Here is a 72089-nt window from a genome sequence, read left to right as displayed (position 1 = left end):
GCCCAAATTTTTTTTTAAAAAAGTAAGTACGTTTTCATGATTGGTTAGCTAATGACGATACGAATTCTCTTGAAGGTATAAACAAGTGCACTCAAGGAGAGCGAGCAAACGATAGAATAGTAAACGACAAAGGTATGTGAGGCTAGACCTTTCTTTCTAAGGCATGAATTCTATGGCATGAATTTCCTCTTTCTTATGAATGATCCATCTTCAAGAAGACTATGAGTCCTTGTCCACGAATAGCCATACGAGATAAGAGATATGCTATGATTATAATCACGATAATAACAAGCTAAGTCTAGAGATGCTATAGTCTATGATATAATGCTCCTATTAAGCTAATGAAGCTATCTATAGTTCATTGATGTTGACCATGGTATACACCCACCTTATGCCCATTCTTCCAGGTGAGGTAGGAATGTTTACGAATGCTCCCTTAATGAAATCGGGGGTCCACGACCTTACGTCACCCCGACATAACTATGCTTGTTTCCAAGTTCTAATGTATGAATTGATGATATATGTATGATAATATTAAATTATGATGAAACCATGATATAAATATGACATGAATGGTAGTGACGACCATGATGATGTATAATGTACGATAATAAATGCATGCTATGAATGATGATACGATTCTACCGTGCCTAGATGGTCGGGCATGTCACCGCTAAGGCGGGCTGCTATGATTCTATCGTGCCTAGATGGCCGGGCATGTCACCGCTAAGGCGCCTGCTATATGATTTCACCGAGCCTAGAGGCCGGGTACGACACCTTCCAATGTGGCATATGATGGTTACACGACGCGGGTTAACGACATGATGATGTATGATTGATACGACGACGCATGTATGGCATGATGTATATGTGATATGATAAGGCATACGCTATGGTGCAATGTATATGACATGCTTATGTATTTACGAATGTATATGAAATGTACCTATGATTATACGAGTACACAAAGTTGTATCTCCATCCCATGACTTATGATATGTTTACTATGCCTATTTCATTTCCTCGCCTTACATACTCGGGCGTACAATGTTCGTACCGACGTCCTTTTGGACGCCGTGTTCACGCCCATAGGTAGGCCGGGGAGACTATGGCCGATCTATAAAATAGTAATGATGCGCGAGCACCCACGTCCGAGGGTGCTATTGATTATTATTTTGGCACATATATGTATATACTCATGATTGGGCACGACGGGTCCCGTCCCGTCCATATTGCCTATACTTAGCAGAGGCTCGTAGATACGCATGTGTGGGTAGTATGGTCCCATGGTCTCCATGTATATGCATATGCCTGTATATGTTATTTCGATAGCCGAAGAGCTTATGTTTATAAAAGCAGATATGTTTTATCTAATGATATATGTCTATAATTATGAGCACATAGTATGAATGAGAGCATATAGGTAACGGAAATGAGTTGTGTTCGGTGGTTAGCCGTCGTAGAAACGTTTTCAACTTCCAAACTTGTTTGTGTGACAAAGGTGAGGACGAGGCATTAATAGCAGGTATATGTAGACAAGTACAAGATTTCACATTCTGCCGGAATACTTTTATACAAAATTTACCTACACATCCATATATTCCTAAAGAAGTAACGCGAGTTGCTATCAGCCAATCATTGCAACATGCTGTCAACAACCGCATCTTCATAGAGACATCAAAAGCAAATTCAACACACAAAGAAATCCAAAACTTGTATGCTATTTGTGATAGTGGTTATGGTTTCTTGATAAGCTTGCTTCAAGATGCTACCCTTGCATTAGCTAAAAAGAGTTATAAAGACTTGGAAAATTCACTTTCCAAGTGTCCCAGATTTGTGGCCGACTGTCATGATGCATTTGGTGATAAGATAACGCCTGAATTGTTAGATAGGAGTAGAAAACAACTTGATCTTGTATTAATGGCAAATATCGCTGAAGGCCGTATTCAGAAATAAATATTTTTATGTGATGGTTATAAATTAACTTGTCTTTCTTGAAAGTTAGAACCTTATAGTGAGAAAACGGATCTTGCAACAAATGTTAGTCTCAAGTTGTTATTTAAACTCATGCAAATAAGCAAAGAAATAAAGAGAATCCATCTTGACCCTTTGTTCTTCTTACCAAGACCCTTGGTCGATGGCATGCACAGGATTTTACATAAGCAAATTTGGTTAGAGATTGAGGCACAACTTTGATGGTAGGTGTTTTTGTGTAATAAGCTGGATCGGGTCGCACCCAGGTTTAAAATCGCATCAGAAAAGTTACATATACGGTCAAAAAAAGTGACGTTTTTTACATCTGTATTAAACCTTGAACACCCTTAATAAAATTATTGGCTTGGCAACTGATCGAACTAGATACAATGAGAGGGTTTTGCCCACTTCTTTTCTTTTATTGTTTTCAGTTTATCCAAAATGCAATTTCAAAACAACGTCATTTAGAGGTCGCGGTCTTTCCATTAAATAATGGATGGGCTAATTGAGGCAGTTGTTTGTTACCATTTTAAATGTTTTCTTTGTAAAATTACAAATCTACCTAAGCACAAACATTTCAATTTGATATAAAACTTATTAATATTGTAATGCCCTGTACCTAGCAAGTCCCAAAATGAGTTACCACAATGTCGGGGCTTAGGCCTATTTCCTGAGATCCCTATTGACTACTTCTAATTACTCTTAGTTTGGATGATTGAGTATTCAAGCCTTGAGAGGCGCCAGAGTTTCTAGTTCTACATATAAACTCTAGTTCATCTAGTTAATTAAGCTACGTTTTAGTGATAATTTCTCCTGCCTTGTAGTTTAACGACTGAGCTTAAGTTATATACAATGTCAATATAATATAGCATTTTTTTACACCATCAAGTTATTCAAAGTACATTTATAGGTAAACTTCCTTAAAATGTGGGATTTCTAATCTTGAATATAAGATACATGCTACATATGAAGGTGACCTGGTTGTTCATAAGATTCTTTTTAAGGTTTGAGTTTTACTTACGTCATATGCCCAGATAGCCACATAAAGTCGGCATGAATTATCAGTTGGACATCTAAAGTGACGAGTAGTTTAAAAAAAGTGGTGACAAGATGTTCCCTTGTGACTTTAATTGATGTCCAAAAAAGAATCTTCAGTACTCTGATTGCATTTTTGGATCAGAAGACAATTTGTTAGATATAATAGCATTTGGAGAAGTATATGAAACAAAACTAGTGGATTCGATTCTTCCTTGGATAATTTATTGACCAGAAAAGGGTCAAATGTACCTCGGTACTATAAAAAATAGTTCATATATACCCCTCGTTATTATTCCGGTCCAAGTATACCCCTCGTTATACTTTCGGTCCAAATATACCATTCCCATCATACTTTTGCAGTAATTTGCCTCTAATTTTGACGGAGAGACACGTGTCAATCTTGGAATCAAATGACTCACCCCCCAATTTTAAGTGCCCAATTAATTTCTTTAGAATCCCACCCGTTTAACCCGACCCCACACGTTTTCGTTTCTTTTTCATCTTCTTTGTTAAGACCCAAATCTATGTCTTTCTGCTAAGTTCGCTAGAAAAAATAAATTTCGCCGGAAAATAGTAAACCCCCAATCAAATGAACTCTAACGGTATCGATGATACTTTCCTAATTTGCATTATTTTCTAATAGATTACTCACGAAAGTTATTGATTTGAAGTAAATTCCAGCATGTATTTGAGTTTAGAAATTAGTAAAAACCAATTCCAAATTGTTTTTCCTATAGCTAACATGACTTTTATTTGAATTATGCATGTTTTAATTTTCTAGAGAGTACTTTAAATGTTTATTTTGCTTCTTTGTATGTGCGGGGGCAAGAATATGCTTGTGTTGACATATTTTCTTACGATTATTTGATAAACTATGTTCAGACTACGATAAGTACGGTTCAAATTCGTATGTATTCGTTTTTGAACAAAGCTTTTTGCACACGCCTTACAGGTGTTTTTTGAGTCATTTTACGGGGACACTCAATATATTTGAGTTGATTGTATCCCTTTACAAACTTTTTTCAAATTTTATGACCTTTTTACAAGAAATCATCATTTATTACACATAAGAGATGTAGAAAAAAACACATAAGTGATCTGAAAAGGTCATTTTCTTCTATTCAGATTGTAAGAGGGCAAGAGATCTCATGTCCTCCTATGATGATGATAGTTAGTTGTTATACTTTTACTAATTTTGTCTCATTACACATAAGGTAATTGTATAATTGAAGTTGGATGATAAGAGAATCCAACACATCATGCATTGTTGTTGCTAAAAATGTTAAAGTATTTACTACATACCAATTACGTAACATATTATGATTTAACATGGTTGATTGCATCCCTTTTCACTTAACTAATCAGGCAAAAATATTGTCAAAATTGTACATTTGTGTTTATTCCTATTTTGCTTAAATGTCATTCCTATATATATCCACCTGCATTCACTTCAAAATTCACAGCAATACTATTAGAAAAATGACTTCTTCTTTTGCTTCGTATTTGCTTCTTCTAGCACTTGTCACAAACGTTTTCAACTTCCAAACTTGTTTGTGTGACAAAGGTGAGGACGAGGCATTAATAGCAGGTATATGTAGACAAGTACAAGATTTCACATTCTGCCGGAATACTTTTATACAAAATTTACCTACACATCCATATATTCCTAAAGAAGTAACGCGAGTTGCTATCAGCCAATCATTGCAACATGCTATCAACAACCGCATCTTCATAGAGACATCAAAAGCAAATTCAACACACAAAGAAATCCAAAACTTGTATGCTATTTGTGATAGTGGTTATGGTTTCTTGATAAGCTTGCTTCAAGATGCTACCCTTGCATTAGCAGTTATAAAGACTTGGAAAATTCACTTTCCAAAACTTGTATGTCATGATGCATTTGGTGATAAGATAACGCCTGAATTGTTAGATAGGAGTAGAAAACAACTTGATCTTGTATTAATGGCAAATATCGCTGAAGGCCGTATTCAGAAATAAATATTTTTATGTGATGGTTATAAATTAACTTGTCTTTCTTGAAAGTTAGAACCTTATAGTGAGAAAACGGATCTTGCAACAAATGTTAGTCTCAAGTTGTTATTTAAACTCACAAATTAAAGAGAATCCATCTTGACCCTTTGTTCTTCTTACCAAGGCACAACTTTGATGGTAGGTGTTTTTGTGTAATAAAATTTGCACCTGTGTTTAAAATCTCCTCGAGGAAGGTTTAAAATCTTTCCTCGTATTAAACCTTGAACACCCTTAATAAAAAGTCATTTGCTTGATCGATGGAGATTTTACATAAGCAAATTTGGTTAGAGATTGAGGCACAACTTTGATGGTAGGTGTTTTTGTGTAATAGGATCGGGTCGAACCCGGGTTTAAAATCTTGTCAAAAAAAGTGACGTTTTTTACATCGTATTAAACCTTGAACACCCTTAATAAAATTATTGGCTTGGCTGATCGAACTAGATACAATGAGAGGGTTTTGCCCACTTCTTTTCTTTTATTGTTTTGAATTTATCCAAAATGCAATTTCAAAACAACGTCATTTAGAGGTCGCGGTCTTTCCATTAAATAATATTTGTTTGTTACCATTTTAAATGTTTTCTTTGTAAAATTACAAATCTACCTAAGCACAAACATTTCAATTTGATATAAAACTTATTAATATTGTAAGTACCTAGCAAGTCCCAAAATGAGTTACCACAATGTCGGGGCTGAGGCCTAAACGAGATCCCTATTGACTACTTCTAATTACTCTTAGTTTGGATGATTGATATTCAAGCCTTGAGACTCAGTTTCTAGTTCTACATATAAACTCTAGTTCATCTAGTTAATTAAGCTACGTTTTAGTGATAATTTCTCCTGCCTTGTAGTTTAACGACTGAGCTTAAGTTATATACAATGTCAATATAATATAGCATTTTTTTACACCATCAAGTTATTCAAAGTACATTTATAGGTAAACTTCCTTAAAATGTGGGATTTCTAATCTTGAATATAAGATACATGCTACATATGAAGGTGACCTGGTTGTTCATAAGATTCATTTTAAGGTTTGAGTTTTACTTACGTCATATGCCCAGATAGCCACATAAAGTCGGCATGAATTATCAGTTGGACATCTAAAGTGACGAGTAGTTTAAAAAAAGTGGTGACAAGCTGTTCCCTTGTGACTTTAATTGATGTCCAAAAAAGAATCTTCGGACTCGATTGCATTTTTGGATCAGAAGACAATTTGTTAGATATAATAGCATTTGGAGAAGTATATGAAACAAAACTAGTGGATTCGATTCTTCCTTGGATAATTTATTGACCGAGAAAAGGGTCAAATGTACCTCGGTACTATAAAAAATAGTTCATATATACCCCTCGTTATTATTCCGGTCCAAGTATACCCTCGTTATACTTTCGGTCCAAATATACCATTCCCATCATACTTTTGCAGTAATTTGCCTCTAATTTTGACGGAGAGACACGTGTCAATCTTGGAATCAAATGACTCACCCCCCAATTTTAAGTGCCCAATTAATTTCTTTAGAATCCCACCCGTTTAATCCGACCCCACACGTTTTCGTTTCTTTTTCATCTTCTTTGATAAGACCCAAATCTATGTCTTTTTCGCTAAGTTCGCTAGAAAAAATAAATTTCGCCGGAAAATAGTAAACCCCCAATCAAATGAACTCTAACGGTATCGATGATACTTTCCTAATTTGCATTATTTTCTAATAGATTACTCACGAAAGTTATTGATTTGAAGTAAATTCCAGCATGTATTTGAGTTTAGAAATTAGTAAAAACCAATTCCAAATTGTTTTTCCTATAGCTAACATGACTTTTATTTGAATTATGCATGTTTTAATTTTCTAGAGATACTTTAAATGTTTATTTTGCTTCTTTGTATGTGCGGGGGCAAGAATATGCTTGTGTTGACATATTTTCTTACGATTATTTGATAAACTATGTTCGGACTACGATAAGTACGGTTCAAATTCGTTGTATTCGTATGTATTTTGAACAAAGCTTTTTGCACACGCCTTACAGGTGTTTTTTGAGTCATTTTACGGGGACACTCAATATATTTGAGTTGATTGTAGCCCTTTACAAACTTTTTTCAAATTTTATGACCTTTTTATAAGAAATCATCATTTATTACACATAAGAGATCTGAAAAGGTCATTTTCTTCTATTCAGATTGTAAGAGGGCAAGAGATCTCATGTCCTCCTATGATGATGATAGTTAGTTGTTATACTTTTACTAATTTTGTCTCATTACACATAAGGTAATTGTATAATTGAAGTTGGATGATAAGAGAATCCAACACATCATGCATTGTTGTTGCTAAAAATGTTAGCAGACGGACCGCGTCGGCTTTTTTAAGTAAATTCATGACTATACCATACTTTTTCAATTTGCGTCTAATTTACGTGTTTTATAATAATTTAAAAAAAAAAAAAAAACCGACGGAGTGCGTCCGATTTTTGATCTTATATAAAAATAATATATATTTTCCCAATCATGCATCTTAGACTACAACGTTGCACGAAACCAATACCAACGTTTTGCTCAAAACTAGCATTAAAATGCTCCAAATCAATTCTAAAAGAGCTACAACACATAAAATCACCCTAAGTAATAATAAAACACATCAAACACTATCTAAACGCATAAAATACGATCTAAATAGACCTTCAAAGTTCAGAAATATTTAAATGTCCAACCAAAAAGTATCATTAACTAGTTTTAACATAAGTCCATTATTAAATCCAAACTAGTTCTAAATGCTTGTTTCATTTTCCTGAATTGGTGATCCATAGGCAAGAATTGACGATGACAATCAAATCATGAATTTTTGTGGCCATGTTTTAAAGTGAAAGCTTTACTAGTGTGTGAAGTGTCATTGCATGTGTGATAAACCCATCAACACCTTCAACAAATTCATCATGTATACCCACACGATTACTATTATTCATATTATACATCCACATATGATCCATCTAAAAAAATATACCCACAAATTATTGAGGTTATAGAAATATATTATAACTTAAGAATTCTAACTTAAAATATAACTTAAGGAAACACAATCCCAACCACTTGTAACTTTGAATTCTCAATAACAATTCTAACTTTAATAATTTATAAATTCTAACTTTAATATAATTTTGAAAAGCACAATCCCAACCAATTCTAACTTTGAATTCTCAATAATAATTCTAACTTTAATAACTTATGGATTCTAACTTTAATTCTAAAAATTAAAAAGTAAATCTAGTCAAATAAAGTCTACATTTTAGTTTTGAGGTTATAGAAATACTAGTAGATTTGCACACGCTTTGCGCGATTATAAAATATTTTTTCTTGAAATGATTTTTAGATGGAATTTTGGATATTAAGAATAACAAAATTTTGATTTACATATGCTTTATTTAACTCTCCATTTTCTTAAAAAATGTACGATTTTTTATGTGTTTAAATATTTTTTTAAGAAATCCCATTTTGAGATCTCTAGTTGTGAATTTATTATCGATGTTTTGTTGTTTTGAAAAAAGAAATAATATTGCTTAAATTTTCTTACATAACGTTTGGAACTCCATCTTTATTTTATAAACACATTTTGTTTTCTTAGGCAATTACCTTTTTTATTTTTATGTGGTTACAAGTAGGTGTAAATATTTGATTTCTTCACTTAAAAGATAGTTGAAAATTAGTTCTTTAACAAATTTTTCCTATTTTAACATGTCACAGAAAGTAAAAAGGGTGTGAGAACTAAAAAAAAACAAAGGCTACTACAACTTCATTAAGTGTCATTTCCAACTTGTACACTATTGGACCTCATAGGACTTGAAAATAAGTATATTTCTTTTTTCATCCGTAAACACGACTATCATCCGTAGCTAGTAATAATTTTTTTTTAATATTGTTGTTCATTTATTATCTTTTGTTGTTCTTTTCTAGTTGCCTTGTTTTTCTTCGTAATTTTGTTTTCAACTTCTTTCTTCTTTCTCCTCTAAACTTGGCACATATATACTGAGCAACTAAAATCATTGCTCTAGCAACCACTAAACGTTAGCAAAATTAATTTTTCTTGAAAAAACGCACATAATATAAAACGCCACTTCTAATACACCAATATCTAAAAAAATCATCTTTACCAATTACAATTTTTCACCAGTTTCTTGCATATAAAACACACTAATTATAAAATAAAGGCATCACGACTCAAAGTTCAACGGAAAGGAAAAAGAGAGTATAATATGATGAAAATTTTTATGGATAATGAAAATTTTGTGAGACTTCGATTTGTTTATCATTTGTAAAATTATATTATGATTTATATGTAATAATACTAAGCACATACCCAAATGTATTTGAGCGTTGCCGCATCTTCACGCGTCTCCCTTCACCACCATCACTTCTGCCACCTTCGTAGCCATGTCATAACTTTTTTGGTGTTAAAGCTGTCGTCAAATCTCATTCTGTTGAGTGTAATTTTGGTATCTCCTATGGCCGGGTACGTGTGACCATTTTTCAAAATTTATAACAACAAAGAGATCTCCCCATAATTCTACGTTTTAGGGAACATGAGAGAACGTGTACTATTCCATTTTCACTTACTTTTTTTCGGTGAGGAGAGGGCATTATATATACCTTTATTTACATCTATATAACATTCAATGTAATGGTGGAAACTCGAAATTGACAATTGGATGGAACCATAAGATGAGTGTAGTCCGTCATTAAAACAAAAATTAATGATTGAATAAGAGAAAATGAAAAAGAAGCAAGAAAGGGAGACGAAATCCAAACGGTGTGTGTGTGACAACAAAAGATAAAGTTTGATCTAATAGACAATTAATGTACCTCACCTTTTGGATAGTGAAAAGGCACCATTAATTTTACGGAGATAAATGGTTTTGAATCCGAAAAGGCACCAATTATTTTAAAAGAGTAATTTTTGTGAGTGAGAAAACTAAAAGAATGAGAAAAAAGATAATTATCAATTTTGGCTTTAGAGAGTGTCACATCACCGGGCCGAAGTCTCTCTTTTATTATATATATAGATTATAACTTAATAATTCTAACATAACTTAATAATTCTAACTTTGAAAAGCACAATTCCAACCAATTCTAAAAATTAAAAAGTAAATCTAGAGAAATAAAATCTACATTTTAGTATTGAGGCTATAGAAATACTATAACTTAACAATTCTAACTTTGAAAAGCACAATCTCAACCAATTCTAATTTGGAATGATCAACAACAATTCTAATAACTTATGGAATTCTAACAAAAAGCACAATCCAACAAAAAAAAAAAAAACTAGTCAAATAATTAAAGTATAAATTTTTGCACATATTCAACATCAATAATATTACAAAGAATGATAACTAAGCTAACACAAATACATTGACAAAGAACATGAAATATAGCACAATCAAGCAAAAAAAAAATGACAACTAAACTAGTCAAATAAAGTTTACATTTTTTTCATAAATTCAACATTAATAACATTGCAAATGATGTTTAACAAAGCTAAATAGATTAGCATTAGGCCTAAAATCTACAAATAAAACTAAAATTGAAAGAATTTTAAAAGCCCTAATTTAAGAGATACTAACCTCAATTAATTAACTTCAAAACGGGTCCGGGGTTGGTGGAACAAAGGGCTTTTTACTGCGCTTGTGCTGCGGCGGGGCGGCGGGAAAAATAATATATTTTTGGAGGACAAAGGGAGGCGGGGGGTAGCTAGGGTTTGAGGGGAATGGGAGTTTAATTGGGAAGAGGAGAAGAAATAGGTATAAAAACCCGTCTGGAATGTTTTTAAAGAAAAACCGACGAACAAAACCGACCCTGTCCATCGGTTTTTCCCGCACGTTTGACCAAATTTGACCCAAAAATTTAAAAAAAAAATAGAAAACCGACCCTGTCCGTCGGTTTCCTTAAAAAAAAAATTGTTTATTATTTTTTTTAAAAACAAATTGAATTGCATATTATTTAACATATTTTAAAGGCAAAAAATAAAAAACGTCGTCATTTGTTATATTAATTATTATTTTTTTTAATAAATTTCGATTTTTTTGGCGGATATATATTTTCAAAATTCTACCAAAAAATCCAACGTCGTCCGTCGGTTTTCTAATTAAAATAATTTTAAAAAATTAGAAATGCAAAAAATCGACGCAGGGAGTCGGTTTTCCGTAGGTTTTTACTGCGTCGATTTTTTGTCCATCGATTTTTGGCAGTTTTTTAGTAGTGAGTTGCTATCAGCCAATCATTAGGACATGCCATCAACAACCGCATCTTCATTGAGAAATCAAAAGCAAATTCAACACACAAAGAAATCCAAAACTTGTATGCTATTTGTGATAGTGGTTATGGTTTCTTGATAAGGTTGCTTCAAGATGCTACCCTTGCATTAGCTAAAAAGAGTTATAAAGACTTGGAAAATTCACTTTCCAAGTGTCCCGCATTTGTGATACCGTCATGATGCATTTGGTGATAAGATAACGCCCGAATTGTTAGATAGGAGTAGAAAACAACTTGATCTTGTATTAATGGCAAATATCGGGGAAGGCCGTATTCGTAAATAAATATTTTTATGTGATGGTTATAAATTAACTTGTCTTTCTTGAAAGTTAGAACCTTATAGTGAGAAAACGGATCTTGCAACAAATGTTAGTCTCAAGTTGTTATTTAAACTCATGCAAATAAGCAACGAAATAAAGAGAATCCATCTTGACCCTTTGTTCTTCTTACCAAGACCCTTGGTCGATGGCATACACAATATTTTACATAAGCAAATTTGGTTAGAGATTGAGCCACAACTTTGATGGTAGGTGTTTTTGTGTAATAAGTTGGATCGGGTCGCACCTGGTTTAAATCTCATCGAGTAAGAGTTACATATACGGTCAAAAAAAGTGACGTTTTTTACATCTGTATTAAACCTTGAACACCCTTAATAATTTCTCCTGCCTTGTAGTTTAATGACTGAGCTTAAGTTATATACAATGTCAATATAATATCGCATTTTTTTACACCATCAAGTTATTCAAAGTATATTTATAGGTAAACTTCCTTAAAATGTGGGATTTCTAATCTTGAATATAAGATACATGCTACATATGAAGGTGACCTGGTTGTTCGTAAGATTCTTTTTAAGGTTTGAGTTTTACTTATGTCATATGCCTAGATAGCCACATAAAGTCGGCATGAATTATCTGTTCCTCAGTCAATAATGCTGAAACAATTACTGGCAATGTATTATTCGACTAAGGAACTCACACTTTAAATGTGATGGGAGCTTCTTAAGCTCCAACTTCGGTGGTTCAATGATCGAAGGCTTTGTTGGAGGAGTTGTTCTATTTTGCAGATTAAGATTTAGCTTCTTTGGGTGGTAAGAATATGAACCCAACCCAACAAGCGAATTAACCGTCTCCACACAACCCTTCATGTCTTCAGCATCAAAGTTTACAAGAATACCGGCTAGAGCTTCACCCAAACTTTCTTCTTCCATCTTGAACTCAACCGCTTCATCTATAACATCCAAAGAACCAATCACCGAAATGATCTCATAATCACTTGGTAACTTCAGCCTCTTGCTTGCCTGAAAAGTAACTTCCTCATCGTTGACTCGGAACTTGATTTCATTATTCTCTGAATCCATCAGAGCTCTCCCTGTAGCAAGGAAAGGTCTCCCCAGAATAATAGAAATGTCTCGATCAACAGCACAGTCAAGAATCACAAAATCTATAGGCAGCATGAATTTACCAACCCGCACAAGAACATCATCAACCATGCCAACAGGTTTCTTAATAGATCTATCAGCCATCTGTAGCCTCATAGTAGTCGGCCTTGGCATCCCCAAACCTGATTGCTTATATATAACAAGTGGCATCAAATTAATACTCACCCCATTTTCACACAAAGCACGAGAAAAATCATGGTGTCCAACAGAACAAGGAATGGTGAAGGCCCCAGGATCACCCTTCTTCTGAACAGTAGTTGTTGAAATGATGGAACTCACAGTGTGAGTCAAACTCACAGTTTCATGTTGCACCGTTATCTTCTTGGTCAGCAGGTCCTTCAGATATTTAGCAAAATCAGGCATCTCCTTGACAGCTTCCAAGAAGGGAAAATTTAGAGACAATTGTTTTAGCTAATCATAAAAATTTTTGAACTTAGCATCTTCCTTCTTCTTCACCAACCTCTGAGGAAATAGAGGTTTAGATTTAAAAAGCTGAGTCAAAGGTCGGAGAGCCCGTTTCACAATTTGCTTGCTCTTGTCATCGGTCTCCTTCAAAATCTCTGGAATATTAGCAACCTTCTCGTCAGTCATATTCTCATCAACAGTAATTGGTGCTTCAGACTGAACCTCTTCTTCTTCATCTATCGGCTCAAGCTCAACAACCTTCTTATCAGCACTTTGGAGTATTTTACCACTCCTAGTACTGATGGTGAACACACGGTCTACACCGCCTCCCCCATTCTTCAGATTTGGAACAGTGTCACTCGGAAGTCCTTGCCACACCCCCAATGAGGAGTATGACAGGCTTCTACCCGTAGGCCGAGAGTCACCTGACTTAATAGTTACTTGGACATCACATACCATAACTCAAAAAATACCTGCATACAGAAAAGGCCCAACATAGAAATATCCGATAATTCAACACATATGTATATATGCGGACCGACAAGGTCGCCACAACATAAAGTATATCATAAAGCCGGCAAGGCTATCAGAAAATATCAAGAACCCAAAACAAGGCCATACATAATATTTACATATCCCACTATGTCTATGAGCCTCTAAGAGTGTACATATGAACATATACTAAACTAGCAGAAAAATACCAAAAGACAGCAAGTCCGAAAAAGTGGAACTTGCTAACACAGCTGAAGTTGGAAAGTCCTACCACGGTCGCTCCTCAATAACCCTGTCAGCGCCTGCAGCACGAAATGCAGTGTCCCGTCCAATGGGACATCAGTATGGATAAGAGTATGTAAGGCTGGAATCAATAAAATAAGTAAAACGGAGCTACAAAGACAATAAAAGTAACCTGCCATCTGAGAACGTACAGTATATAATGCATGAGTATAAAATCATATGCAAGCATATACATATATATAAATAGTATCATCATCATAACGTACCGGCCTTTTCAGGACTTGATGTATAACGTACCCGGCCCTTTCAAGACTCGACGTGTAATGTACCCGGCCCTTTCGGGACTCAGTGTGTAATACCAACTGATCAGTGGTTGCACAATAGGTACCGTACCCGGCCGACTATAGCGCAGCTCGGTGTAGTAAAATAGTGCATACATACATATATACCATGCATAATAATCCAGTGAAGTAACAACGGTCTTTCGGAGTGACATAAGGTCATAACCTCCGAATGAATTATGGAGCTCGTATCGAATCCAAGGAATTAGCTTAATGATGATAAACATGATAATATGGTAAGAATCAATCAAATAAGTAAGGCATTAAGATTTGAAATACATGGCATAGGAATGGAGTGAAGTTGTTATGGAACGCTCATGTTCATGTTCTAGTTGGGTTCGTGCCAAAGAAAGAAGGAAACGAACACCTTACATACCTTATCCGTCAAGCCACGACTTAAAGAATTTCTTACACCGATGCTTGCCCTTCACCCGAACCTATATATCGAGAAATACATCTTTAATCATACTTTCATCATATTTCCATCAACTTATAAGCACTAATTATTGAAGACTAATTTGGGTTACGAAAATTTGGGCAGCATCTCCCCTATGTCGCATACTTCCTCCAATTATCAAAACAACTCCCAAACAATACTAACAACATCAACAATAACATCCTCAATATTATACAAGATAAATATGTATATTTTCATCCAAAACTCTCTTCAAACCTCAATCCATAAACCAACAACATCAACACAACAAACTATAACTTTTATTCTTGTAAATATTCCTAAATCAACGTTGATAAAGAGAGAGATTCAATGATTCATACCTTATCTTTACTAAAGTAGCAAGATATTCAATATTTACTTTGTTTCCAAGCCAACTCCAACACAAAACGAAATTATAATCGCGACTATACGTTGTCCGGACCTCGATGAATACTCCGTAGCTTGAAATTTACTTAAAATCCTCACTTTTGTGTGATATAAGAGCTCTCTTGCTTGATGAATTTTTTGGAATATTTTAGAAGATTATGGTGGAGAAAAATGGGGTTTTTAACCCTTTTATAGTGGCTAAGAGTCGGCAAGATCGTAGCGCATCTTTATGCTATGACTCGTTTTCGCTTTATCAGCTGAATTTGTAACATCCACAATTCTCTACACCAATGTCCTATCGATGAGCAGTTTGTTACATTGGAAACTAGACTCGACGAACTTCATTTTAGGCTTTTGCTTTACCTCAAAACTCCTCATATACTAAAAGATATTCTTCCTCCAAGTTGGGCCAAAATTGCCCCTCATATTTTCTTCAAAATTCCAACAAATTTAATTTCCTTGATTCAGTTGCCCTTCAATCCTTCTATAGCTTATCATATGAACTTAAACCCTCATAAACATAAGATAAGCACATCTATTCTCATGTATCTTTGGAGGTAACTCCAATGTCCATACTTAAAACCGCCAACACTTACGAATTTTCGCGCACCAAACTACGGGGTGTAACAGTCCTCCCTTTTTAGGAGGGTGCTGCTCTCTAGAAATATCTCGCATCTGGGACTCGAGCTTCTAAATAGCTGCTGTATGGGAACCTACTATCTCTATTAGCCCAGATAAAGTCCTCTCAGACTTTGATTGATTTGCCAAGACCTTCTCAAGCATTACTTCAACCCTCGAACTACCTTGCTCTGTTGATTGCCCTTTTGGTGGTATATAAAGATTGGAACTCTTGTTCCCAAAATTGTTGCTGTTGTTGTAGCTCCCTTGGTTCGTACCACCATAATTATTATTATTGTAGTTCCCAGAGTTGTTGTTGTTGTAAGCACCCTGACCCTGCTGAGGTCTCCATTGATTTTGGTTCTGGTAACCACCTTGGTAGTTCTGTCTTTGATAACCCCCTTGCGAATTATTCACATAATTAGCATCTTCAACCTGCATAGGAGGTCCCTCATGAAACGGACCCTCATGGGTCTGGTACATCCCTTTCGGCACACCTGCATCATCCTCACAAACATTTACCTTCTTAATCTGGGTTTCATCAAACTTCTTTATTAGCAAGGAGATATTAGTTGCAAATTCAGCCAATGTCTGCTGGGTATCTTGATTCTCCTTTACCATATTCTAGATCATGACACTACCATAAGGCACCACTTCAGCATTATTTGAGTGCCAAGCCTGATTGTGCGTAGTCAGCCTGTCAAGTATGTTGGTCACTCGTCGGTAAGATTTATTCATAAAACTACCATCAGCTGCATTATTTGCAATTGACTGCATCACTGGATCCAGCCCTCGATAGAACTTCTCCATTAATATGTTCTCCGGAAACCATGATTCGAAATCTTTTGCAAATACTCTTTGAATCTCTCCCAAGCCTCATATAACTGTCCCCCCGATCGCTGCATAAATTCATAGATCTTATCACGAATCTCAGCCTTCTTGCTAGGAGGGTACCATTTCTTGAGAAAGACTGCTGCCATCGTTGCCTATATAGTAATAGAATTCCGGGGCAGGTTCTCGAACCATGCTCTTGCATCTCCAACTAAGGAATATTTGAATAACCTTAGCCGAACAGCATCTTGTGGAATGTTGTTTTGGATGTGATAGCACACACATCCACAAAATTCTGCAAATAACGTTAAGAGTCATTCTCGGTAGAGTTTTGAAAGTGCCCTCAAGCTTCAACAACTCGGTATAGAGAGGAGTCAATTTTACGCTTGCAGCTCCACATCGAGAATGAACAATAGCATATTACGATAGTCCTCCTCCGAATAAGATCGAAAACATTTTCTTCATCTGATTCATTCGCCAGATTATTCAATCGATTCCTCTGGTTACCAGCACGTTGGTTTTGCTGATTCTGATTCATGTTCACCTGGTTTACAAGGAATAGCAAAAAAGGTGTGATGGAATAAGTAAAAGACTTTAATCAAAGCAAATACTATGGTAATTTCAAAACTGTATTCCCGGCAATGGTGCCAAAATTTGGTACACTCAAATTACACCTTTAATTAGCGTAAAGCGAACGATGTCAAATATAGTAACCCAACTAGGTTGGGGTCGAATCCCACAGGGAATATGGTGTGAAAAGGTTACCAAACTCATACAATGCTTAATTTAGGTCTAATGTCTTAATCCGAAGGTTTCTGTAAAAGTTGGTTGTTTATGACTAATGGCTAACTAATTGCTTTGGATTGTAATTTATAGTAAAAGAAACCAAGGTTGTGTCCCCTTTAGATAAGGTGTATGATCATGAGTATTGATCTTGATATACTTCTAATGGATTGCTATATGAATGCACTAAACCTCTGCGTGAATCTTTACTATTTTCCAATAAATAAAGATTATTTCTTTCTATGATTTTCCCAAATATAAGAAAGTAAATATGAAGAACAGTTAATTATGCTAATTAAATTCGTCTTATTCGTAAGTGAATCTATTAAACAAAGTTTAAAGTTTTGAGTCCTTGTTATTTATTCTTACCAACCCTAATTATTTTTCCAAATAAACCAAGGTTTATGGATTTAATCAATGTTTGCAACCATTAATTATGAATGAAGAATAAAGAATATATAAACCCTAATAATCCATTGTGTATATCAACCACAAAACCCAATCACAAAACACATGGGTTCACAACCCTAGTAAGGGAATTTAGCTACTCATGACAAAGAACAAGAAATAAGAAATTGAGGAATTCATAATTGCTTACTTTGGAAGAAAAGAAGAATTAACAATACTTGAATTGATGTAATGAATATTCAAAACCAAGAGAGTATTTGATGTTCTAAGTCAAGAGACAAAATATAATAACTGATGTGAAATAAAACCCTACATTGGACTATTTATAGATTCTGAAAACGTCAAAGTTACAGATTTACACTTTGGTCCCCCTCGATACAAAATACGGTCTGTATATCACAATACGGATCGTAAACCAATTTACACCAGGGTTTCCTTCAAGAATAAGCAACTGCAACCTCCTGAAATACGGATCGTATTTTGATTTACGGTCTGTCTTCTGCATGATCGTCTCACTTTGCAAAACTTCAACTTACTGCCAAATATCTAAATGATTAAATATGCTTTGAAATACGGACCGTAAAGTGGAATACGGTACATAAAAGTTGTTCGTATTTCACCGTCATCTCAGCATGCCCTTCTGGTTCTGCTTATCTTTAAATACGCCCATGGAATACGGCCCATATTTGAGAATACGGTCCATATATTAAGTTTACGGCGAACTTCTGCACTTTAACTGTTTTCACTCTAAATCTGCTCCATTACCTGAAAAGCACTAAAAACACATTAAATAGACACTAACTTGCTTAAAAACAAGTAAAACTTTTCATAAAAAGGCCTTAGATGTGCCATAATTTTCGAGCACATCAGCATGACAGGTACTGTTGAGATTGATTTGATTATTTGACATTGAACTCACACATTGCACGCATTCTCATCCTTCATGATATACTGTTGATACATTTATGATATACAAGGAAACACTGTTATGAGCTGGGCTCAATTAAATGAGAGTGACATGAGGATCGATGTTCGATGTTTACCCTGGAATCGAAGTATGAGTGCTGGTAGCGATTGCCGATTCAATACATAAAGTAACGGTAACAATCCCACTGTAACGACCTGTTTGGTCGTTATAGTCTTTTCGGTATTTTTGCCCCTTTTTCTAGCTTGGTTATCTCATTTTAACCCGAGAGGACCGTTGATACGCTTCCCGAGGTGTCTAGATTTGATTCGGGCGACTTTTTATAAAAATGTGGGCTTAAAGCGAAAAAGAGTTGACTCAAAGTTGACTTTTGGGTAAATGGATCTTTTTCGAAAATCTGTCAATTTCGAGAGGTCCGGATGGTCATTTAGAACTTGTGTGTATATCTAGTTCGGTTCCTAATGCACTCGGATGCATTTTGGGACTTGGGTTGGGAAGTTGGTAATGAGGTATCGAGGGTTGATTGGTAATGAGGTATCGAGGGTTGACTCGGTCAATGAGACCTCCGTTGGAAATTTCGAGGCCATGAGTGAGCTCGTAGCGTATTTTTATGTGGGTCTGTGTATGTGGTTTGTGAGCAGATGACCTTGGAAGTGGTTCGGGATTTCGGTTGAGACTTAGGAAATTATAGGGTTTCCGGTACCTGGTGTCTGCCATAGCGGCACCAGTGCCATCCCAGCGGCACCGCTGTTGCGTTGTGATGACCGCTGGGGCGGCCAAGCCTGTTTCTTCTCAGACTGCCCCGACAGTTCTAGAGGACGCTGGGGAGGTGGCGCTGTAGCGGACCCGATGCCGCCGTGGCGGTATCGGGCCCGTTATTTCATTAAGTGTGTATTAAATAAGCCCTAAGTTTATCATTTATTCCTATTACGAAAATTGAGCTCTTGGGGACTGGTTTAGAAAAATCTTGGAGAAAACTCTTGGTGGTAAGTCTTGCTAACCTCTTTACTAATTCTTTGTTCCTAATCATCATAGATTCCTCTTTCCTTATTAATTCCTTAGTAATGAAAGATAAAAGTGGATTTAATGAATACTCTACTTAGGCTTTTAAATAATGAAATTGATTAGGTTTATGTTAGATTTTGATGAATCTAAGATTGTTAATCATATATCTTCCATTATTAGAGTTGAATTCTTGAATCAAAGAGTTAGGGTTTATACCCAAAATTGGGGGTTTTACTTGAAATTCTAAATTAGGTGAATCCTTGAGTTAATTCAGCAATTAGTGGTTGAGTTTTGATCACCCAGTACTTAATTTGATATTTTACTCCCGAATTTCCCGTTTAGACCGTGTGGGCCCCATTTTCCCAAATTCTAGGGTTGGATTTGACCTAAATTGAATAATAGCAATATTAGTATCGGTCTTCATGATTTCTAATTTAGATTTCGAATATGCCTAACTTCTTTGACCTTGAGGCTCAGTGGAAGGGGAAAGCAAATGAGTGATTGTCGGTGTTTGTTGTTCGGCCATCCAGGTAGGTTATGACTTACCCTTGGTAAGACTTCGTGTAGCGAAGCATATAATTAGATGATATTGTCGGAGAAAGCATTTAAACCTTCGGGTATGAAGTTGGGTTAGATATTGTCTTAGGTTGGGCCCTGTTGCGTGATTGGGGCTGGCCACCCCATTGTGTTGTGACTTGATTGTTCTATTGTGTTGGCTTGATGCTATGTGCTGTTAGTAGATATTGGAATCTGCTGTTCCATCTTGATTGTGATATTATAGTATCTTCCGGGTTGACGTTGATACGAGGATAGAGTACTATATGACTTGTGTGGTCTTTCATGATATTGTTGGCATACCCATGTTGGTACTTGTGACACTGATATATTGTTGGTGTACCCATTGTTGGTACTTGAGCTATTGATGATGTTGATACATGCATTGCACGCACTCTCATGATATACCTTTGATACATTGTTGGTACTTGATGAAATACTGTGATGAGCTGGACTCAATTTTTAAATGAGAGTGACGTGAGAGTCCGATATCCGATGTTAGTCCCGGAATCGTGGATTGAGTGAGTGCATGGACTCTGCGGGTCCCCCAGGATGGTGCCGGTGAGAACCCCCCATGGGCAAAGATCCGGGGTCTTATCTGTTTGTTGGGCAAAGATCCGGGACGAGTGGCACTTAGACTTCGTGAGTCACCTTGGGTTATGCTACCGAGACGTCGATACTTCCGTCCGGAGTACATGTGTACACAATATTTGCATGGAATTACATTGCATTCATACATTATTGCATTGCATTGCATCATGGCTTACATTGAGATGATTTGGTGTTTTTACTTGTGATGTTGGATTCGGATTGGACATATTGAGACTTGGCACATTTGGGATTAGATGCTCTACTTAGGTGATGATGTGTACTTGGCTTCGATTATGTTTGACTTATACTTGTTGATTTATCTGCCTATCGTGCTTTATTGTCTGAATTATGTTAGTTATACTTAGTCAGCCTATGATACCTACCGATCGTGATTTTATACTAATTCGCTTCTTTGTCGCATTCTTTATGAATGCAGAGTACCAAGTTGGGTCTTCCTCCATCTCCCGTGGCTGATAGTCGCCATCAGCTTAGCATCGAGTTTCCAGGGTGAGCACGAGTCGTTCGTCGCCTTGAAGACTCCTCTTATTGTTATGTCTTACTTTTCTACTCTGAGACATAGACAGATTGATGTATATTATTATATTTTAGACTTGTATAATTTCACTTAGATGCTCTTGTATGATTTAGACCAGACCCTGGGGGTACTTTCCTTACTTCCGCACTATTTCTAATAAATATTATTGTGAGACTTACGTAATTAATCTTTTCCGCTTGCTTGATTTATTTATTCACGTCTTTACTTATCGTTGGGTTGAGGGTTCGCTTACCGAGGTGGGAAAGGTAAGTGCCCGCACGACTTAGTCAAATGGGTCGTGACGTTCCACATAATCAGAAGTCATACCAACCTAGGTAATATCCAACAAGACTTCATGCCCGAAAGTCTAATCATGCTTTCTCCCATCAATTCAACTATATATATACAATCCACTAATCAAAGTCTAACTCAAGTAAACCGTAACCTACCTCGAATGCAGAACTGGAACGCAAGCTACTCCACCCGAGCTTTCCCTTTGCATAATTCCTTAGAACGCTCAAAGTCTATCAATAGCAGCGCTAAGTAAGTAATAGACCATCTAATTGGAAGAAGAATCGATTTGGGGAAGAATGCCCAAATACCCCTAAAGAATCACATGGGTAAAACTGAAAATTAAGGGTGAAATTACCCTACCCTTAGTCCCAACAATCATAATCCTCAAATCCATGGGTTTCTATTCATTTTAGACCCTTCAATTTCATAAATTAGTCACAACCCCCAAATTTGGGTGATACCTAAGTCTCATAAATAGATTCTTGAACTATAGAACAATTCCATCCTAGAATGTGTTAATCTACACCTCTAGATGATATAAATAGTAAGTTAATCAACAATAAACAATTTATACTAAGGGTTTCATGATTAGGAGTCTAAGTCTTAACACCCAACACTCTAGGACCTTAAACAATCATGGAAACTCAAGGAAAGAAGGTAGATAAGCAAGATAATGATTTAGAACTTACCCTCAAAGATGATTCCACCAAGTCTCTTCAATATTCACTTCCCTAAGCTCTTAGAATTAGGTTTTAGAAGTGTTGGACTAATGGTTCAAACCTAGAAATATAAAAGCAGTTTCTGGTCCAATCGATCTGCTGCAGCGGTCACCGGGATTGCCATGGCGATCCCGCTGTAGCTGTCGGGCTTTCCGCTATGGCAGAAATCATTAAAGGTCATCCCTCGCCGTGGCGGCCAAGACTGCACCATAGCAGCCCCGCTATGGCGGTCAGACCATCCGCCCTGGTAGAATCAAAAAAGTCCATGCCACCGCCATGGCGGTACTAAGCCCGTCGTGGCGGTCACACCAGAATCAGCAAAAATCTGGTTTTTCACGAGTCTTTCCCGAAATCTCGATATCAATCCGAGGCCTCCCGTACATAAACTAGCTATGCACACACATACAAAAACGCACTACGAACTCACCCGTGGCCTCGAAATTTCCAACGGAGGTCTAAATTACCAAGTCCGCCCCCAAACGGATAAAAATAAGTTTCCAACCAAGTACCCAAAACGCAACCAAATGCCTCGGGAACCGAACCATCCACCCCACCAAGTCATAAATGACCCTCTGGACCTTACGAAATCGACGAAAATTCAAAAAAGATCCGTTTACCCAAAAGTCAACCATTGGTCAAATACCTTCACTTAAGGATTCTAAATCCTTCAGTTTTCACTAGAACCGTTTTATAGTCTCGGGATTGTCAACAGGGGTAAAATGGTCAAAATTCACATAACGACCTAACGAGTTATTACAATAAGCGAGCTTCGAGATGCTACCCTTTCATTAGCTAAAAAGAGTTATAATGACTTAGAAAATTCACTTTCCAAGTGTCCCAGATTTGTGTTCGACTGTCATGATGCATTTGGTGATAAGATAACGCCTGAATTGGTAGATAGGAGTAAAAAATAATTTTATCTTATATTAATGGCAAATATCGCTGAAGGCCTTATTCAGAAATAAATATTTTTAAGTGATGGTTATAAATTAACTTGTCTTTCTTGAAAGTTAGAACCTTATAGTGAGAAAATGGATCTTGCAACAAATGTTAGTCTCAAGTTGTTATTTAAACTCATGCAAATAAGGAAAGAAATAAAGAGAATTCATCTTGACCCTTTGTTGTTCTTTCATACCCTTGATCAATGGCATACACAAGATTTTACATAAGCAAATTTGGTAAGAGACTAAGGCATAACTTTGATGGCATTTGTTTTTGTGTAATAAGTTGGACCGGCTCGTACCCAGGTTGCACATCTCATCAGAAAAGTTACATATATAGTAAAAAATGACGTTTTTTACATCTATATTAAACCTTTAACACTCTTAACAAAATTATTGGCTTTGCAACTGATCGAACTAGATACAATGAGAGGGTTTTGCCCACTTCTTTTCTTTTATTGTTTTCAATTTATCCAAAATGCAATTTCAAAACAACGTCATTTTGAGGTCGCGGTCTTTCCATTAAATAATGGATGGACTAATTGAGGCAATTGTTGTTACCATTTTAAATGTTTTCTTTGTAAAATTACAAATCTACCTAAATATAAACATTTCAATTTGATATAAAACTAATTAATATTGTAATACCCTGTACCTAGCAAGTCCCAAAATGAGTTACTACAATGATGGGGCTTAGGCCTATTTCCTGAGATCCCTATTGACTGCTTCTAATTTCTCTTAGTTGGGATGATAGCATATTTCAACCGTTGAGAGGTGCTTAGAGTTTCTAGTTCTACTTATAAACTTTAGTTCATCTAATTAATTAAGCTATGTTTTAGTGATAATTTCTCCTACTTGGTAGTTTAATGATTGAGTTTAAGTTATATACAATGTCAATATAATTTATTTTTTTCACTTTATTGGAATTTATGAAGTTGTATTTTATTATACTCTTGCAAATGAGAGAATGGAGCACTTTAGTTAGAATTTATGAAGATGGAGTTGAAAAACAGGTTCAGAGCACTTTTCCAAATTTGAAATCCGAACTCCAAGTTTGGAAATTTTATAACCAAACACTAATTCTGAAGTAAAGCGAAAATTTACACCGGAAAAGATTAAATAATTCTCATGGACAAACGGGTCCTAAATTGAAGGTTAAATGTCTTTGACTCATAATTACAACGCCCAAAATCAAAATTTATTAGTAATAATTAAAGTACCAAAAATGCTATTTTCCCAAAAAAAAATTACAAACATTTGGATCTTAGATGTTAGGGGTCGTTTGGTGTGAAGTATAAGCAAAAATAGTCCCGGGATAAAATTTTAGTGTCTCCTTATCCCATATTTGATTGGAATAAAAATTCGGGATAACTAATTCGGGGATTAGTTATCCTGGGATTGTAACCTTTTTTTATCCCACCTTGAGGTAGAATAACTAATTTCGGGATAAGTTGTTTCCCAACCAAACGAGCCCTTATAGCCCAACGTCTTAAAACTCCAACGGCTAGTTTTTCCACTGACCGTTTGGAACAAACAAAAGCCTTTCACTATCATCAAACAAACACACACACACAAAAGAAAACATTCACATTCAAATACAAATACAAACCAAATTCATAGCTTAAAATTCTCAAATCAATTTTTTTTTTGAATTTCAAGAATGGTTTATTCATACACACCAACATACTACAGTTCACTACATGACTCAATTACTTCACTTTGCAAAACAATTCTTCCATTTCCATTCAAAAAAAGGCGATTACCGGCGATTATAGCAGCTGAACAAAGGTTGTCTAAGCAACAATCAGACAACCTTAAATGGCAACAAGAATCTTTTCATCAGATTATGAATTTAATTGGTCTTTGTAATGAAGGGATTTTAGCTGAATCTGAAGTTTCCGGTTTTAGATCACATCTTCTTGATACTCTTATAGCGTCACCTGCTGATCATGAACATTCGTCGATTTTGAGGGATAAGTTGATCTTCTTGCAGGTGATTTATCTTCCCTTTTTTTTATTTTTTGTTGAAATTATTTTTTATTTGTAATTTCAAGTACATTTTCCAAATTGAACTGAAATTTTAGCTTGTGGAAGCTGGGTACAATATTCTAGAATAATTAGTTATTTAAAAAAAAAAAAAAGTTTTTAAATTTTATAATTTATTTTGATGTAGAAGGAAGCTAATTTTAGTAAAAACTGATTTTTTTTTTTATTTTTTTTTTACCGTTTTCATTTTAGTAATAGTCTAACACTTTTGATGTAGAAGGAATCTGCTAATTTTAGTAAAAACTGATTTTTTTTAATTTTTTTACCGTTTTCATTTTTGCCCTCTTTAAATTTTTGTGTCTATTTGATGGACTGGTTCTTGATCTATTACCATGCCAAATAAAAATAGATAACTCAGTTTATTTGTAATTTCAAGTACCTGAAATTTTAGCTTGTGGGAGGTAGGTTTTTTCTTTTGAATGTTTTTGTTGGATTTTGCATCTGTTACTGCTATAGTTTTCTAGAATTATTAGTTGTTTAGTTGTAGAAAAGTCTAATAGTTGATTTAGCAGAATATTCAGTTTTTAAATTTTAGTAATAGTCTAATACTTTTGATGTAGAAGGAATCTGCTAATTTTAGTAAAAGGTGATTTTTTTTTTTTTTTTTTTTACCGTTTTCATTTTTGTTGAAATTCTTGAAAATTTGTGTCAATTGAAGGAGTGGCTTTGTTGATATTTTATCATGCCAAATAAAAAATAGATAGCTCAGTTTATTTGTCATTTTATCTTATGCTTAGTTTCTATGATTATTGTTAGGTTTGATTATTGTTCTTTTTTTCGTTATTTTTAATATTTGTCTCACTTATCTTTCTTGAAATTTGTGTCATTTTTTTATCTGTTATTGCCAAATAAAATAGATAGCTCGGTTTATTTGTATTTTTTAGGTACATTTTCCAAATTGAGCTGAAATTTTAGCTTTTGGGAGTTGGGGTTTTTCTTTTGTTTTTGTTGTTTCTATTTTTATAAAAAAATTGTTTTTTTTTTGTCCTGTAAAGCTTATTTTTTGTGACTTCCATCTTAAGAGATAAGTAGATCTTCTTGCAGGTGATTTTTTCCTTTTTTAATTTTGTCTCAATTCTTGAAATTTTTGTGTTAATTGGTTGGTGGAGTGACTGTTGATCTTTTATCATGATTTAATATGAACTATTATAGATAGCTTGAATTATTTGTAGTTCCAAGTACATTTTCAAAATTGAGCTGAAATTTTAGATTTTGGGAGTTGGGCTTTTCTTTTCTTTCTTTTTTTCATTTTGTTTTAATAGATTCTTGGTTTTTCCTGTAAAGATTAATTTTTTATATGGTGTTTCTTCTTGAAGGGGTTATTTTCAAGTAAATTTTCCAAATTAGACTGAAATTTCAGCTTTTGGGAGTTGGGGTTATTCTTTTGTTTTGGTTGTTTCTATTTTTATAATATTTTTTTTTTCCTGTAAAGCTTAATTTTTATGGTTGTTCTTCTTGAAGGAGTTATTTTCAAGTACATTTTCCAAATTAAACTGAAACTTCGGCTTCTAGGAATTGAGGTTTTTTCTGTTGTTGTTTTTCCTGTAAAGCTTAATTATTTTATGGTTGTTCTTCTTGAAGGAGTTATTTTTAAGTCCATTTTCCAAATTAAACAGAGTTGTCAGCTTTTGGGAGTTGGGGTTTTATTTTTCTTATTATTTTATTTATAAATTTGTTGTTTTTCTTGTAAAACTTAATTTTTTATGGTTGTTCTTCTTGAAGGAGTTATTTTCAAGTACATTTTCCAAATTAAAACTGAAATTTCAGCTTTTGGGAATTGAAATTTTTTTTTTCTTTTGGTTGTTTTTGCTTTCCAAGATTCTTGTTTTTGCTTAAATTCTTTTATGTTTCTTTCTTCTTGAAGGAGTTACTATATGCAAAATGTATATCAGAGGAAGAGTATCATTCATCAAAGAGGCCATTATTGCAAAGGCTAGCAGTTCAAGGAGCTGAAATTGAAGCAAAACATGTTATTGTTGGATCAAAAAAAGAAGTCACAGATGATGAATGGTCTGTTATAGATTTGAAGAATGACATATCCTATCTTGGCAAAGAGATCTCGAATTCGAGCTCAAAAAATAAAGAAAAGCAAAATTCAACTATTAAGCAAATCAAAGGTGCTGCTTCAGTTTTTGGCTTTGCATCATCCAAAAAAGAAAGGGACATACTTAGTGGAAAAAATGAAATGGGAATGTCAACAGAGAACCCTTTTTGGAATACTAATTTGAAGGAAAAAGATAGTGAAACTAAGTCTATTTTGATGGTGGAAAGCTTGCCTAATGAACCTATTAAAGTGAAGAAGCAGAAGAAACCTTTTAAGGGATTGTTTGGCATTGATGATCAAAATCGCGCTGAGCCTGAATCTGAAGGAAAATCGTCGAAATCAGGGAAGAAACAGTGGGGATTTGATGGATTCAAGAAGTGGAAGAAGAATGATTGTGAAGATGAAACAGCTCCGTTGTCGCTTGATGAGAAATCGGACAGTGGTGGAACTTACTTAGGCCAACTTGTTGCTGAACCTGTTGGAGAAGGACCAGATACTAAACAGATTAAAAGAAAGCTGCATCCTAATGGTGCCCCTTCGGATTTCTTTGTCGATAAGGTATATTATATGTACATTTATGTATTCGATTTGTATATTATATGTATAGTTATTATATACAAAACCTATATACTTGTTGGTTATACTTTTTTTGAGGGGTCTAAAAGTGTAATTATCCCAATCTGCAATTTTTTTTTTGTTGCATATTTTCAGGTTTTAGAAGACAATATCAAGAAAGAGCTATCAAGAATTCAAAGAGAACTTGGCGCCAAAAATTCAAGCGTTGAGTTAACGTAAGATTGGATTAGTTACTCTTTCTTATGTTTTGACTTGTTGAATAGATCGGATTTATTAACCATAGTATCATATATCAGAGATGATCAAATTGAAGCAATTTCAACTAGGCTTCCAGTTGACAAGGCTGATCTAAAAAAGTTCTTCCCTAAGTAAGCACACTTGTACTCACTTGCCATTTCAAAAGTTGTGTAACATGTAGTTCTAATTCTAGGCAAAATCAGTTAGTAAAACACTTCATATTAATTATTTTGTTCTTTCTAATCTTGATGATTTTCAGAACATGGTGTGATCGATATGGAGATGTCGTTTTGGATGTTGTAAGGAAGGAATTCAAGAACCATGTTGGAGAAATGGGAGGAAACTTAAAAGGTATTACCAGAGAGGAAAAGAAGCAAAACTCAAAAAGATGGACAACATTTGATGAAGATGTTTATGATGATGATGAAAATTGCCATCCAAATCTTTTTGCTCCTCAGCAAGATCACCATACATTCCATTCTAAACAAGCCAAAATCCTCACTCCTTTGAAGAGCAGTGGTCAAGTTTATGTTAATAGTAGCATTGATAAGGGCCTCAAATATAACCCTTTCTTTGATGTTTAAGAGTTCATTTGGTGGACAGTGAAAGAAAGCTGAGAGCTAATCAGCTTCTTTTGTGGACTATACTTAATTTATAGTTTTATAGCCATCTATGTTATTTATTGGCTCTACAAGAGATATGTTATTCCTTTTTGTCAACATTAAAAATGTGTAAACATTAATGTAAATCATCTTTGGATGGTTTCTCCTGTTTATTTTCAGGTTGCCATTTTTATTTTGATTTAAAATAGCCCCTGAAATATATTTTTGAGCAGTTTTAATACCTGAAATTTGCCAAAAGTGACCATTTTTAGTCTCCGTCAAATATTTACGAACTTTCGCTGTTCGTTTCAGTGGAAGAGCTAAAGTGGAACCAAGGAAATAGGGTAAAAACAACTTTGACTGATGACATATAAGAAAAGATTCGGGCATGCTTGTGACCTATATATACAGCAAATGCTTGGTGCAGCACTCTAGTATTTTTTTTCTTTAGATCCCCTTGGGCCTTGTGTATGAATTTTCGACCCTGCCAATGATTAGATTTAACGAGAACTATGAAAGAAGAAAAGATTTAACTAGAAACACAAGAAAAGTCCCCTCAAGTTCAGAAATTCATGTAACACTTGTACTTAATCAGCTTCTTTTGTGGACCATACTTATTTATAGTTTTGTAGCCATCCATGTTTTTTAATGGCTCTACAAGAGATATGTTACTTCTTTTGTCAACGTTAAAAGTGTGTTTAACATTAATGTAAAAATCATCTTTGGATGGTATCCCCGGAATTATTATCTCTGCACTAATTTATTCCACCTATGAGGTGGGATAAAATAATACAAAGTTTAATGGGATAAGGTGAGATATTCAGGATTAACTTTGGGATTAATTTTGTAGTCTGTCTGGTAGAAGGTATAAACTTTTAATCCCAAACTTAATTCTGGGGAGAAAATGGCCAAATGCACAACGCCCCCCCCCCCCCCCCGGTCCCCCAAGTATAACCGGATTACCAACTGCACATTTTATCTTTGTAGGGGTCCTATTACCCCACGAACTACATTAAAATGGAATTATTTACCCCCTAAAAAGATACACCCAAATATATGTTATGCAGTGATACATGCGCCTCACTTTTTCCTTATTCTATTTTTTCTTGGGGAAATTTCATAAATATACAATATGCTCACTTACATTACAAAAAAACAGCTCAAAACTTACATTACAAATCTGTGGCCCAAAAACACTTTTATACAGTGTTATACACTTATCTCCAAAAGACAAGTACATTATGTATATAGGTGTTTGAAGGTATATAATGTGTAGGTATATATACCAAAAAAATTTAATTGTACAATATTATATAAGAAATATACGCACTTATACATATTCATACACAATTGTACAATATTGTATAAGTGGGTATAAACATAGATCTGGGTTGCATTTGAATAAGACTTATACATATTTATACACCTATATACATAAGTATACAAGACAGATACATTATGTATATAGGTGTATAAAAATATATAATAGTGTATAAGAGGGGTGTATACACCCATATACACTATTATACAATATTATACACTATTGTATAATATTGGTTTTCATTTTGGGTGTCGTTCCACTACTTCTGTACTAATTTCTGCTATGTTGATATTTTTGGGTTGCTTACACTGTTTTGCACCCCTATGTTGACTTTTTCCGGCGATCTTCATCTGGGGGGTGTTTGGATGACACAGTAATGGAGGTGATGCGCGGAAATTAGGTATGCGCAGAAACTAAAATTAGGTAGCATGGAGATGGTGTGCGGTGATCGGAGAAACTAGTAGTAGCGGGTCCATTTTGGAGGATGTTTTTATGGAGAAGAACAGAAGAAAAAACAATTAAAAGTGAGGAGGGAGACCAAAATTTTAAAAAAAAATAAACAAATAAAAAAAATCACATTAGTAGGAGTAATTACATATTAAGACAAAAAGATTAAAATCATTTAATCATATAATTACACGTGTATAATTTTATTACTATAATCATTGTTTTTATTTCTCACTCTCTTTAAGAGGGTGAAATACACTCTCTTTGATACATAGCGCTCAAGAGATAAATAATTTCATTTTAAAATTCTTCAAGGGGTAATAGGACCCCACAAAGATAAAGTGTAGTTGGTAATCTGGGGGCATTTGGCTATTTTTTCAACTTAATCTGGGATATCTCACCTGATCCCGCATACCAAACGAGCCCTAAACCCCCAATCTAGTGAACCCTAAAGGTATCGATGGTACTATCTTAATATACATTATTTTTTAATAGATTACTCAAGAAAGTTATTGAGTTAGAAGTTAATTCCAACAAGTATTTGAGTTTAGAAATTTGTAATAACCTATTCCTAATTGTTTTTCTTGTAACTAACATGATTCTTATTTGAATTATGCATGCTTAATTAAATAAAGAATACTTTAAATGTTTAATTTGCTTCTTTGTGTGTGTGGGGACAAGAATTTGTTTGTGTTAGACATATTTTCTTATGATTATTTGATAAACAACATTCAGACTATGATAAGTACGATATAAATTTGTATATATTATTTTTCAAAAAAAGCTATTTGCATATGCATCGAGGAAACTCAATATATTTGAGTTGATTCTAGTCCTCTACAAACTTTTTAGTCGTATGACCTTTTTGCCACGAAACCTTCATTTTTCTCACATAAAAGACTTGAACCAAAAAACACATAAGAGATCTGAAAAGGCCGCTTTGTTATTCATATTGTAAGAGGGCAAGAGATTCCATTTCCTTTTGTAAGTGATGGTTATAAATTGTCTTACTTGAAAGTTAGAACCCTGGAGTGAGAAAATGGATCTCGAAACAAATGTTAGTCTCAAGTTGTTATTTAAACTCATGTGAATGAGGAAAGAAATAAAGAGAATTCATCTTGACCCTTTGTGCTTCTTTCCAAGACCCTTGATCAATGGCATACACAAGATTTTGCATAAGCAAATTTGATTAGATATTTAGGCATAACTTTGATGGTAGTTGTTTTTGTGTAATAAGCTGGATCAGGTAGCACCCAGGTTGAACATCTCATCAGAAAAATTACATATGCAGTAATACTATTATCTTTTTTCATATATATTAAACCTTGAACACCCTTAAAAAAATTCTTGACTCCGCAAATAATCGAACTAGATACAATGAGAGGGTTGTGCCCACTTCTTTTCTTTTATTTTTTTCAGTTTATCCAAGATGCAATTTCGGGACAACGTCATTTTGAGGTCGCGGTCTTTCCATTGAAAAATGGATGGAGGTCATTTTGAGGTCCCGGTCTTTCCATTGAAAAATGGATGGACAAAACAAGGCTATTGCTTGTCAGCATTTCAAATGTTATCTTTCTGAAATTCCAAATCTACCTAAATTCAAACATTTCAATTTTGGTAATAAATTAATTAATATTGCAATACCCTGTACCTAGCAAGCGCCAAATGAGTTACTACAATGATGGGGCTTAGGCTTATTTCCTGAGATCCCTATTGACTACTTCTAATTACTCTTACACTTTGTTTGGTTGGAAACAAGTTATCCCCGAATCTTTTCTTTTATTAGTTATCCAATTTCGGGATTAGTCATTCTATCCTCCCATGGGATAAAATAAGGCTATGATCCCGAGATAACTAATCTCGGGATTAGTTCTTTGTGACATTTTATCCCAACCACACATGGGATAAACTCATCTCAAATGTAGTCGGGATAATTTATCCTTATCCCTCATACCAAATGAGCCCTTAGTTCTAATCCCTATTGACCAGAACACAAACCTCAGACACCAATTAAACTACTAAAAACTTACCAGCACCGAGTGTTTACACCAATCCAATATAGGGATAAAATAACACTACAATCTCAGGATAAATAATCCCGGATTAGCTATACCGCGATTTTATCCCAACTAAACATGGGATAAACTCATCTCAAATGCAACTCGGGATTATTCATCCTTGTCCCTCATACCAAACAAGCCCTTAGTTCTAATCCCTATTGACCAGTAGAATGGAAAGCCTTGGACATCAATTTAACTGCTAAAAACTTACCGACACCAAATGTTTACACCAATCCAATGAATTTATGACATGTGTTTGAACATATACAACTATTACTTAACCATGATTAACTAATGTATGTATTCACTTCATAAATCACTTAACCATGATAAATTGCATTGATTTGGTGTAAATACCCGGCGCCAGTAAGTATTTACCAATCAAACTTGTTGACCCTTAGGGAGAATGTAGAAAATTGGCTGCTAACATAACCTTAGCAGAGACCTGCATTATATCATCTCAAGATGATCAAACAAAACAAGCAATGAATTTTACTATTAGACAAGCCTGATCTTGGCTATGGAAGTCTCTGCTATATAATATTATAGATATGGAACTTTTCCTATTACAGACATATCTCTATCCACTAATGAGAATCCATATGAAAAATTCAGCTATTCCCTAAAACCTCCACCAAGTACAGTGGCATCTGCATTGTAATTTTCCCTCAATAAACATTAAAAATGTGCCTTGTTACAACAAGGGTGCATTGCGGAGCGAAAGCTGCCATATACATCTGCACAAGCTCTCCACAAAATTGCATGGGGGCAACGTCGGAATAAGAAAAAGGAAGAGGAGCCTTATTCTCTCACCTTGTGTTGAGAATAAGGCAAACTTAGAAAACTTGGGGAATTGAAGCCTTCCATGTTCAATGTGCTCCGGTAGGTGATACAAAATTTCTTCAGGGAATAACACCGTTAAGACGCCTTCAGTATCCCTTCAGAATTCGTTGGATACTATATAAATAGCATATTTCTTGTTTCCTTTCCATCACTCCGTCACTATATTTACCAAAAATAACAACAAATTATGGAGCCAGGCTTTAGCGTGCGCTCCTTTTCCCTCTTCCCATTCCTCTCCCCCCTCTATATACTAGATACCTCAAAGAGGAAGTGTTGCTGAGTTATAAAATTGAACCATCAACAAAACCATTTCGGACATCTCCTCTGCAAAGTGGACATACACTGTAAAAAACACCATGTTAGTAAAGGACAAAGGTGTCTCCTCCTAGGGGTGGCAAAATTAACCCATAAAAACATGACCTGCACAACCCGTTCAAGTAAGGGGGGGTCAATGACCCACCCATTTATTAACTCAGACCCTATTAGCCTAACCTATTTCAGCCCATCTAAAAGTTGGGCTGATATGTAGCCCACATTGATCCATAGAAACCTTGTCAAAATATTTTTAAAAAGACAATTTTTTTTATTTGATATGTTATAGTCATAATAAAGGGAAAAAAATTATTAGGTACTGTAAAATGACAAAAGAACAAAGAAAGAAATTAAAAATTAGTAAGAATTGGGCGGGTTAGGTTATGGCCTGCTTTTTAGCCCATTTTAGCCCAAGTAACTTCTGGGCGGGTCAATTTAGCCCATTTTGACCCGCCCAAATTCAGTCCAACCCGCCCATTTGACACACCAATCTCCTCCTTTAGTATCATTCTCTCCGCCGCCACCGTATTTATCTCTGGGTGGAATGCGGTGAAAGAACAGAACAAATGTACAGGAATGAAAATTAAGAATTAGGTGAAGTATCATGTTACCCGTGTATCTCTTTGAGCCATTTATCCACACATGATAAATGAAACTCATGGTGACAAGGTAGAACTCGTATTTTATCTCCTTCCTCGTACTCAGCCAAGCATATGTGACACCTACAAAATTGTATAGCACGATCATAATTTACGAAACTTAAAACATCAAGAAACAGTAACTAGTTTGACATAAAAAAAAAAAGTACCACATAACTACATCACAAAAGTTGTCATAAAAAGAGAACAAAAGCCCATATATTGTTTGAAGTCATAACTTCTTATTGCTCATAGTAACTGGTTTTAATCGTTTTCATATAATGATGCACTCCTTCCAAACCATTTTCATTCACCTTCTTTTTTACGTAATTAGTTCATCCCAAGAAGTATTATTTGCTATGCCTTGTTTACTTCTGTATTGTCTTTTTCAAGCTGCCATGTTATGTGTTACTTGAGCCGAGGGTCTTTCGGAAACAGCCTCTCTATCTCCTCGAGGTAGGCGTAGGATCTGCGTACACTCTACCCTCCCAGACCGCACCTGTGAGAATACACTGGCTATGTTGTTGTTGTTGTTGTTGTTAGTTCATCCGAAGAAGTGCTGCTTCTTAAATGGATGTTCGTCCCAAAAACTTTGACCCCTTTCCCTAAAATAAAACGGAAATTCCTTTTAATAATTTCAAGTCTATAAATTTGTACTAAAGCTATTATTGATGTGAAATCTTCTCAAACAATTTCTCCATTTTTTTCTCATTGCAAACTATTATTTTAAACACTTTCTACCAAACTCAATGCATAACGAATCCAAACATTCATCTCTTCATATCTACAAAGCCAAAAGGGTCCATGACAATGAGATGGGGGCATGATATGGGTAGTTTTTGCAGGTACAGGGAATGAAAAATGAATAAATAGTCTACCGGTAACAAAATCTTTGCTGTACATAGCAAACATTAGTTCTCCTTTGTTAACAAGAATGATGCAGCACACATCATTTTTCATTTCTTTACATTACCTAACTCAAAAGCATCAAGGTGACAATGAAAAAAAAAAACATGATTAAAGGAAGTATCCGTCAAGAGGCAAAGGACTATTCATGACAACCAAAACAGTCAGGACAAATAGCAATATAAACATCATCTTTAACACTCGATCATTTTGCATATATAGGGAGGAAAAGCCAAATAGAGCAACAGTGAATCATTCCAACTTGACTTCCTTTCCAATGATATCGTGTATAGGAAGTCTTGTTTGAATATAGAGTTAACTCTCACCCTTTCTCTTCATATGACAAAGGGAAAAATATCCCAGGTAAAGTAGGAGATGGCTATCATCCTATCTCTTCATTTCTCCTGCCAAAACACAAAGGGATGGAGAGACTTACTGTAAAACATTGTTGCCAGTAGTATCTACTTCCTCTGATTTTGAGTAAATCTTCACTGGGAAGGAGTCCACAACTGACTCTGGAGCTGGAAGTGATAATACAGATAAGGACAATGACATAGGTTGGCGATGTATTTCATCCAGTACCTGCAATTTGTCGTTAGTGTCAAACAGTGACGACTTCCAATAATGAACAGAAAACCACAGCTAGAACACGAGATTCTGTCAAAGAAAGGAAAATGTAACTATAATGAAATGGAGAAAATGACAAAAATGGTCCTTTATGTTTGAGGGTAGGTTCAAAATAGTCTTAAGTATTTTTAATCCTTTAAGTTTGCGAAAAGTTAACACTTGTAGTGTCCATAAAATATTTACCTGTCTGTTAAACATTGCGGAGAAGCCATAAAGAAACTAAAAAAGTTGCATTATGTAAAGTTACCTCAAACAATGCCTCAGCAAGCATAACTATTCGTGATATACTTGCACGACTGCCAGATTCTCGACTCATTAAAATTGTCTCACATGAACATGGGCCATCTGTGTGAATCCCTGTTGGACAAGTGGCACTACGATGATCACCAGCAATAAGACCACCAGGAACTGGAAGTCTTTCCCACATCTGTGAAGAGATAATAGTTAGTGGAGCAGCAATCAAACTTCCCACTGCAGCAAACATAAAATAAAATAAATCTCATCACCTCAGATCTGGAATGTCGTCGCCGTTCATTCCGACTTCCATTTGAATCATGAAGGGAATTATCACTAAAGTCCAGCAGTAACCTGTCATGAGATAGTACATCGTCTGAATTATCATTTGGTAAACGAAAGTTATGGGGATCAGCAGCACGCCTCCTAGGACTTCTCCTTGAAAAAGAATCCCAAAAAAGTCTTCTACTATTCCGTCTTGCTTCACGACTACTAATTTCGGCAGACGGAATATTAGAGAAAATATTCGGAGAGGCATTCGCCATGTCAACATGAAGTGCACTTCCATCTCTTACACCTTCTTCCCTGTCCGACACCAGAAATTCGAGACCTGAAGATTCTCCCGCTAAATGTGGCGTAACTGAAGAATCCGAAAGAACTGATACAGAACCAGAATCGGAATTGTTGAAGATAAGAATTTCATTTGTATGGTTTACAACAAAATCTTCACTCGATGAAGATTCTCCATTTCCATGAGACAATGGACTGCTAGAACGAGAGTAACCGGCAAAATTCACTGAAGTATCGACATTATTTACAACATCATCTGCCCTTTTGAGTGGATAGGGAAATGATCGGTTGGCCCGAGATGTACTGGCAGTTTCATTACCTGTACTTCCAGGACTACATTGATTGACTAATTCCATGTTTTTGGTTGAGTTTTCTCTTCGATTACCTCCGTGCACATTGCTTGAACCATCTATACATGTAGATTTTTCACTATTTACCAGATTGCTCACCGATGAAGTTCCACGTTCAGTTTGGGGGGGAATAAAATCAGGTGAAGGGTCCTTCTCAGAGTTTTGGAGCTTTGCATGTTCGGCAGAACCCACCAGCATTTCAGCTGGATCATCTTCCATCTACACAGTAATAAATATAAAGTATGAATTCAATTTAAACGTCTTGTAAAAACCATAAGCACATAGACTAAGCGGCTGTGTTGCTTTAAAAAAAAAAAATGAGAAATACAAGATCCGCAAATATCACCCCGTTGCTTGATAAAACTCTCATTTCAAGAGATAAAAGAGCATAGCCGAAACCAACTTGAACTTGTAGGAAATCTAGCATAGCACAGATAATACATGTGAAAAATAAAGGGATAGTTATACCGCTCAAAAGAATAATACCCAACAATAGGTTTTGTATATTAAAAATACATATAATACATATTGTATCAACAGTATACATACAATATACATAATCAGTGCATAGGTTTTGTATATTGGATAGCCCGTAATTAATATCGGCTGATGAGCCAAAAATAAAAAAAGCCCTCTTAACCAAGAAAGATCACTAATTTATACAGACTCAAGAATTTGCCTCACACCTTAGAGTAAGACACTGAAATTTAAGTAAATTTACCCAAACATACCTATATAAGAAACAGAGCCTCCCACTGATATAAGATAATTCAGCGCTGAAGTCTCTACTCTCCCACAATCTAGATAACTGCAGCAGGAGATTCCTCGAAGGCTGTTAGATTGATTCTCATATTTTCTGACTACTATTTGATATCCATACTCTAGTAAACCCAATTCTTATTTGCTTTCAAAATGAGGTTAAGCACGGATGACAAAGACAAATAAAGAGAACCAATGAAAGTGCACTAAAAGTATGGAATTCTGCTTCAGCAGCCCAAGATCTAAGAGGAAAAGAAGATCACTTTGTGAAACCAATCTGATCGACTTAACAAAATCTCTCTACAGCACTGCTCATGAGTTTAATTCTCGATCGCTGACATAATTGAATCATGTCAACAGCACAATGTTATGTTAACGTCGAACTCAGGTAAACATATATTCACAAAATTTACGCTGTTCAGATAAATAAAACCCTTTCATATACTTCTTTAGAATGATTACATCTAAACTTCATCTAGAGAAACCAACAACAACAAAGAGTGTACGCAGACCTTACCCCCACCTTGTAGAGATAGAGAGGATGTTTCCGATAAACCCTCAGCTCAAGTAAAGCATTTCACAGCAGTTTGAAAAAAGGGAATATGGAAATGAAAGCAGTGACCATCTGGAGAAACCAAATATACAATATAAGCTCCAGTTCTCCCCACCTTCTCGACTATCCTCCTTACTAGAAAAGCCAAAACAGACCATCAAGAAAACTTCACAGTACCAATAAAGGGCGTGGCCTAGTGGTTGATGAAGTGGATTGAGAACTACGAGGTCTTAGGTTCAAATCCCACTGGAGATCAAAACATTAGGTGAATTTCTTCTCATCTGTCCAATCCTTGGCAGAGAGAATAACCCAGTACCTGTGCTGGTGGGAGGTAGCAAGTATCTCATGGCTTAGTCGAAGTGCGTGCAAGCTGGCCCGGCACCACGGCCACAACAACAACAACAACGTAGTCCCACAAGTAGGTCTGGGGAGGGTCGAAGACCTTACCCCTACCTAAGGAGGTATTGAGGTTGTTTCTGAAAGACCCTCGGCTCACCCGGACACCACGATTATAAAAAATAAAAATAAAAATTTAAAAAAAAAAAAAAAAAAACTTCTAGCAATTATATCAGACATTTACCGTTTGTGCATATTATCCTTGGGCAACACTAATCTTCCCTGATACATTCCAATTTCAATGGCTATATGGTCTAAATAGAAATTCTAGAAAAGAATAAGCCTAGTAAATCAACTAAATCTCATAATACAAAATCAACCACCAAAGAGCTTTTAAAAAACAAAATCAAATTCTTGGGTCTATCACAAAATCCATAATAACCCCATAAAAAACAAATCTTGAAATTACAATTAAAATAAAAAAGCAAAAACAATTTTATCCTACATTTCCAAACAAAACAATAAAAAGGGGTTAATTATATTACCTCAACAGTTCTTCTTGATGATGAAGCACCACATATAAATATAGATGACAATGTTCTTTTTATGTGATTTGGTCTACGTGGCCTTGACCCCAAATGACTACTCCCAGAACCCATTTTTGGAACCCAACCCCAAACCTATAGATACAGAATAGATACAGATAGAGAAAAGAGAAGGGGGTGGGGGTGGGGGTGGGTGTGGGGGGGGCGAGGGGGTGGTTGAATGAAAGAAAGAGTAATGGAGGTTGTCTCTCTTCTCTTGACAAAAAGTCACTCTTCCATTTTTCAAGTTCTTGAAAATCAAGAATCTAATATTTTTTACATTTTGTTTTTGTGAGGCACAAGACCAAATGGTTTTTTTTCTTTTTCTTTTTCTTTTTCTTTTTTTTTTTGTCCTTCTAGAGGGGAAAGAATGTTATGTTTTGTTTGTGTGTATGACAAGGTTAAGCTGAGGTAATGACATGTTGTTTTCAAATTTTGATGATTTGTGGTTAGGACCTACAATTGAATGTGATGGTTGTTATTACTCTCATGTGTGTAAGAAATATTTGATCGCATAGAGTGTACGAATGGGTTGATTAATAATTCACAGATGAAAAAATGGCAAAAAATTTCAACTTTATTTTCTATTTCTATCACGATTCATTATTTGTATCTAATTGGCTCTCCCTGATCTTGTTTATAACTAATGAATTATTTTGGCTTGACTAATTATTTTTGGACCCAACCCCAAATAGATAGATACAGTCAGAGAGAAGAGAAGGGGGGTTGTGCGTGGGGGGGGGGGGGGGGGGGGGTGTTGAGTGAAAGAAAGAGTAATGGAGGTTGTCTCTCTTCTCTTGAAAAAAAAGTCACTCTCCTCTTGAAAAAAAAAGTCACTCTCCCAATTCTCAATTTCTCGAAAATCATGAATCACAATTTATTTTTTTATTTTTTTGTGAGGAACAAGACCAAATGGGAAAAGAATGTAATGTTTGTTTGTTTATGTGACCATGTTAAATTTTGGTGATGACATGTTGTTTTCAAATTTTGATGGTTTGTGGTTAGGACCTAACATTGAATGTGATGGTTGCAATTAATTTGACTTGTTACCTACTATAAATCTTTGTCTCATAGACTTGCTTTGTATAGCTATGAGAATTTAGCAGGAGTTTGGTCATGAAAATCAAATATTTTTTCACTTTATTTGATATTTTAGAGTTGGAGTCGAAGATAGAATTGTGTTTGGTTATAGTTTTTACAACGAATATTTAGTTGTTTGAATATATTGATAGTGAGAAAAGTGAAAACAAATTTTTTGGTTTTTTCCAAATTTCAATTAAGTTGTATTTGAAATTTTCATAGCCAAATATTAATTTTTCAAATAAATTAAAAACGTTTTCCAGAAAATGGTGAAAAATTTTCATGGCCGGGCCCTTAGAATGTCAGTGCTAGGACCAAGTGCGATATTGACTAGTTGAAAAGAGTTCAAATTCATCAAATGGCAGGAGTATCGTCTTATTGTATTTTTAAAAAAAAAGTTACTCCCTCCGTTCACTTTTAATTTTTTAGTATTTCAAAAATATATTTTCACTTTGATTTATCACTTTTAGTATATCAAGAAAAGAAAATTACTTTTTTCTATTTTACTCATAGTATTAATTACTTATTTCAAATTATTTCATTAAAAATATGTACCAATTAATATGAGTATCATGGTATATTATGCATTTTATTATTATTATTTCTTAAGGGGTGTGTCGTGTGCAAACTCCACAGTGGACAAGTAAAAATGAAATAAGGGAGTAAACAATAGTAATTTGTAATAAGACTACCAATTACTTCATCCGTCCTAAAACAAGTGTTGTTTTAGCATCTTTCACGCTCATCAAAGAAAAAAGTATATTTTCATTAAAAATTTAAAAAAGTATATTTTACTAAGCTACCCCTCTTTTTTAGACGTCTCTTTAGAATTGACCTTCCTTCTCCCTCAGATCATGGTGTAAGTTTTTGGTTTGGAAGATGAATAAAATGTATAAAATTAACATTAAAAAATAGGTAATATTAAAGATGACTACTTCTTTAATGTTAAGGGCATAGTCGGAAAATTTTGTCAACTTTAATCTTGAATTCCTAAAGTGACACGTATTTTTGGATAAGTTTTTTTTAAACTAAAGCAACTCTTATTTTAAGACGGAAGGAGTACTTTAGAAAATATTGCTTCTTACTTATTTTTAAAGATATCAAACTCTATTAATTTCTATCATTATACAAGGTCATGAAAACAACATGTCAACAATACACAAAATTCGTATGACATGATCCTACCAAACAATGTGAGCAATTTTGGAGTATTCCTTGTGTCTTTGCTCCTTCTATAAGTACGATTGATAATATGACTGTGATATGATTATTTAAGCCAGAATCCTAATCCTCTTTGTCATCTCGTAAAAGGAGAATTATGTCATTAGTGAATACAAGGCAAACATAAGTAGCCTTTTCTAGTGAAGTTATGTCCATAATTGATGGGCATCATATTTAAACATAATTTATCCTTTTAGATATTCGTACTTGAAATTTATATGTGCATGACATTAATGATGATTATCATAAATATTTTAATTTATACATAATATATTTCTTACAAAACATTATTACATAATATTTGAGTATGATTGTTATAGAGAGGTAATTTTACAAAAAGTGTACTGTTATAATGAATGTGTATAGGAAAAAAGGGAGGAGAAGTAAGTATATATAGGGAACATAGTTGCGAAAAAATAGCATTATTGTTTATAGGCCAAACTCATCGACAGCTCCTTGTGGTCGTCAAGATTTTTAACTTAGATATCCTCAACTAAATCATGTTTCATTTACACACTTTTCGCACAATCGGGCCCTACCTCAGGCATCTAAATGACAAGGTTTAATTGAGGTGTTCAAGTGAAATATCTTGAGGGCTATCAATGAGTTTGGCCTTTTTTATATATCCAGTAACTCGCCGTCTAAGACTTCAATGATCCACACATGAATGCAGACTTAATATAATTAGCCTTATCTTTTGTGTTTTGCATGTCTTTCCTTTATAATTATTCGTATCATCGTCTCTCTCTTTTAGAATATACATTTCGTTGGGCATATTTTTGTTTTCCTACCTATTTTCTTTGATTATTTGTTGAACGAATCACACAGAGGATTGTATTGACATTACATAGTTCTCGATATAAAATAACATAGTCAGACACTTATGGAATAACCAACTTAACTGTTTAGTATATGAATAGTCTGCTCTAATCTTACTGTTGATATATATAACTCATGACCCATCCTGCTATTATTAACACCATTTGGTTTTTTTCTTTTCTTGATCCAAAGTTGCTTAGTTCTAAGTTAGATGGGTTCAAAATCATAGTATAATTAATTTCGAATTAGAAAACCTGAACACTACAATAAACTAATTACGAAGAAGTATTATGTTATAATAGTATATCTCTTGTCATTATATAATTAATTAAAGATAATATGCAGTTGAGTTATAGTAAGTCAGTATTTTCATGAGTAGATCGTGTTATTCTGTATTAACATTTTCATCCTCAAAAATCAAAGATTACCACATGTGCAAGGGTTGCTCAAGTCTGAAATGAAGGAGCCTCTTACAAGCATTGTCTGAATGTGTAGCGTCTCACAACATTTTCAAATAATTTAAGCTTAATCAATGCATTGATTTGCATGCAAACGACGAATAGAAATGAATAATATTATGATTTCGATGAGAATGTATGAAATCAGTGGTAATGGACCCAAGATTTCAAAGTCATAAGTGTTCGCCGTAAAAGAATTTCGAAAGTAGACGGAAAAAAGAAATACTTAGCTATGAGTGCTCACTCAACGCTTTTTTTTTTTTTTTTTGCTAATTATCTATCTAAATATGCTAAATCTACCCAACAAGTGACTTGATATAACATATTAAAATACATTATCAATGCATAGTGACAGACTCAATATTTTTAAATCATATGTGCTGGCCGAACAAAGTTACGAAGGAAAGCGGATTTTTTTAAGATTCGGGTGCTCATTAATGCTTATCTAAATTTTTTACTAATTGCTTTTATAAACATACTAAATTTGATCACAGGCAATGGATGTTTCCCACAAGTTTCCAAATAGATCCGTCATTGCAAATCAAATTGGATGGATAAAGAGGGTTAATAAATTTAAAGTTGAAAAAGTAATCGAGAATGAGGCTTTAAAGGTGTGTCACGTAGCAATGACACCCAACTTTAAAGTTTAATTGAATCCTAAAACGAGATTCCAAAAAAAAAAATGTATTGAACTACGTAGTTCTATTGCATCTTTTACTGTACAAAAAAGAATTTCCTTCAAAAAGATATTGCAAGCAAACCTTTGATTTCCGTTTAACCATCAGACTCATACCGTTATATGATATGAATGGATAGTTTATCCAACAAATAAGTGATAACCAATAGTACACTACATTATTTATCTGATATCTAACCTCAAAATTATAATTTATACAATTCAAATAATTCGTTTGACAAGACATAGGACATTCTTTATTCAATCACTATAATTAAATATTACGTATTTCTTATTAGCATAATAGTGTGAGAGAGAAAACAAAAAGAAGAATTTTCTCCATTTAGATAAGATGTCATAATACATGCCTTTACACTGAAGTGAAATGCACACAATAGAATTATATACTAAACAAAGATTATATAATAAATGCAGTGTATTATTTTAAAAAATGCAAATGAGAATCAAGACTTTTTATCTAATTTCACTGCACAAACACAAACCAAAAGACTCATCTGAGTAGTATCTTATAATTTCACTAATTATATTGATCGTTAAGATTCTTGAATGTAGCACTCATTCGAAACCTAATATATTTTCAAGAGTATTATAATCAGTGTTTTCAAAGGCGTTTTCGGGGCGAGTCCCACGGAGGGACGTACCAAAAAGGCTTCGGTGCGCAAATGAAAGGCGTAGATCCACAGGTCGTACGCCTTAGAATTTGGGCCGTAAGTCCCGGACGCAAAATCATAAGCCCCGGGAGTAAAGGCGTACGCCTCAGGCTTTAAATTTGATTTTTATTTTTTAAAAAGTATTTTTTTGCTATAAATTATGGTTTTTATTATTGGTATAATGATATTTATACTTTATGTTATCATGTTGTAGTGATTTTTGCTAAAATATATAAATAAATAAAGCAACTATCATAGAAAATAACACTGCAATAAATATAATTTTTAGATGATTATGCCTCAATAATTGAAATGATAGAGATTTCATAGCACTATTTTCCTGAAGCAACTTTATCCATTTTTTATTATTCCTCTTATACTTTTTGCATTTCTCCTTCTTCGAATATATAAATAAAGTCAGTGCAGATATTAGTTGAGGTCGGGAAGGACTAATAGAACTGGAGATTGATTATGAAATAAATGAAGAATTCATTTTAAAGATTATCTAGCTATTATCTTTTTTTGTGTTGTTACCTTTCTCAAATAATATTTATAATAATTCTTTTTATATTATTGGTGATTTATTTGAATTTATTTGCAGAATTTTGATGAAAATTTTACTTTTAGTTATTTTTTAGTAATAAAATTATAAAATTGAAGATACATGAAACATACGCCCCATAGATTTATGAGACTTACGCCCAGTGTTTCGAGGCTTACGCCTCGCCCCGTGCTGCGTAAAACACCTTGTCTCGCGTCCCCACCTCTTAAAACATATTTCACAAGAGGCAAACACAACAGGGAAAAATAATTCTTGTTTTTTTTTCTTTTTTTCAACAAGATGAAAATCAGTAGACACATCAAGTATAGCTCAACTTAAATGTAGTTGAAGTCTACTAAATTCTCAAACATCCTCATATAACTCATAAATAAGTCGTAATGCATATGTATCAACAAAGATTATGGTGGGATGTACATGGATTTTTTTATTTTTTGTCAGAAGGCTGTTCAAGTTCTGAGTACGAAATAAATACAATTAGCGAATACTTTCCCCTTAAATATGACTCACACAATGAAAATTCTGATTAGTTGAGGACCCAATACGGATACCAAACACCGTTGGAAAATAAAGAGAAAAAAGTTATGTGTAAGCACAGGGTCACACCCGACATAAAATCAAGGAGAAGTCACATTTAGCCGCTCGCCCAAAAATATTTACATCGCTAGTCAATAGAAATAATATATGTCTATATTATGTGGAATTATATACTAGCACCTATTTTCTTAAGTGAGCGGCTATGTATGTCAATTTCTCTAAAATTAAAGGCAATTATTTTGGGCTTTTGGGTTGCAACTCGGTTCCAGATCCACATTAAGGCCCATCTTTAAAAAACTACTTAAAAGCTTTGTTCTAACATTACAAGCTGTAACTTCACTTGGGAGCTAAGAGCCGCTTGTAAACTCTCTTTTTCTCAATTTATGTGACACACTTTTCTTTTAAGTCTGACCCTAAAGAATATCACTTTTCTATATTAAAAATTAGAAATAACTTATTATGTTTTTAGTAGCCAACAATATTTGCTAGCTGTAGTTTAAGATATTTTTAAGAAATAGTTCAGCAATGAAATAGCTCGATTGATAGGTTGCACCTGTGCATAATGCTCTAGTATAAGTCAACTTAAATGTAGTTAAATACTTTTATTAACAAATAAAAATATAGCATTAATTAAGGGAAGTAGCCAACAAATGTATATGTTTTGTATATTAGACTATACGTGTAAGATACATATCAGTGTATAAGTTTTGTATAATTGGGGTACTATCGGTAATTAGGTTTGGCCGACATTACCTAGATTACTTGGATTAGATTACAATAACTACTCTTTTGACACTTTTTCCCGAGACATTTAATCTTTTTTCCCTCTTTGGATGTTAAACTTTTTCATATGGCTCATCCATCGACGATCAACTGTCATAGTAAAGTTCATTGTCCTTATCTCCTCCCCCATTTAATTTCTATTATTCAAGAGTATATGTTAAGTAGTTGAAATAAAATAGAGTTGGGGAGAAAGAGAGAGACAAGAAGAAGAGAGACAAATGTGCCTATTCCCCAACGCATTACATTTACGTAAGTTTCCCGTTAATTAAATAGTACTAAATTAATTTTGGGCTTTTGTGTCCAGGATCGCACCCGACTTAAGATAGGCAATTCGCACAATTGCCCCTATTTTGGTGGTCTTTGATTTTTCCCCCTCAAATTGCTGGTCTTTAATTTTTGCCCTTTGTCTAAAAAAGTGGCCGAAAATATTCCGAGGTTCTGGGTTCGAACCCCAACTACATAAAAAAAAAAATCGCAAGGCAAAGGTTTCACAAAAGTTCTGCCTTGTAAAGCATAATTGCCTTATGGCATAACTAAATTCTACCTTATAAGGCAGAACTTTCGCGAAACCTTACCTTGCAATTTTTTTTTTTTTTTTACTGAGCGGAGGTTCGAATCCAGAACCTCGGAATATTTTCGGCCACTTTTTTAACCGAAGGACAAAAATTAAAGACCAGCACCTTTGAAGGGAATCCGTGCAAAAAAATGAGGGGAAAGACCACCAATACCCACTACACATAAAATAATCACCCTTCCATTTCCCATTTACTTTCATACCCCCAAAATTGTTTATCCTAATACCCATTGTAGCATTTGGAGGTAATTGCCTCATATTCTTTCTATTCTTTTTTTATTTCTTTACTTGTTATCTTCTTTTCTTTTTTTCTCGTTTTTCTTTTTCTTTTTTCTCCTTTTTTTATTCATTTATTTTCTTTTTCCCAAATCATACTATATTTTATTTTCTTTTTCACCATAATCTAATTCCATATTTAATTCTAGCTTCTTTGTTTTCGTTTTCTTTTTCTATTTTTTTGTCTCTTTATTTTTTGTTGCTTTTTAATTTCATTTATTTCTTTTCTTTTTATCTCCATAATCTAATTTCATTCACTTTTTTTTTTGCTACTTTTATTTATTCTTCTTTTTTAACTTTCCACTGATTTTCATTTACTACTTTTTTCTCCTTTTCTAATTTCATTTTTCAATTTTTTTTTTTAATATCAATAAAAAGGATAACTGATATATTATTTTTTTTATTTTTTTTTTCATTTATCAAAAAATAATTTATCCTAGCATATAGAATACTGTTGCAGTATACTATGATACCCATATAGTATATTTCATATACTAACAGGGTATCATACAAGACAGACGGTTCATTCTTTCAAGAAAAACACTCAGTCCTCTATGATACCAACTTGGTATATATCATATATTGACAGAGTATCATTGAGGACTAATGCATCCCTTCAATAAAAACATAATTCAAATCCTCTATGATACCCACACGGTATATATCATGTACTGATTGGGTATCATAGAAGATTGATTCATTCCTTTAAAAAATACTACTCAGCGCTCTATGATACCCACATAGTATATCATATACTGACATGTATCATAAAGGACTGACAGTATCATATACTGACATGTATCATAAAGGACTGACATTTCATTCCTTAAAATAAACAAAACAAAAAAAACACTTAGCCCTCTATGACACCAACCTAATATATATCATATACTGATTGGTTATCATAGATGATAGATTCGTTCCAACACTACTCAGTCCTTTATGATACTCACATGGTATGAATCATATACTAACAGGGTGTCATAGAGGAATGGTTTGTTTCTTCAAGAAAAACACTACTAAGTCCTTTATAATACTCTCATGGGATGTATCATATACTGACAAGGTATCATAGAGGACATATTCGTTTTTTCAGGAAAAACACTCCACGGTCCTCTATGATACCACCGGTGATATATATCACATACTGATAGGGTATCATAGAGGACTGGTTCATTCCTTCAAGAAAAACACAACTCAATCCTATATGATATTCACATGATATATATTTCATATACTCACAAGGTATCATGGATGAATGACTCACGTGATATATCATATACTGACAAGATATCATAGAGGACCAACTCATTCTTTAAAAAAAAGAGCTTAATCGTCTATGATACTCACATGGTATATATCATATACTTATAGGGTATCATAGAGATTGATTCATTCATTCAAGAAAAACACAGCTCAATCCTCTATGATACTTGTATGGTATATATCATATACTTACAGGGTATCATAGGGACTAATTCATTCCTTATCACATATAAAAAATATTTTCTTGTATGGTATATATCATCTATCATGTCTTATCAAATATAAAAAATATTTTGCTAGGTCGTGCGGGCACTTACCTTCCCACCTCAGTAAGCGGACCCTCATCCCAACAACGAACCAATACATGAATTGAAGAAATTAAGTCACGAAAATAACAAATACATAAGTCTCACGATATATATAGATAAATAGTAGTAAAAAGTGCGAAAGACAGTAAATACCCCCAGGGTCTAGTCTGAATAATACAAGAGCATCTAAGGTGAATAGTACAGTCTGGAATACTAATACATAAATGTCTATGTCTCTGAAATAAAAGTAAGACATATGATAGGAAAGTCTTCAAGGTTAGCGGACGCCATGCTACCCTAGAAACTCGAGAGGAAGCTGAAAAGTCGATCAGCCACGGGTCAAAGAAGTAGATCCGACCTGGTACTCTGCATTCATAAAAGAATGCAGCAAGTGCAGGTCAGTACAAACCACAGTACTGGTAGGTATCATCTGCCGACTAAGCATAGTTAACACAATTTAGAAGATAAGCAGATAGCAAGTAATCTAACAAGTATAAGAAAATAAGATTACAACCAAGTATCCATCATCGCCTATATAAAACCTCTAACTCAAATATGTCAAGTTCGAATATATACAATCCAATCCAATCATCACAATTCAATCACCAAGAATCTCAATCAAGTCATAATGCAATGCAATGCAAAGATGGGGTGAATGAAATGTAATGCCATGCAAATGAGGTGTACACATGTACTCCGAACGGAAATATCGACGTCTCGGTAGCACAACCCAGCGTGACTCGCGAAGTCTAAGTGCCACCCGTCCCGGATCTTTGCCCAACAGACAGACGGGACCCTGGCTAATTGCTCACAGAGAGAGTCTCACCAGCACCACCCTGGGGGACCCGCAGAGTCTATGCACTAACAACGATTCTGGAATATCATCGGAATTGGCCATGCAACAACGATGCCGGAATAGATCATCGGTCATCTCACAATCACTCAAGTAAAAGAGTCTGTCATATATCAATCTCACACAATCAACGATTTCGAAATTGAACCTCGGACATCGGCCTTCTCACAATCACTCAAGTAAAAGAGTTGGTCAATATCATTTTCATACAATCAACGATTCCAAAATTGATCTTCGGACATCGGCCTTTTCACAATCACTCAAGTAAAGAGTTTATCAAAATATCAGTTTACTCAATCAACGATACCGGATCATTACTGGGTATCGGCCATGCATCATCAATGTGTGAGAATGCGTGCAATGCGTATATCAATTATCAATAATCAAGTTCAATATCACAAGTACCAATGAAGGGGTATGCCAACAAGGTATCAAATCACAACACCAACAATGGTATGCCAATAATATATCAATATCACAAGTACCAGCAAAGGGGTACGCCAACAATGTATCATATCACAATACCAACAATGGTATGCCAACAATATATCAATATCATAAGTACCAACAAAAGGGTATGCCAATAATGTATCATATCACAATACCAACAATGGGTATGGCAAATCTATCTCAATCAGGACCATAACACAGATTCCAAATTCAACCACTACTTAGGGCATCAAACCATCAACCCAGAACAATCAACACATATAACGGGGTGGCTAGTCCCAACACACAATAGGGCCCAACCTAAGGCAATATCCAACCCGGCTTCATACCCGAAGGTTTACATGCTGTCTCCGATATTATATTCTAAATATGTGCTTCGCTATACGAAGTCTCACTAAAGGTAAGCCATAACCTACCTGGACTGCCGAACCGCAACACCAACAAGTCACTTCTTTGCTCTGCCCTTCCGCTGAACCTCAGAACCAAAGTAGTCTCCAAGAATTTCTCCCAATTATCTCCAAGAATAGTTTTCTCAAGCTCAAAAGTCGAGATGGAAAATAATGAGGGTCTAAGACTTATTTAAGACACATTTAATGAAAAATAACTACCCGTCACTACCACGGCGGTGCCGCTGTAGCAGTTGGGAGACCGCCACAGCGGTATGGCCAACAATATGCATGGCCGCCCAGCCAACAACACACCGCGCGATAAAGAATGCGCTCCGTTGCGGCACCGGTTTAGACACCAGAATCCTCCATTTTTTCTAAGTCTTCAATCGAAATCCGGGTTACTCCTGAGGCCTTCTGCTCATAACCCGACCACCTAAACCCAGACAATATTCCACTGCGAACGCGCTCGTGGTCTCAAAATTTCCAACAGAGGTCTCGTTGGCTAAGTCAACCTCCAATGCCTTAATTCCAATTTCCTATCCTAAGTCCCGAAATGCATCCGAATGCATTGGGAACCGAATGAATTACACTTACAGGTTCTAAACGACCATTCGGACCTCTCGAAATTGATGAAATTCTGGAAAAGGTCCGTTTGCCCAAAAGTCAACGTTAGGTCAACCATTTTTCACTTAGAGCCTATATTTTCACTAAAGTTGCCCGAATTCGGTCTAGACACCCCGGGAAGCGTATCAACGGTCCCCTCGGGTCAAAAGTGAGCTAATCAATGCTCGGGAACGGGCGAAAACACCAAAGATACTATAACGACCAAACGGGTCGTTACATCTATGATACCAACCTGGTATATATCATATATTGATATAGTATCATAGAGGACTGATTCATCCCTTCAAGAAAAAAATAATGCAATTCTCTATGATATACACATTATATATATCATATACTGACAGGGTATCATAGAATATTGATTCATTCCTATTCATTCATAGAATATTGATTCATTCCTAGTCATTCCTTTAAAAGATACTACTCAGTCCTCTATGATATCCATATGGTATATCATTTATTGACGGGGTATCATAGAGGACTAGTAGTTCGTTAAAGCAATCCTCTATGATGTCAACCTGATATATATCATATACTGATAGGGTATCATAGATGACAGATTCATTCCAACAGTATTAGTCATCTATGCTGCCTACATGGTATAGTATCATAAAGGAATGATTTGTTTCTTCAAGAAAAACACTCCCCAGTATCTATGATATTCTTGTGGTATATATCATCTACTGACAGGGTATCATAGAGGACTGATTCATTTTTCAAGAAAAACACTCCTTAGTCCTCTATGATACCCCTATGATATATATATCAAATACTAATAGGGTATCATGAGTGATGACCCCACATGATATATCATATGGTGACAAGGTATCATAGATGACTTTCTAGTGATTTTTATTTATTTTTTCTCCTTTTCTAATTTCATTTTTTAAAGTTATTTTTTTCTTTTTTTTTTTTTTTTCGTAATCTAATTCTATACACCTTTTGGCTCCTTCATATTTTTCTTCTTTTTCTATATCAATAAAAAAATTAATATAAGACATTTGATTTTGTTTTCTTCTATATTTCAAAATCAACTTCTTCTACCCTTTAGTATACCAAATCAATAGCAATTGAAGTATACTGTTATAGTATTCTATGATACCCCACATGGTATATGTCATATGCTGATAGAGTATTATAGAAGATTGGGTCATTCCATCAAAAAATACTACTCAGTCCTCTATGATACTCACATGGTATATCATATACTGATAAGATATAATAGAAGACTGACAGTTCATTCTTTCAAAAAATACCACTCGAACTCTATGATACTCACGTGGTATATTATATATTGAACAACGTATCATACATGATTGAGAGTTCATTCCTTCAAGAAAAACACTCAGTGCTCTATGATGCCCACATGGTATATATTATATACTAACAGAGTATTATAGATGACATATTTACGTCTTCAAAAAAACACTATTCAATCCTCTATGATGCCCACATGGTGTATACATATACTGATAAAGTATTGTAAATGACTTATTCATTCTTTCAAAAGAAAACTCTCCTCAGTCTTCGTTTATGATACTCAACACTCTCCAGTCATCGTTTATGATACTCACAAGGTATATACATACATTGAGAGGGTATCACAGAGGCTTTTGTTCATTCCTTCAAAAAGGAGCTCAGTCTTCTATGATACAAACTTGGTATATATCATATACTGACAAGGTATCATAGAGGGTTTTGTTCATTTCTTCAAAGAATAGTTGAGTCCTCTATGATGCCCTCATGGTATATATCATATAGTGATAAGGTATCATAGATGACTTATTCATTCTTTCAAAATAAAACACTCCTCAGTCATCGTCTATGATACTCACATGGTATATACCTATAGTGAGAGAGGGTATCATAGAGGCTTTTGTTCATTCCTTAAAAAAAGAGCTCAATCCTCTATGATACAAACCTGGTATATGTCATATACTAATAGAGTATCATAGAGGGTTTTGTTCACTTTTTCAAAAAATAGCTCAGTCCTCTATGATACAATCTGGTATATATCATACACTGACAGAGTATCATCGAGGACTGATTCATTCCTTCAAAAAAGAGCTCAATCCTTAATGATATCAACTTGGTATGTATCATATACTGAACCATCTTCTATGATATCCTATCAATATATGAAATATACCATGTGGGTAGCATATTGGTAGCATAGAGGACTGAGATTTTCTTGATGGAATGAACTGTCAATCCTCTATGATACCCTGTCAGTTAATGATATACCATGTGGGTATCATAGAGGATCGAGTGGTGTTTGCTATTTTAATTTTTATATCATTTTTAGTGAGTTAATTATTATAAAAATTGACAAAAAAAAATAGAGCTATATTTTAGATATAAGTGTTGTTTTTATTTGCAAAATAGAAAATCTCATAATTTTCTTTTATGAGTTTAGATTTTAATAAATAAGCTAGTGACTTTAGTATTTTTCTTAATTCCTTCTTTTGTTGTAATCTAATTAACTAATTTCATATATTTCTATTAGTTTGAAAATAAGAGATAATATTATTAATTTTTGTATTTTATATTAATCAATAAAACAAAAACAAAAAGACAAAAAAAGAAGAGAAAACATAAATATAGAAAAAGCACAAAGAGTGAGGAAGATAAACAACCAAAAAAAGGAAAAGAAATTAAGAGAAAAGGGACAAAAGGGAAACAATACCACAGATTAGGATTTGAGGAATTGGAGCCGTATAAATTTATATCTATATCTATATCTATAGATATATAATATAAAGCTAGGCAATAGAAAAGTGATGTGACACCTTTTTATGGCCAACATCCCTATTTATCTTTTTTGTGGTTTTTTTGCCATTTACCCTCTCATTCTTCTTATTAAATTTATGAATAATTCAATTTAGCGTGTAAATGACGTGTAAATTCCTAAGTGTCGTTAGAGGCTTTTTGGCTAAAGGATAAACCGTTTCATTGTATGAACCTGTATTAAATTCGTTACTCATGATTCTTATTCAAAAAAAAAAAAAATTCGTTACTCAATTAAAGAGGGTAGCCTTTAAGAAAAATGAAGGATGGAATTATCAAATTTCAGTTTCAAAACCTCTCATTTTCAGTAACTGTTCGTTTTGGGTACTAAATGAACGAAATTAATGATGATCTTGCAAACTATATTACGACACGGTGAAAAGATTGGGAATATCGATGGAGCAAGAAATATTTGGTGTTGTGATGGCAGCAACAGCTATTAGTACGAAGAAATTTGCAAGCAACGATTCCAGCTTCTCCAATATCAAGTGAATATCTCCTAAGCAATGACCTCTTGCCACCACTGGCAGCACCAATAGGTGTATTAGAGCATCTTCTTTCCTTCAATTTCGTCTTACCTTACTTTGCCTCCTACGCAGGACTTTCTTTGTTTTGAGTTTCAGTACATGCATCGTAGGAAGAAGCTATCCAGGTGAGATTACAGCAGGAACCTCTAATTGAAATTCAAAGAGTGATTTTCTTTATTGAACTTAAAAAAAGTTACTCTTAGCGTGTCGTCTCTGTGTGATGTTATGTGGGCTTTCCCTAAATTTGTGCAGACAAATTCGAATTTATGTGAGTGCGATTAATATTGACTTGTATATCGTCTACAGTTAGAAGTGAGTTTTCAGTATGTGTAATTGAAATTGTGCCAAAATATGTATGCATGTCAAGAATGTGCATGGAGGTGACGTGTGTGTATATGAATGTGAGAACGTGTGAGATTGTTTGGAAAGGATAACAAAGTATCTCAAGTAGGTGGCAATATGATTGACTATTTTTGTTCCTTTTCGTTTGTTTTCTTTTACTGATATCATAATAAGAAGATGAAAATTTTAATTAATTATTTCTATGACAAAGCATACAAGAAAATCAAATAGCTAGGCTCAGTTAAATGTCACTAAGGAGAAATATAAAAGTCAGTAACTTATTTATTAGAATCATATTTTAAAAAAATAAAAAATTCGCTTGAAAATAAAATAAAATTTGTATCTAAAATATGACTTTTTAAATTTTATTGTTCACAAGTGAAAAAAGGCGTGCAAAGTGAACAATGCATCTCATAGTGTTAAGGGTCGATGTAAAGGCGCGTGTCGGGGGTGTGATGTAGACAATCTACTCCAATGCAAACATTAGTGACTGCTTCTACGACTCGAACTCTTGACCTTTACGTCACACGGAGAAAACTTTACCGTTCACCAGTGAAACTTATTTAGTACTAGATATTAAAACAAGACCTAAAATGTTTTATACAATAAAATTAACCAAGGAGAATAAAAAAAATGAGATGTTTACACCTTTTCTGACTAAATGGTCAAAGATTACAGTGTTAGTTAAAGTTCGAACTAATAGTGATAAACATTAACTGTGACTTCAAATTTTCTCCCTTATCTTCAACTCGAAAACAGATTGCATGGGAGTAATATTTCAATCATGCAAAGGAAAAGAAATCTATTACCAGAAAAATATATGTTCGAGCCATGGAATTATAAGACAATGGCTAAAGACTCTCTTTTCATTTAAAATTCTTTACTAAAGGAGAGTATCAACTTTTACTCAATGAGGATTTTCCATCGCTCTGATCAATTATCAAGAAAATACCAAATAACTCAATTGTTACTAAATTTCTCCTACTCTTTACTAATGCAGAAAAACAAAAGAATTTCTGAGATCACCGATCGCTACTCGCTAGGCTTATAAATATCTCTTATACCTTTATATTTCTTTCAGTTGTTCTTTATCTTTTTTCACATGATGTCCTTTTATTTAATTAAGGTTGAAATGTTTCATATCTTTCAATTTTTACAAAATCTACTTTTTTGTTATTTAAACATTTAGATACTAATAAAGATCATTTCGTTAATTTTAATAGGCTCTTTCATGATGGTGCGAAGCGCGATCAAGTTCCCTAATAGGAAACTAAAACCAATTGTCCTCCGCATAAAAAGGCTGCTGGGACCCTGCGAGCAAAGAACCTCGGGTAAATATTTTCAAGTGAAGGATCATTACGGGTAAATAAAATCATTGGGGCGGCAAATATATGTAATTAGTTTGCCTATAGAGGACAATTTGTGTTATTTTCCCAAAAAAATGAACTGGTACTCCCACTAAAATCAAAACATTTTTTGCGCGGATTGTTCTTCTTTTGGGGTGGTCTTTAATTTTTGGCCCTCAAATTGGTGGTCTTTAATTTTTGCCTTCGTCGAATACTCCAAAGTTCTGGGTTCGAACCCCAGCTCAGTTAAAAAAAAAAAAAAAAAAAAAAAGAAAGAAATTTCTCAAGACAGAGATTTGGATTCGCAAGGCAGAGTTTTGCCCATAGGCAAGCTATGACCGATTTTTTAAAATTTTGTAGATAACCTCTTGTCTAATGAATTTTTTTAAAATTTTATTTTGATGGACAAAAGCGAGCCCTGGGACCACCCCAGAATCAGACATTACTGCGAATTGCCCAAATCAAAACCCAATTATTTTGTCAAAGGCGGTTCCAGATCCATACTAAGGCCCATATGAAAAAACTAAAAATGTTCCTTCCAACACTACAAGCAGCCAGTAATTGGGAGCTGCTCGCTTGAACCACCGCTACTTCCGCCGCCGTCTTTGAGTTAACGGTAACAGTTCTCTTCTTTCATACAGTTAGTAATTTACTCATTTAACCCTTTCAAACCCTATGCTTTTAGCACCCAATAATATAATGCCATTTGTGGTTTAACACGTCTAAGATATAGCTTAGCAATGAAATAGTTTGACTGATAAGTTGCACTCGTGCGTAATGCCCTATGGGTTCAACCTTTATGTTTTAAAGCTATGAGTTCATATGTACTATTTATTGTAATTTTAGTGAAATTTTGGACATAAAACCCTATTTTTTTAAATGTTTAAGAAATAGTGTAACAATGAAATAGCTTGACTGATATGTTGCACCTGTACATGTCTTGTCTGGTAGAATTGTGTTTTTCTGCAGTTGAATTTTTTTATCAATTTATTATTTTGTCTAATCAGGTACCAATTAAAGAGTCATGGATGATAGCTTATATGATGAATTTGGGAACTATATCGGTCCTGAAATAGAGTCCGATCAGGAAAGTGATAGGGAAGAGGAAGATGATGAGCTCCCCGATAGGAGTGATGACGAGAGAGCTGCATCTGATGGTGAGCAGCCTGGTGCATCAAATGGATGGCTGGCTACTCAAGAAGATGTTGACATGGATAACCAAGTTGTCCTTGCTGAAGACAAGAAATACTACCCGACAGCTGAAGAGGTTTATGGTGAAGAAGTCGAGACGTTAGTCATGGATGAAGATGAACAGCCTCTTGAAATGCCTATAATTAAACCGGTGAAGAATCTCAAGTTTGAACTTGGGGTAAAGGATTCATCCACCTATGTTTCGACTCAGTTTCTCTTAGGTCTGATGTCGAACCCGACGTTAGTTCGGAATGTTGCTTTAGTGGGACACATACATCACGGGAAGACCTTGTTTATGGATATGCTGATTGAGCAAACACATCATAATTCTACGTTTGATCAGAACAGTGAGAAGCATATGAGGTATACGGATACAAGAATAGATGAGCAAGAGAGGAGGATATCGATTAAGTCCGTCCCTATGTCACTAGTCCTGGAAGACAGTAATTCAAAGTCTTACCTTTGTAACATTATGGATGCTCCTGGTCATGTTAACTTCTCTGATGAAATGACAGCTGCTCTGAGACTTGCTGATGGGGCAGTTTTGATTGTTGATGCCGTTGAAGGAGTGATGGTAAGTTCCTTTTCATTTCTCCGGTTACTTCACCTGTAGATGATAGCCTAGCAGCTTTCGTGTTTCAGAGAATGAGGCAAAGTTTGTATAGGATGCTATAAGGTATAGCCATCAAAGCATATGCTTGTAAAAGCTAGTTTTGTTTTATACGGGTGGCAACCTTGATTTGGCAGCCTCCGTTGTGTGTGGTGGAGTTTGTTTATGGCCATATTGCTATGGTGAATTTGTAACCAAATATATGGTTTTCAACTCGTACATATATCATGCAGACAGTATATATTAGCAGAACTACCTGGATAGTCGATTTATATTCCTTGGGATTACTCTACTGTAATAATAGTTAGTCTTTATACATTATAAGTTAGTAATTTTATTTCTTCCCTGCAGCATCCAGTACAGTAGTACAGTGCTTCTGAATTACCCATCTTGACATCTGCTGAAGTTCATACATTTGTTGTGGGAATCATGTAGCTGCTAGATAAGATCTAACAAAGGTCTTCATAACTAGTTATTCATGTAAAAGAGTACTAAACCTCCACAAATGGGAGTAATAGCATACATTTCTACACCTTATCTTTAATAAATACATGAAGCACGATTTACATTTGAAGATAATATCAGAAGTATTGTCAAATAGAAATTGGTATTTTATGAGCAATGTTTTTGAATTTTTTCCCCTTAATGCCAGGGAGTTGGAAGTATAGAGTTTTAAGTTTCCATAATGGAGTTTAAAGCGAGGTATAGATATATTTAAATAGCCTGGTAAAAAATCAACTACTGGAGTGCCTTGTTTATTACTATAGGATCTAGCATTGCCTGCCTGGTGGAGAGTGGGGTCCCTTTAAACTAGCTGGTATGTGACCGGGTGAGTAGAACAATGGAAGTCGTTTGAAAGGACGTGATGATCATCATTGATGTAAGCTGCTCTGGCTATGTGTGTTCTGGGAAGCTTTGCAGTTTTAGGAAATGTATTATCAAAGTTCTGGGGCTCATATGGGGTATGGGTGGTTTTTTGTTGGATTAAGTTAATCAGGTAGACGAGCTTGGTGGTACAGTTTCATCTTTTTATTTTTTATTTTTAGTTTCATAAATATATAGTTGAAGCCGTATTGCTACAATTGAGTTCTATCTGATTTTTTTCTGGTACATGTACTCTGCATAACTAGACAACTTACATTTTTTGCTTCTGTCATTCGTGACAGGTAAATACAGAAAGGGCCATTCGGCATGCGATTCAAGATCGTATTCCGATCGTTCTTGTGATAAACAAGGTATCTTGTCTCTTACATAAAACTGGTGAAATGTTTGACACACAATTTATTACCTCTAAAATTGCTGAAAAGTCCAGCAATGTGGGGACACTATTTAATATCTCTAATAATAATAATTTTTATTGTCCTTTTAGGTTGATAGATTGATAACTGAGCTTAAATTGCCTCCGAAGGACGCCTACTTCAAATTAAAGCACATAGTTGAAACTGTCAACAGTCAAATTACAGCTGCGTCATCCACAGCTGGAAATGCACAAGTAATTGACCCTGCATTAGGGAATGTCTGCTTTGCAAGTGCAACAGCAGGATGGTCTTTCACATTGCAGTCATTTGCCAAACTGTATGTTAAGCTTCATGGCGTTGCATTTGATGCCAACAAGTTTGCATCACGGCTCTGGGGGGACTTCTACTATGATCCTGACACGAGAGGTTTCAAGAAGAAACCACCTGCAAGTGGGGTTGAAAGATCTTTTGTGCAGTTCGTTCTTGAACCTCTTTACAAAATCTATAGCCAAGTGATTGGAGAGCACAAGAAGAGTGTTGAAGCAACCCTGGCAGAACTTGGAGTGACACTTAGCAATGCAGCTTACCGTCTAAATGTAAGGCCTCTGCTGAGGTTGGCTTGTAGTGCTGTTTTTGGCACTGCCACTGGGTTTACTGACATGTTGGTTCATCACATTCCTTCTGCTAAAGCTGCTGCAGCTAGGAAAGTGGAACACATATACACGGGTCCAAAGGATTCAGCAATTTACAAAGCAATGGAAGATTGTGATCCCACTGGCCCTTTGATGGTTAATGTGACCAAGCTGTATCCCAAATCAGATTGTAGTACTTTTGATGCTTTTGGTAGGGTTTACAGCGGCGAAATAATGACAGGGCAGACAGTACGAGTTCTGGGAGAGGGCTATTCACCTGATGATGAAGAGGATATGACTGTAAAAGAAGTTACAAAGCTGTGGGTATATCAAGCTAGATACAGGATACCCATAAGTAAGGCGCCTCCAGGTGCTTGGGTTCTGATTGAAGGAGTGGATGCTTCAATCATGAAAACTGCTACTCTTTGTAATCTGGAATTCGACGAGGATGTATACATATTTCGGCCCCTTCAGTTCAATACTCTTCCCGTGGTGAAAACAGCTACCGAGCCTTTGAATCCTAGCGAGTTGCCCAAAATGGTAGAGGGGCTTAGGAAAATCAGCAAGAGTTATCCTCTTGCAATCACAAAGGTTGAAGAGTCCGGTGAACACACAATATTAGGTACTGGTGAATTGTACCTAGATTCCATAATGAAGGACCTTAGAGAGCTTTACTCTGAGGTGGAAGTGAAGGTGCTTCTATAACTTTCTCTTCATATATTTACCTTTGTCAGTTCTCTACTTGATTCAAGAGATAGACTTACTTTATTGACATTAAGGACTCATTTATCGAACTTAACTAATCTTGAGGTGCTTTATTGTTATGTGTGCAATATTCAGGTGGCTGATCCAGTTGTCTCATTCTGTGAAACTGTCGTGGAGTCATCTTCAATGAAATGTTTTGCTGAAACACCTAACAAGAAAAATAAAATCACCATGGTGAGTCAGTTATTTTTTTTCATCTGTGCAAGCTGTGAAAATTGTTTCCCTCGCTGCTTACTTATATTGCTTGTAGATTGCTGAACCACTGGAGAGAGGACTTGCTGAGGACATCGAGAACGGTGTTGTAAGCATAGATTGGCCAAGAAAGAAACTTGGTGACTTTTTCCAAACCAAATATGACTGGGATCTGCTTGCTGCACGGTCTATTTGGGCATTTGGACCTGATAAGCAGGTCAGTTGTTACATAATTTAGATTACTACTTAGTTATTTTGAACTTTTGCTAATGGATCATTTAGTTGAACATATTCTGTTTTGACACTTAAAATATATATACAGGGGCCTAACATCTTATTGGATGATACACTCTCTAGTGAAGTGGACAAGAGCTTGTTGAATGCTGTCAAAGACTCTATTGTTCAGGGGTAACTGGATTTTTTTTAGTTTTGTGGTTTTCTTCCTGCCCCAGATAATGGACTAACAAAATTTTAACAGGTTCCAATGGGGAGCTCGGGAAGGACCCCTCTGTGATGAGCCCATTAGAAATGTTAAATTCAAAATAGTTGATGCAAAGATTGCACCAGAGCCATTGCATCGTGGAACGGGTCAGATTATTCCAACTGCACGTCGTGTAGCCTACTCTTCTTTCCTCATGGCAACACCCAGGCTTATGGAACCTGTATATTATGTGGAGGTATCCTGTTTGTCTCAAGTGTTTTTTTTTTTTTGGGGGAGGTTTGGGGGGAGGGGGTTAATGTTTGCAGCACACTTGGGTGAATGCATTTGTGATAAACTGTTTATTAAGTTCTTTGGATCACCATGTAAGAAAAGAAGGGGAGAGGGGTTTATAACTGGACCTATGACTGTATAAAACACATTATTTTACTTACTAGAGCTACTGCTCTATACACATTCATATTAGGAAAAAAGTTAACAGCGGGACTGTCACAACAGGATACTAGTGACACTCTTGCTGGGTTTATACTATGTTCAAATTGACAAGAAAGTACAATTGTTGGGTGTTGGTTAGGTTTAATTAGTTACAGAAATAGGGATAAAATTTCAACCATTTTTTTTAAAGATGTTTTCTTATGTGAAACTAGGGCTAACTTTGTGGTGTCTTGCTTCAGATCCAAACGCCCATGGATTGTCTCTCTGCTATATACACCGTGTTGTCTCGCAGGCGTGGACATGTTACTGCTGATGTTCCTCAACCTGGGACCCCTGCCTACATTGTCAAGGTTTGATTTCAATTATCAATAGCACCTTGGGTTATTGATAGTGTTTTCGTGTTATAGCATCAGAGGTTTCTCATGTGCACACAACTTCTTTGTCCAGGCATTTTTACCTGTCATTGAGTCCTTTGGTTTTGAAACGGACTTGAGGTATCACACCCAAGGGCAGGCGTTTTGCCTTTCAGTGTTTGATCATTGGGCTATTGTCCCTGGGGATCCTCTTGACAAGAGCATTGTTTTACGACCACTGGAGCCTGCCCCAATTCAGCATCTGGCTCGTGAGTTCATGGTGAAGACAAGGCGTAGAAAGGTATATTTTCTTGCAGGGTTAATTTGAAGTTATTTACCCTTGAGGTTTTTATGGAACACCTGATTTGATAAATCTATCCCTTTTCTTTTTAGGGAATGAGTGAAGACGTGAGCATCAACAAGTTCTTTGACGAGGCAATGATGGTGGAGCTTGCGCAGCAGGATGCTGATCTTCACCTGCAGATGATGTAGATATCTCGTAGTTGAAATGGTTTTGTGTTGAACTTGGGTGCATTCCTTTGTATGTAATGTTGCCGATAGCCATTTGAAAGGTCTTAGATCATTGAGCTCCTTGAACGACAATATATGTAATATTCCAGTACAAATTGGCAGTCCAGGATCGTGAATGGTTCCTGCCTATCTTGCCTCTTTGAGCTGTTCGACCAACTAATATTCCAGTACAAATTGGCAGTCCAGGATCGTGAATGGTTCCTACCTATCTTGCCTCTTTGAGCTGTTCGACCATTTGTTGGTTGATCCCTTGCTATCGCGTTCAATTTTGAGTCTGTTTCCTCTGATCAGTAGACATTCTAGCATGACCGACATTGAGAATGAGGTTTCGGTATGCTGAAATGTAGTGAATTATTGGGCACTGATTCAATTCTTACAGTATTTTATGGAATCACACTGGATATGTTGTTGCATCTTCTTTGGATTCTATGTAAGCCTAAAGCTTGAACTCATTCTTCGAGTTGCCAGAATTTCCTCTTTTGTTTACTTTTATTTATGTGAAGCATGTGATATCTTTAACTGACAAGGTGATGGTTTGCAACCTCATTGATTCTGTCCTATAATGAGTATTCATTTTGATGTTATATGTGTGACAACACCATGTTAGATCTCTGTAGCAAGATGTAAAATTTATAATTTTTTGATACTTTATAGGCACCTTATTCCTTTCTTTTATTTTCTCTTCATTTTTCCTCCCCTTTTGAGCCAAGGGTCTTTTGGAAACAAACTTTCAGCTCCACAAAGAAAGGGGTAAGGTCTGGGTACATCCTAATCACCCCAGACTCCACTTGTGAAATTACACTGGGTATATTGCTATACTTTATAGGCACCAAAATTCAGCAGAAACAAAATTGTAAAACTTGCAACAATTAATTGGGAACTTTAAGCACCATTATTGGCAACAAGTTCGTTTCCCCATTAGTGACTGCAAAGCCGCCTCAGTGCATCTGTTTTCTTGCTTGTTAGTACTGTTTGTTGAAAGAAGAGGGAGCTTGAATAAACGGAGGCGCATGCATGAAGGTTTGGAACTCTTTCTATTAAACCATTCACAACCACCAGGACATGTAGCAAGTACATAAACTTTGTTATGACATCAAAAAGGTTGGAACAAACCAACAGTTCAATTTTGTCTCACCAGAAGGTGAGGTTCAGTTTGAGTTTCCCTTTAGTCAGGGAACCATACAATAGAAGAATATTGTTTAATTTATGTACAAAAATTTGGCCCCTTCGGTTGCTTCTATCTTCCTCAAGCTTTATTTCATCTTGGACTAGGTCTAAATGGGAGAATTACAAAAAAAGAACATAAGCTTACCTCTTATGTATTTACAAAGTTGTCCACAAGTAACAAAGTAATCGTCATTATCGCTGTTGTTTAGCTGCAAAAAATGATATTAGCCTTGAAGCAAAGATCTTAGATTCTCAAGCCCCTCGGCAGATATACTTTTCCTTATTCTTGATCTTTGAAAAACAATTGGAGGTGGAGGCTCGGAGTGAAAACAGACCATAACTACTGTCAAGTTGTCTATGGCACCGCGTTTTTTTGCCTCGTCTACTATTTCCTTGCAACATAGCTTTACATTGTTATGCTCCTGCAGTCGTCTCCGAGCAAAATTGACAGCATTTTGGCTTAGGAAAACATCCCATATTCCATCACTACCGATAATCAGGAACTCGTCCTCCTTTGTCAAGGTCAGCAATTTCAGTTCTGGTTCCGCGCTCAATGGCCCGCCCTTTTCGACCTCCTTCAGTCCTTTAATGTGCCAGTCACCTAATGCCCGGCTCACACCTAGCTGTCCATTCAAATAGCCATCATCAACAAATCCACCCACGGATTCGATGCGAGTTCTTTCAATAACACAACAAGGTCTGTGATCCTTTGACATTTCTATAGCCAGTCCACGTCGAGATACAACTGCTCGACAATCACCAGCATTTGCCACAAGTAATGATCTGTTAATAAGACAACACATCAGTATAGAGAATTGATGAAAGCGACAAATCTTAGAATATATATATTTCTGAATGTAGCGTAATGAGATGACTATGCAAGGGCAAAAATGATGTCAAAGAAAGATACATCTCAAATGTCAACTTATTAAGGCCTGTTTGGACATGAATATTTTTCTTTTTCCTTATTTGAATCTTTCTTTTCAAAATAGTGTGTGGTTATACATTGGACTAACTTTTTGAAAATGTTTTTGAAGATGAGTTCTCAAGTTTGCAAAAATGGTTTTTACCAGTTTTTCAAGTGAGTTTTTTTTTTTTTTTTTTCCAATCGCAACTCTACTTTTTTCAGGTTAGAAGTTAAATACATGTCCGAACACAACTTCAACTCCCAAATATCCTTTTTCAGCTTTTTTCTAAAATAATACTTTTTTTTTTTTTTTTCAAATATCACAAATTTTTTGTCCAAACGCCTACTAAGTTTGAATCGGACTTTGATTTTTGATAAAATTAATGATACCCCTTGCTGGATATGAAATGATATTCTCCCCTAGTACCGACTACTTAGATAGGAATTAACGACTAACAGAAACCTCAAGCAAACTTCAGACTCTGTCACTTCCCAATTGAAACATAAAACCAACATTAAAAAAAAAGGAAAAAGATAGTGAATGGAACAAAATAAAAACAAGGGAAAGAGAATAAATTACCTTCCAAATATCATTGCAGTGAGTGCAGTAGTGCCCGAGGACAAAGCTGAGTCAACAGAGCATGACTTGGCAAAAGCAGCATCCGTCTCTACGAAAGATCTTGTAACCACTTTCTCAAGTTCCAGAGGAAAATCAGCATCCTCGACAATGATCTTCGGTAAGTAGTCACGAACAAACTGTGATGCTCCTTTCCCTCCATGTCCGTCAAAGACCTGTTATTAGAACCGGTTACATAACACATCATCTCAGTAAGAATAAGAATATCAAACAGAAGAAACTCCCAAGCCTGCCTAGAGAACATGGCTTATGACCTCTTCCAAACACCCCCACCCAAAAAAAAAAAAAAAAAAAAAAAAAGATCATAAAAAGACCCCCTCTCTCCTCTGCTGCCCCCTCATTTTTTTTAAAAAAAAAAAAAAAAATTAGAACGACAAAGGGCTGAATATCAACAGATCGTGGCAGCAAGGCCACTCTGCCACCTTACAATATCGCATCCGCTCCCTCCTCATACAAAAGAGAAAAAAAGGAACTCGATCGCATTCTGTTCTAATTCCTATAAATTGAAGGCAACAATTACACGTGATCGTAAGTAGGAACTAAGATATGCATTTTGTGCAGCAGTAGTTCAATTAATGGAGCTCTACTACTGCTGTTCAACATGTTCATTCCAAGTCTACTAGAAGAAAAACACATTTGTGATTCCATGGTATATTTGGTCGGATGATACCCCTAGGATTTTTAAGGGCCAACCTCGGAGAAATTTGGTCCCTTAAGTTTTTTTATAGTTCCTATAAGAGTCATTGCCTGATATGCGACTGAGTAGATTGGAGATCTCAAAACTATACAAGTCAGTTGTCGCATAAGCTTTACATACTTTTCTTTGAAAGTATAGTATCAGTCTTTTTTACCCAAGCTTCCCATGTTCATGGAGAAAGAGCTAAGCTAAACTTTACTGAGAGTTAAATTCAGCCTAAAAATATATGGAATAAATAGTCAAGAAAGACATATATGATGTTCTATGAGGTAAAAGAACTTACTCCATAGAAGGAAATAGCATCCTCACCAAGTATATTATGGCCAAAATTTTTAGCTAGGTCCGAAATACAGATGTGAGTGTCTTCCATGTGAAGGCGACCTCCAATATCGGACCAATCTCCAGACCTAAGGGTCGGGAGGAAGTTACTAAAGAGTATCTGTTTCCGATCTGCAATAGTTGTGTCTTCCGAAATACTTTCCAACTGCATAAAAGGAAAGAAATTAATTGAAGCAAAGAAATAGTTTGTATTCAAGCAACAATTAGCTTAGATGATGTGACAATAGAAGTGAACTTCATTGCTTATTCTGTTTAGGAAGCTACATGAGTTTGTTAGAAGCACCAAACAACCGCTAATGCAAACTCTAAATCAATCACTACATAGGTTGAGAAACGAAAAGGTTCCATGGATCATACGAGACATATCTTGAAATTGTTTTTATAATGATTGAAACTATCATCAGGAAATTTCAAAGTCCACAAAAAAAAGGAAAAAAGATGTACATGAAATTTTGTACATGAAATTTAGGCTCACTGTAGCTCTGATGTAATAAGATACAAAAGTCAATCTACTAAGTTATCCAGCCAGTTTCCTATTTCAAACAAATGAAAGGATGCCTACATATGCAAATTACAAAAACATAAAACACCTATTATTCATAAATGGACCATCTAACAGAAGAGAGTGGTAAAAACACACATGACATAGAGGTGGATGGCGTCTATTACTCAAATTTCAACAAATACTAAACATTGAAACCATAATTTCGAAATTGCAACGGGTTAAATGGTAAAAACTCAGAGATTGAATCCATCAAGTTTAAATTATGGATCACTTATGCTGATACACACAAAGTGACACAAAGAAAAAAGAAAGATTGGGAAACAAACAGTACTCAAGCATGAAATTTTTCAGCATGATATCAAATGAAAAGAGACAAATAGCCATAGCTTTACAGTACTGTCCTAAGACATAAGTACACCAGAAAAATCAAATCTTTAATAATATCAACCAAAACTACAAATTAACCAAAAAAATAAAATAAAAAAATTAATAGTATCAACCAAAGCTCCAAATTAACCAGAAAAATCAAATCTTTAATAGTATCAACCAATAAAACTCCAAATTGACCAACTTTTATGACACAAAAAACTACTAATACCAATCAACATCATATGCAAACCAAAAAAGTCTTCCCCAATAACTCAAAACTGAATACAATCAATACTACATTAAAAAAAAGAAAGTTCAAGAAAAATCAAATCTTGTAATAATATCAACCAATAAAACTCCAAATTAACCAACACTTAACACACACACACACACACAAAAAAAAAAAAAAAACTACTAATACTAATCTTCATCCATATGCAAACCACAAAAGAGCCTTACCCAATAACTCAAAAATGAATACAATCAATACTACATAACAAAAAAATGAAAGTACACCAGAAAAATCAAATCTTTCAACAGTATCAACTAATAAACTCCAAATTAACCAACACCAAAAAAAAAAAAAAAAAATTACTAATACTAATCAACATCCATATCCAAACCAAAAAATTATTTCCCCAATAACTCAAAAATGAATACAATCAATACTACATAAAAAATGTTAATTACCAAAAAACTAAAAAAATGAAAGTACACCAGAAAAATCAATACTACATAAAAAAAAAAAATAATACAAAAAAAAGATCCTTACTGGTAATGAATTTCTCATCAGACAAGGGCTAGAAGATGTAATTTTTTCCAAATTCTCAATTTGGGTACGTTGAAATTCAGCTTCTTTATGTAAAGTTTGGTTCTTGAAATTGTTATCAGTGTTTGAAATGTCCAAATTCTCCATACCTTCATTCACTTGCTCTGACTCTAAATCTTGAATGCACATGTTTATTTTAAGGGGGTAAGTTAAGGGGCAAAAATATAAAAATAATTAAATAAAGATTATAAAAAGACTGGAATATTTAGACCAAGTAGAAGAATGGATTGTTTTTATGAGTTTTAAGTTGAGCAAGTTGTTTGGTATTGAAAGGGAGGCAAGTAGAGCAAGTGTGAAACTGTTGATGGAAGAGAAGATTCTTGGGAATATGTGATTATGGGGTTCTTGAAAAAATAGGTTACAATTTACTTTAGTTTCTTTTTGTTTTATTTTTAATTTTTTTAAGGAAACCCCAGCACTACATAACCTGTTCATTGTGCAATAGCTCGTAAAATACATAAGAGATATAATTGTATTGGGCAAAATTGATGCGACGGGCTCTGACTGAGAAGGCTGATGATGAGGGGAATAGATTTCAGATCTTTATGTGAGAAATCAGTCACCCAATCAACTTTAATTGTAATGCATTTTTTTTGTTTGTTTGTGCATAGTTCAGAAAAATATAGATATTTATGTGATATGAGGTGCTTGAACGTTGAAAGAATAGGTTCCATTTACTTAATTGTAAGGGATTTTTTTTTTCATAGTACAATAAAAAATAAATATTTATTCTGGATTTAAGTTATGTATACTAGTATTGTAAAGAATTTTGTACTATATTTATTTTGTATTTTTTGTTCCAGTTCATAAGAAATAGTGAGATATTTCGGGATTAAGTTTGAGATTATGTAGGCATTTCGCCATAGAAATTAAAAAAAAAAAACACACATTTTTTTTGAATTTTTAATGTTGGAGTTGTGTTTGATCATAGTTTTTAAAATAATATGTGGTTGTTGAAATGTACTTATTCTAAAAAACATGGCAAAATCACCCAAAACAATTAATAAACTTAACCAGTGCGAGAAATATAACAACTATACTCGAGATCAGCTTATGGAGTGCTCAAAATTGATGGTTTTTTTCCATCAAAAGGCTGCAACTGAGAGGTTTACTGATGTACACAGAAAAAATATAACATCTCTAAATATGGCTTTGTTGCAAAATTTCCACCTACTTCTCTTCTTTTAGAGGCTTTTTAGCACATGACGTTGCATGTTGTTGGAATGGAAAGCAACTGAGTAAAATAAGTTGCCTCTGATCAGTGGAAAAAGTTGTATGGACTTTTAGAGTAAAACTTAAGCAACATAAAAACTTTTAGGGTAAAAATTGAAGGTAGAAAAACAAAAGTAATGGTCCAAAATAGAAAATGGAAAAAGTGAAAAAAGTGAAAAACAAGATTTTGGTTATTTTTCAATTCCAAATACAACTTCAAAATGTATTTGAAATTTATATGGCTAATACACTATAAAGTGAAAAAAGTGAAAAAAATTTCTGAAAAAAAGTGAATAATTCTCATGGTCAAACAGGTCCTAAACTTATCCTTTAGCCGGTTGAAGGTATAACTAATTAAATTATATCTCACTTTATAGGTGGGATAAATTAGGCCTAAAATTATAATTTTGGATAACTTTGTCCATAAATCAAATGACCCCTAAGTGTTGGACGTGCATTCAGGATTTGAACTTTATAAATTTGGATTCGAAATTCTACCATTTCCAATGATCCTACCTAACTTAAGTGGATTAATTTAAAATATTTGTAATTATTTAGAATTTTTCGAGCACATACACAGGATCTAAATTAAAACTTGTGAATTAAGATGAATTCATAGCTAGACCTGACACGTATGATTTAATATGAAATAGTAAGTTAATTACAATTTTATCAGTTTATTTAATAATATTTATTATGTTTTTTTTTTTGTTTTTTTTGTGTGTAATTAGCAATATATACAATTTAAATTCTTTACATAGAAAGATGTTGGAATTTTCAGTTCCAGATTTTCCGGTCCGAGGGTTAAAGCGTGGCTATAGCTGTGAAAGAAAAAAGAGTTTTTTTTTTGTTTTTGTGTTTTTCTCTTTTGGAGATTTTAAGTTAGATATTTTTAGTTTATTGTCGGTTCATAGTTCGACCAACTTACCACAAACTTCAGGGCATTTAGTAGTCTTATTTTCCACTTAATTAAAAAAGATGACTTTTTGTCAACATCTGTTATCTGGATTTTTCTTTTTTATTAAATGAGAGAAAACTTCCAAAACATTGATCAATGGAGTATGTCATTTTCAAAAGAAAAAAAAAAACAGCTTCTAGGAGCAAATTATTTATCTTCAAAAGAAAAAAAAAGAATTTAATTAGATAAACGAAGAAGAATTTCTTTTTTCAGATTTCTTAACCATTTGTTTGTCCAATTTGAAATTCAATAAAATTATAAACAGGATAATTGGTGATTTGGTGGTTGGCTAAAATATTTTTAGGCCTATAAAACTTCATATTGTTTAATCTTTATAATGGTTCCAGTAGTAGATAATATCATCATACTATAATAAGGAAAAAATGAAGACATAAATGTACAAAGGAGGAGTTAGAGTAGCAGTCTCTCTCTATGGAACTTGAAAGGAAAAAAGAGGAACTATAAAGTTAATGTAGAAGTAATAACTAAAAAAATAAAGACATAAATGGACAAGGAAGTAGTCAGGATGACAATTTCTTTCAAAGAAATATTCTTAAAAAATAAGAAGAATTTCAAATAAATAATTTAATATTCTCATTTCTTGCGTGCTTTTTATACTTATTCGGTCCGTTATTTTTTTCGATCGTTTTGTATTCATTATCTTGTCATCGAATGTCTACCGAAAACAACCTTCTACCTCTCAGGATAGAAATAAAGTCTGCATACACTCTACCCTCTCTAAACTCATTTTGTGAGATTTAACTGCGTATAACGTTGTTGTTACTTTAATTTCTTATTCATGATGGGTGTTCTTTCATATAATTAAATATAAATAAAATAAAGAGAGCTTTATCACTCCCTCAAAATAATATACAAATTAGTTTAAAAGAAGAGTGTAGAAGAAGAACTTAGAAGTGGAAGAGGAATGAGATACGTGTTGCTGAGAAAACCGTGGTAAATTGAATTGCAATATACAATTGATTTTAAAAAACTATTCTACACCTATTTATTAAGAGTCAGACAAATAATTGTCACCAGAATTTTCTCTACACGCAGACATGTTTACTGATTTATTAAAAGCAAAGCAAAAGAAAAAAAGGAGAAGAAAAGTTAGGTAGTACTAATCCCACTTATCATACGTTGTTATATATAGTTACTTAATAATGATACAACATAAATTTATTTGTACGGCTATCGAGTATTTATATCAAGCCAATAAATACAAAATACATATCCACTACCTTATATATATATATATAACACTTAATCATAATTAAGTAATATATTCATTTTCATTTGATTTATTAATTCTTAAAATTAATGTTTAATTGGTGTAAACATCCGGTATGTAGGTAAGTATTGGAAGATCGTTTCCATAGAGTAATACAAGTTTGTTAACCATGAAAATATTTCGGTATTTACGAAAACGGTACGAAATTGATTTGGCCGTGAATATCTACAAATACTTAACTTTAGTATTTAAAATACTAATACAATATTAAAAATCCTGTTAGATGAATATTATAAATGAAATATTAATGATTCATATGCCCAAATTTTCAATTTCTTTTTACAAATGAAGCTTATGTCTAAACTCTAAACACGACACAACTTTCACCATTCTTTTTAATTTTACTTTCAAATATATAATTTTCAACTTCTACCAAATATTATCTTAACGCTAATAAAGGCTACATCTCCCAAATATTGTAACAAAGAAAGGATTGGATGATTACATAATCATATTTTTTAGACTTAAAACTCGAAAGCATGCGACTATACCAATAATACAAAGGGCACTTGCAAATTCTCAAAGTGCTTTGAGAAAATATAGAACAGGTACACATCCCTTCCCCCCACCTAAATCCTCACTATGAAATAACAAATCTGCTAACCTAAAGTCAAATTAAACTTCTAGGAAATAATAGTCTTACCCCTTTTGAAAGATTTAGAGTTGTACAAGTTAGCTTGATGAGTCTTATTAGTTTATCCTCTATACTTATTAAAAGAGGACCTTAGATTACTTATTAAGAGAGGAAACTAGATCTAGAATCATTAATTAAAGTGAAGGCTTAATGGGGAAGTAATTAATCCGAAAACTATCTTAAAATGTAGAAGCATTAATAATAAAAAAATGAAGACACAAATGGAGAAGGAAATAGTCAGACTAGCAAGCAGTCTCTGTGAAAACTAAAATTGAAAAACCATAAAACTATGCA

The 72089-nt window shown here is 34.6% G+C and overlaps 6 protein-coding genes across 9 annotated transcripts; 2 read left to right on the top strand and 4 right to left on the bottom strand.

The window, feature by feature from the left end:
- Window positions 1-12266: 12266 nt before the first annotated feature.
- On the bottom strand, window positions 12267-13127 carry LOC132039172 (uncharacterized). Its single transcript, XM_059429715.1, has one exon. The coding sequence runs from the start codon at window positions 13125-13127 to the stop codon at window positions 12267-12269; it is 861 nt and encodes a 286-aa protein (XP_059285698.1).
- Window positions 13128-15758: 2631 nt separating this feature from the next.
- Window positions 15759-16307, bottom strand: LOC132039171 (eukaryotic peptide chain release factor GTP-binding subunit-like). The gene has a single exon (XM_059429714.1). The coding sequence runs from the start codon at window positions 16305-16307 to the stop codon at window positions 15759-15761; it is 549 nt and encodes a 182-aa protein (XP_059285697.1).
- Window positions 16308-24753: 8446 nt separating this feature from the next.
- On the top strand, window positions 24754-28998 carry LOC132040528 (uncharacterized). The gene is made up of 5 exons (XM_059431185.1): window positions 24754-25266; window positions 27184-27921; window positions 28075-28154; window positions 28236-28307; window positions 28436-28998. The coding sequence occupies exons 1-5, from the start codon at window positions 24934-24936 to the stop codon at window positions 28758-28760; spliced, it is 1548 nt and encodes a 515-aa protein (XP_059287168.1). The 5' UTR covers window positions 24754-24933; the 3' UTR covers window positions 28761-28998.
- A 4081-nt stretch (window positions 28999-33079) lies between these two features.
- Window positions 33080-39641, bottom strand: LOC132039936 (uncharacterized). Of its 3 annotated transcripts, XM_059430496.1 has the most exons (7): window positions 39280-39433; window positions 37818-37894; window positions 36439-37305; window positions 36180-36359; window positions 35742-35887; window positions 34373-34483; window positions 33080-33791 (listed from the first exon to the last, which is right to left on the bottom strand). In XM_059430496.1, exons 3-7 carry the CDS (start codon window positions 37303-37305, stop codon window positions 33731-33733), a joined length of 1365 nt encoding a protein of 454 aa, XP_059286479.1. In that variant the 5' UTR covers window positions 37818-37894; window positions 39280-39433; the 3' UTR covers window positions 33080-33730. The 3 variants fall into 3 exon arrangements, with proteins under 3 accessions (XP_059286479.1, XP_059286477.1, XP_059286478.1); XM_059430494.1 differs by lacking the exon at window positions 37818-37894 and having other exon boundaries at window positions 39280-39637; XM_059430495.1 differs by lacking the exons at window positions 33080-33791; window positions 34373-34483; window positions 37818-37894 and adding an exon at window positions 34506-35004 and having other exon boundaries at window positions 39280-39641.
- Window positions 39642-56466: 16825 nt separating this feature from the next.
- Window positions 56467-62730, top strand: LOC132040849 (110 kDa U5 small nuclear ribonucleoprotein component CLO). The gene is made up of 11 exons (XM_059431529.1): window positions 56467-56480; window positions 56872-57629; window positions 58832-58900; window positions 59035-60228; window positions 60376-60474; window positions 60551-60709; window positions 60815-60900; window positions 60971-61169; window positions 61606-61716; window positions 61814-62020; window positions 62113-62730. Exons 2-11 carry the CDS (start codon window positions 56889-56891, stop codon window positions 62209-62211), a joined length of 2964 nt encoding a protein of 987 aa, XP_059287512.1. The 5' UTR covers window positions 56467-56480; window positions 56872-56888; the 3' UTR covers window positions 62212-62730.
- A 622-nt stretch (window positions 62731-63352) lies between these two features.
- LOC132039847 (probable protein phosphatase 2C 27) lies at window positions 63353-68059 on the bottom strand. 2 transcript variants are annotated; one of them, XM_059430382.1, is made up of 4 exons: window positions 67644-68059; window positions 65942-66142; window positions 64905-65116; window positions 63353-64200 (listed from the first exon to the last, which is right to left on the bottom strand). In XM_059430382.1, the coding sequence occupies exons 1-4, from the start codon at window positions 67827-67829 to the stop codon at window positions 63642-63644; spliced, it is 1158 nt and encodes a 385-aa protein (XP_059286365.1). In that variant the 5' UTR covers window positions 67830-68059; the 3' UTR covers window positions 63353-63641. The 2 variants fall into 2 exon arrangements, with proteins under 2 accessions (XP_059286365.1, XP_059286366.1); XM_059430383.1 differs by having other exon boundaries at window positions 67790-68057.
- Window positions 68060-72089: the final 4030 nt, after the last annotated feature.

The sequence above is a fragment of the Lycium ferocissimum genome, chromosome 12, assembly GCF_029784015.1.
Source record: "Lycium ferocissimum isolate CSIRO_LF1 chromosome 12, AGI_CSIRO_Lferr_CH_V1, whole genome shotgun sequence".
In the NCBI taxonomy this organism is placed as follows: Eukaryota; Viridiplantae; Streptophyta; class Magnoliopsida; order Solanales; family Solanaceae; genus Lycium; species Lycium ferocissimum.
The sequence above is the reverse complement of the archived record's forward strand: the minus strand, read 5'-3'. Positions and strand labels throughout refer to the sequence as shown.

Bases quoted from the DNA above. Each gene is read 5' to 3' on its own strand.
- LOC132039172 (XM_059429715.1), bottom strand. From the start codon at position 13,127: ATGCCTGATTTTGCTAAATATCTGAAGGACCTGCTGACCAAGAAGATA.
- LOC132039171 (XM_059429714.1), bottom strand. From the start codon at position 16,307: ATGGTAAAGGAGAATCAAGATACCCAGCAGACATTGGCTGAATTTGCA.
- LOC132040528 (XM_059431185.1), top strand. From the start codon at position 24,934: ATGGTTTATTCATACACACCAACATACTACAGTTCACTACATGACTCA. The intron at 27,922-28,074 runs GTATATTATATG...GCATATTTTCAG, and splicing joins CGGATTTCTTTGTCGATAAG to GTTTTAGAAGACAATATCAA. The intron at 28,155-28,235 runs GTAAGATTGGAT...ATCATATATCAG, and splicing joins AATTCAAGCGTTGAGTTAAC to AGATGATCAAATTGAAGCAA.
- LOC132039936 (XM_059430494.1), bottom strand. From the start codon at position 39,393: ATGGGTTCTGGGAGTAGTCATTTGGGGTCAAGGCCACGTAGACCAAAT. The intron at 36,360-36,438 runs GTGATGAGATTT...ATCTCTTCACAG, and splicing joins GACGACATTCCAGATCTGAG to ATGTGGGAAAGACTTCCAGT. The intron at 33,792-34,372 runs GTAACATGATAC...TGTTTTTTACAG, and splicing joins TGGCTCAAAGAGATACACGG to TGTATGTCCACTTTGCAGAG.
- LOC132040849 (XM_059431529.1), top strand. From the start codon at position 56,889: ATGGATGATAGCTTATATGATGAATTTGGGAACTATATCGGTCCTGAA. The intron at 60,710-60,814 runs GTCAGTTGTTAC...ATATATATACAG, and splicing joins CATTTGGACCTGATAAGCAG to GGGCCTAACATCTTATTGGA. The intron at 61,170-61,605 runs GTATCCTGTTTG...GTCTTGCTTCAG, and splicing joins AACCTGTATATTATGTGGAG to ATCCAAACGCCCATGGATTG.
- LOC132039847 (XM_059430382.1), bottom strand. From the start codon at position 67,829: ATGTGCATTCAAGATTTAGAGTCAGAGCAAGTGAATGAAGGTATGGAG. The intron at 66,143-67,643 runs GTAAGGATCTTT...CCTTTTATGCAG, and splicing joins TGATGAGAAATTCATTACCA to TTGGAAAGTATTTCGGAAGA. The intron at 65,117-65,941 runs GTAAGTTCTTTT...TTCTAATAACAG, and splicing joins ATGCTATTTCCTTCTATGGA to GTCTTTGACGGACATGGAGG.